At 43.0% G+C, this 72,089-nt stretch overlaps 1 long non-coding RNA gene across 1 annotated transcript; it reads left to right on the top strand.

Moving 5' to 3' along the window:
* The first annotated feature begins 22,855 nt into the window (after positions 1-22,855).
* Positions 22,856-45,271, top strand: LOC133553862 (uncharacterized). The gene is made up of 3 exons (XR_009806987.1): positions 22,856-22,955; positions 43,411-43,536; positions 45,127-45,271. It is a non-coding gene; the product is annotated as an uncharacterized LOC133553862 (long non-coding RNA).
* Positions 45,272-72,089: the final 26,818 nt, after the last annotated feature.

Below are 72,089 nucleotides of genomic sequence, written 5' to 3'. Positions count from 1 at the left end.
TCATACAGTATATATCTATATATATGTATGTAAGTGTATATACGTATATATATATATATACATACACACATATATATGTATACTTGCATATATATATACACATGTATATGTATATATACATATATGTATATAGTAGTATATACAAACATATGTGTATATATTACATACATATATATATAAATGTGTATATATATATATATATATGTGTGTATATAGTAAATACAAATATGTTTATATATTACATAAATATGTATATACTGTATGCACTGTATATACGTATATACACACACATATATATATATATATGAATATATATATATATGTGTGTGTATATATATATATATATATGTATATATATATCTTGATTGGATTATCCAGAGAATAGTGCTCGATACCGTGGTAGAGCGCAATATGTAGGTGTGGGAAAAAATCACAAGACTACTTCATCTCTACAGAACTGTTTCATGAGGGGTTCCCTCAATCATCAGGAAAATCTCCTGATGATTGAGGGAACCCCTCATGAAACAGTTCTGTAGAGATGAAGTAGTCTTGTGATTTTTTCCCACACCTACATATGTATATATATATATATATATATATATATATATATATATATATATATATATATATATATATATATATATATATATATATATATATATATATACAGTATATATATATACACACAAGTGTATATAGTAATATATCCCAAAATATGTTTGTTTTAAAAAAATCATAGCAATTTTTAGTAACAAAAGCATCCCAGCATTCCCATCATACATGCTTATTTAACCTATTTCAATTATTACTATTTTTTTTTACATTATATATTATTTTTTCGGCGCACCACCGAGTGGCAATAATACACTTATTTACTTTAAATATTTTTCTCGCTGCTTGAAGGTGATGGAAGTAACACACCACAATCATGTGTGACTGAAACCTAAACATTAAATGTCACAATATTGTTGGTGTTGACTTGCACTTTTTGCAAGTGTACTCCGAAATTGTTTACAGTTATGTTATGGTTTTCAATATGTGTAATAAATGCCATATTTTTTTATTCCTGTGTGGTTCCAGTCGTGCAAGGAAAGTCAAACTCAAAAGATGATGCACAAGCCCGAGTGGTTGCTAGGCAACAGATACATCGCTCTGGCCCTAGTGCTCCAGGGCCAAGGGTGTTTTCGCACAAAATTAAATTCCAGCTTGTGCCGACAGCACCATTTTTTGGAGTCTCGGTGAGGAATTAGCTTTATCATTAATAGTTTATTAATTGGCATGCTTCAATTAAAAAATAAATAAATAAATAAATAAAAAAAATATATATATATGTTCTGTTAGAACTAAAAGTTGTAAACTGTTGTTGTTGAAGTGTGTTGTGCTTGTTGCTTGTCATTTAATTGAACATTATTACATGTGCATTTGTCGCCATCTGGTGGTCAAGACAGTTACTACATCGTTGAGAAGTGTGTTTTTTGAATGAAACTTTATTGAGCGGAAATTGCATAAAACAAGCAGAGAAATATACGATGCCAGCACGTACTTTATGGTGGTTATATATCTTTTGTTTAAGGTTGTGTCATAAATAAAACTTTGAAACGTGTTTTTTGTCTAAAATATTTGGAGCTAAATTTATGATATGTGATGAGCGTGACGTCACGGATTGTAGCGGACGTTTTGTTCCAGCCGCGATCCCAGCTATAAGTCGTCTGCTTTAATCCCATAATTCCACAGTATTCTGGACATCTGTGTGGCTGAATCTTTTTTTGCAATTTGTTCAATTAATAATGGAGACGTCAAAGAAGAAAGACGTAGGTGGGAAGCGGTGTATTGCGGCCGCCTTTGGCAACACAAACAGCCGGTGTTTCCTTGTTTACATTCCCGAAAGACGACGGTGAAGCTTTACTACGGAACAGAGCGGTCAAGCGAACATGGTTCCTTACCACATGTCAACTGGCAGGTTTCGGTGAGAAAATGGTGGCATTAAGTCGGCTCTTACCGTAGACATGAGCAGAGAGCTTCTGCAGCTGCAGACTCTCTTGCCTCTTTCACAAGTGTTGTTTGACTTGAGGCCATTTTTTTTGTTGAACTCCCAAGTTTGTGAGACATTTGTGGAATTTGACCTTGGAGCTTCTTTATCAGTAGCAAAAATGGACATGTATGTTAGATCCACTATGGACTGGACTCTCACACTATTATGTTAGATCCACTATGGACTGGACTCCCACACTATTATGTTAGATCCACTATGGACTGGACTCTCACTATTCTGTTAGATCCACTATGGACTGGACTTTCACACTATTATGTTAGATCCACTATGGACTGGACTCTCACTATTCTGTTGGATCCACTATGGACTGGACTCTCACTATTATGTTAGATCCACTATGGACTGGACTCTCTCACTATTATGTTAGATCCACTATGGACTGGACTCTCACACTATTATGTTAGATCCACTATGGACTGGACTCTCACTATTCTGTTAGATCCACTATGGACTGGACTTTCACACTATTATGTTAGATCCACTATGGACTGGACTCTCACTATTCTGTTAGATCCACTATGGACTGGACTCTCACTATTATGTTAGATCCGCTATGGACTGGACTCTCTCACTATTATATTAGATCCACTATGGACTGGACTGCCACTATTATGTTGGATCCACTATGGACTGGACTCTCACTATTATGTTAGATCCACTATGGACTGGACTCTCACTATTATGTTAGATCCACTATGGACTGGACTCTCACTATTATGTTAGATCCACTATGGACTGGACTCTCACTATTATGTTGGATCCACTATGGACTGGACTCTCACAATTATGTTAGATCCACTATGGACCGGACTCTCACTATTATGTTAGATCCACTATGGACTGGACTCTTACACTATTATGTTAGATCCACTATGGACTGGACTCTCACTATTATGTTAGATCCACTATGGACTGGACTCTCACTATTATGTTAGATCCACTATGGACTGGACTCACACTATTATGTTAGATCCACTATGGACTGGACTCTCACACTATTATGTTAGATCCACTATGGACTGGACTCTCACTATTATGTTGGATCCACTATGGACTGGACTCTCACTATTATGTTAGGTCCACTATGGACTGGACTCTCACAGTAGTATATTAGATCCACTATGGACTGGACTCTCACTATAGTGTTAGATCCACTATGGACCGGACTCTCACTATTATGTTAGAGCCACTATGGACTGGACTCTCACTATTATGTTAGATCCACTATGGACTGGACTCACACTATTATGTTAGATCCACTATGGACTGGACTCTCACACTATTATGTTAGATCCACTATGGACTGGACTCTCACTATTATGTTGGATCCACTATGGACTGGACTCTCACTATTATGTTAGGTCCACTATGGACTGGACTCTCACAGTAGTATATTAGATCCACTATGGACTGGACTCTCACTATAGTGTTAGATCCACTATGGACCGGACTCTCACTATTATGTTAGATCCACTATGGACTGGACTCTCACACTATTATGTTAGATCCACTATGGACTGGACTCTCACTATTCTGTTAGATCCACCATGGACTGGACTCTCACAATTAAGTTGGATCCACTATGGACTGGACTCTCACTATTATGTTAGATCCACTATGGACTGGACTCTCGCACTATTATGTTAGATCCACTATGGACTGGACTCTCACACTATTATGTTAGATCCACTATGGACTGGACTCTCACACTATTATGTTAGATCCACTATGGACTGGACTCTCACACTATTATGTTAGATCCACTATGGACTGGACTCTCACACTATTATGTTAGATCCACTATGGACTGGACTCTCACACTATTATGTTAGATCCACTATGGACTGGACTCTCACACTATTATGTTAGATCCACTATGGACTGGACTCTCACACTATTATGTTAGATCCACTATGGACTGGACTCTCACTATTATGTTGGATCCACTATGGACTGGACTCTCACACTATTATGTTAGATCCACTATGGACTGGACTCTCACACTATTATGTTAGATCCACTATGGACTGGACTCTCACTATTATGTTAGGTCCACTATGGACTGGACTCTCACAGTAGTATATTAGATCCACTATGGACTGGACTCTCACTATAGTGTTAGATCCACTATGGACTGGACTCTCACACTATTATGTGAGATCCACTATGGACTGGACTCTCACACTATTATGTTAGATCCACTATGGACTAGACTCTCACACTATTATGTTAGAACCACTATGGACTGGACATTAAACAGACTAAGTTGTGGGTTGGATCCTCTGTACAAACTCTCATGTCCACAAGATGGCGACATTTCCTCGTGGTAGAAACCACCCGGAGTCCAATTAAGACAAGTCTGGTTGGAGAACAACAATACATCTCCTGATGAGAACACGGCAATATCGGCAGTTTTTGCCAGATACGGACACTAGTGGACCCTTTTGGTATGACAGAGGTATCATTAATTGGTATTCATCAGTGAAGGAGCTGCATGATCACTTTTCATGGGAAATTGTGTTAGATGTAAATATAAACAGAATACAATGATTTGCAAATCATTTTCAATCCATATTCAGTTGAATATGCTACAAAGACAACATATTTGATGTTCAAACTCATAAACATTTTTTATTTTGTTGCAAATAATCATTAACGTTAGAATTTGATGCCAGCAACACGTGACAAAGAAGTTGGGAAAGGTGGCAATAAAAACTGATAAAGTTTAGGAATGCTCATCAAACACTTATTTGGAACATCCCACAGGTGTGCAGGCTAATTGGGAACAGGTGAGTGCCATGATTGGCTATAAAAACAGCTTCCCCAAAAAATGCTCAGTCTTTCACAAGAAAGGATGGGGCGAGGTACACCCCTTTGTCCACAACTGCGTGAGCAAATAGTCAAACAGTTTAAGAACAACCTTTCTCAAAGTGACATTGCAAGAAATTTAGGCATTTCAACATCTACGCTCCATAATATCATCAAAAGGTTCAGAGAATCTGGAGAAATCACTCCACGTAAGCGGCATGGCCGGAAACCAACATTGAATGACCGTGACCTTCCATCCCTCAGACGGCACTGTATCAAAAACCGACATCAATCTCTAAAGGATATCACCACATGGGCTCAGGAACACTTCAGAAAACCACTGTCACTAAATACAGTTGGTCGCTACATCTGTAAGTGCAAGTTAAAGCTCTACTATGCAAAGCGAAAGCCATTTATCAACAACATCCAGAAACGCTTTTGGCTTCTTTGCGTCCCAAAATCATCTAAGATGGACTGATGCAAAGTGGAAAAGTGTTCTGTGGTCTGACGAATCCACATTTCAAATTGTTTTTGGAAATATTCAACATGGTGTCATCCGGACCAAAGGGGAAGCGAACCATCCAGACTGTTATGGATGCAAAGTTGAAAAGCCAGCATGTGTGATGGTATGGGGGTGCATTAGTGCCCAAGGCATGGGTAACTTACACATCTGTGAAGGCACCATTAATGCTGAAAGGTACATACAGGTTTTGGTGCAACATATGCTGCCATCTAAGCGCCGTCTTTTTCATGGACGCCCCTGCTTATTTCAGCAAGACAATGCCACAACAGTGTGGTTTCGTAAAAAAAAAGAGTTTGGGTACTTTCCTGGCCCGCCTGCAGTCCAGACCTGTCTCCCATGGAAAATGTGTGAAACGTAAAATACGACAGCGGAGACCCCGGACTGTTGAAGGACTGAAGCTCTACATAAAACAAGAATGGGAAAGAATTCCACTTTCAAAGCTCCAACAATTAGTTTCCTCAGTTCCCAAACGTGTATTGAGTGTTGTTAAAAGAAAAGGTGATGTAACACAGTGGTGAACATGCCCTTTCCCAACTACTTTGGCACGTGTTGCAGCCGTGCAATTCTAAGTTGATTATTATTTGCAAAACAAAAATAAAGTTTATGAGTTTGAACATCAAATATGTTGTCTTTGTAGCATATTCAACTGAATATGGGTTGAAAAGGATTTGCAAATCATTGTATTCTGTTTATATTTACATCTAACACAATTTCCCAACTCATATGGAAACGGGGTTTGTTAACCAAAACTATTAAACACCAAATTCAGAAGGGATAGAATACACTTGCACAGTTTTGGAAGAAGCAGAGTTGATCAAATTGTACCAATCGTCCATGTTCGAGCATGATGGTTCAATCCCTAGGTTCGATTTATCCTTTCCATCCTTTGTAACTGAGCTACTGTGTGGAACAATTTCCTTGTGTGGATCATTAAAGTCTAATACAATGGGGCGGTATAGCTCGGTTGGTAGAGCAGCCGTGCCAGCAACTTGAGGGTTGCAGGTTCGATTCCCGCTTCCGCCATCCTAGTCACTGCCGTTGTGTCCTTGGGCAAGGCACTTTACCCACCTGCTCCCAGTGCCACCCACACTGGTTTAAATGTAACTTAGATATTGGGTTTCACTATGTAAAGCGCTTTGAGTCACTAGAGAAAAGCGCTATATAAATATAATTCACTTCACAAATATAAAGCACACATTAAAAAAAAGGGATGCTGTACAGATGTCAGTGAATGCATCACTGCTGTCACTTTGCTATTTCCCAACATCCACGCTCTGTTGGACTTGAAATTAGATTAGATCAGATTAGATAGTACTTTATTTAGTCCGTCAGGAAAATTAAAATTTTCAGCACAATCCCATTCAAGATCAGACAAACATTACAGGGAGACAGAACAGGATCGCTGACGGGTCTGCCGGCTGAGATACAGGTAAACAATGGGGGATGGGAGAAAAAAATAGAAGATTAAAATAAAATTAAAAAAAATCGGTCTTAGTCTGGGCCCTGGAGAGGGGGTGCAGACTGAGGCCCAGGGAAAAAAAACAACTCATAGCCATAGCACACATCCCTCTTCCATGTGTGTAAGAGGGAAACATCAAACATCAAAGAACACAGAGGACATAGAGCGTCTCACAAGACTGCAGTACTTTATTTAGTCCGTCAGGAAAATTAAAATTTTCAGCACAATCCCATTCAAGATCAGACAAACATTACAGGGAGACAGAACAGGATCGCTGACGGGTCTGCCGGCTTCCAGCGCCCCTTACAAAAAAAGATGAGATACAGGTAAACAAGGGGGAATGGGAGAAAAAAATAGAAGATTAAAATAAAATTAAAAAAAAACGGTCTTAGTCTGGGCCTTGGAGTGGGGGTGCAGACTGAGGCAAAGGGGAAAAAAACAACTCATAGCCATAGCACACATCCCTCTTCCATGTGTGTGTAAGAGGGAAACATCAAAGAACACAGAGGACATAGAGCGTCTCACAAGACTGCAGTACCGTTTTTCAAACGTCGCTCGATAAGTACTGAAAAAAAAAAATTAAAAAAAGGATGTGCTGTAGTGAAATTATGTTTTTGGAAAAGGTGATAAATTTATTTGAAAAGTGAAGAAACGGAATTGTTTACAATGAAGCATAAGCCAGTAGCTGAGGAGTAGCTTATGTAGATCAAACATAGAAAAACTTCCTTTGAGTGATATTTCCCGCATCTACTTTGTTTTAGCAATCGAGAATATTTCAGTTGTTTTTATCCTTCTTTGTGGGGACATTGTTGATTGTCATGTTCAGATGTACCTTGTGGACGCCGTCTTAGCTCCACAGTAAGTCTTTGCTGTCGTCCAGCATTCTGTTTTCGTTTACTTTTTAGCCAGTTCAGTTTTAGTTTTGTTCTGCATAGCCTTCCCCTCAGCTTGAATGCCTTTTCTTCACTGTTGTTTAGTTTTAATTTAAGCATTAGACACCTTTTTACCTGAGGTGTGTGATAGCAAAATTACTTGTACTCGTTTTAATTGATGATGTTCTTTGAACGGGTCGCCAAAAGTTGTTTATCGGGCTCAGGAATGAGAGATCTATTATCTGATTAAGCTCTGTCTCCTGGGTCTTTGATGTAACATGTGGACTATAGTTGACCTGGGCATCAATCAATCAATCAATTAATGTTTATTTATATAGACCCAAATCACAAATGTCTCAAAGGACTGCATGAATCATTACGACTACAACATCCTCGGAAGAACCCACAAAAGGGCAAGGAAAACTCACACCCAGTGGGCAGGGAGAATTCACATCCAGTGGGACGCCAGTGACAATGCTGACTATGAGAAACCTTGGAGAGGACCTCAGATGTGGGCAACCCCCCCGCCCTCTAAGGGGACCGAAAGCAATGGATGTCGAGCGGGTCTAACATGATACTGTGAAAGTTCAATCCATAGTGGCTCCAACACAGCCGCCAGAGTTCAGTTCAAAGCGGATCCAAGACAGCAGCGAGAGTCCCGTCCACAGGAAACCATCTCAAGCGGAGGCGGATCAGCAGCGTAGAGATGTCCCCAACCGATACACAGGCGAGCGGTCCATCCTGGGTCTCGACTCTGGACAGCCAGTACTTCATCCATGGTCATCGGACCAGACCCCCTCCACAAGGGAGGGGGGGGACATAGGAGAAAAAAGAAAAGAAGCGGCAGATCAACTGGTCTAAAAAGGAGGTCTATTTAAAGATGAGTTTTAAGGTGAGACTTAAATGCTTCTACTGAGGTAGCATCTCGAACTGTTACCGGGAGGGCATTCCAGAGTACTGGAGCCCGAACGGAAAACGCTCTATAGCCCGCAGACTTTTTTTGGGCTCTAGGAATCACTAATAAGCCGGAGTCTTTTGAACGCAGATTTCTTGCCGGGACATATGGTACAATACAATCGGCAAGATAGGCTGGAGCTAGACCGTGTAGTATTTTATAAGTAATTAGTAAAACCTTAAAGTCACATCTTAAGTGCACAGGAAGCATGTGTTTTCCCTCTTCTTTACCCCCAACGGAGCTAAATTGTTCCCCTTTCCTGAGTGACCCCCCTCCTCTGGGCAAACGACACCCCCCCCCCCTTCACAGGACTTTGGGTATTCATTCCACTGGTGTACTGTATGCAAATGAGCATGGAGGCTGGGACTTCTGAGAATGTATAATCGTCATGTATAATTCTAAAAAGGGGTTAGAACAAGCTGGAACAAACGGATGTGTCGTTCTGGTTTGGTCTCGCTTTGCAAAGCTTTTTATTATTTGTTTGTTACTTTAATCAATCAATCAATCAATCAATGTTTACTTATATAGCCCTAAATCACTAGTGTCTCAAAGGGCTGCACAAACCACTACGACATCCTCGGTAGGCCCACATAAGGGCAAGGAAAACTCACACCCAGTGGGACGTCGGTGACAATGATGACTATGAGAACCTTGGAGAGGAGGAAAGCAATGGATGTCGAGCGGGTCTAACATGATACTGTGAAAGTTAAATCCATATTGGATCCAACACAGTCGTGAGAGTCCAGTCCAAAGCGGATCCAACACAGCAGCGAGAGTCCCGTTCACAGCGGAGCCAGCAGGAAACCATCCCAAGCGGAGGCGGGATGTCCCCAGCCGATACACAGGCGAGCAGTACATGGCCACCGGATCGGACCGGACCCCCTTCCACAAGGGAGAGTGGGACATAGGAGAAAAAGAAAAGAAACGGCAGATCAACTGGTCTAAAAAGGGAGTCTATTTAAAGGCTAGAGTATACAAATGAGTTTTAAGGTGAGACTTAAATGCTTCTACTGAGGTGGCATCTCGAACTGTTACCGGGAGGGCATTCCAGAGTACTGGAGCCCGAACGGAAAACGCTCTATAGCCCGCAGACTTTTTTTGGGGCTCTAGGAATCACTAATAAGCCGGAGTCCTTTGAAGGCAGATTTCTTGCCGGGACATATGGTACAATACAATCGACAAGATAGGCTGGAGCTAGACCGTGTAGTATTTTATACTTAAAAACAAATCACACTGGGGTGGTTTAGCTCGGTTGGTAGAGCGGCCGTGCCAGCAACTTGAGGGTTGCAGGTTCGATTCCCGCTTCTGCCAACCTAGTCACTGCCGTTGTGTCCTTGGGCAAGACACTTTACCCACCTGCTCCCAGTGCCACCCACACTGGTTTCAATGTAACTTAGATAGTCACTTGAGAAAAAGCGCTATATAAAATATAATTCACTTCACACTAAAATGATTGGGTCCTACTCACTAAAGTGTTAGAAAATAAATTATACATTTTTTTTTTACCGTTTACTTTTAACACAATAATCTCGAGATCAACTTCAGATCTATCCGTCAATTATAAGTTTTATTGTTGTTTATGTTTTTTGTTTGTTCGTTTTAGGCCCTTCTTTAAAAAACAACAGCTCAGTTTTTTTATATGCAAACGCAAAATATGCAAAATTTTCCTCCCAAAATATCTCAAAATGGAAAATTTTACGTGACGTAATTGGAGCTTTGAATGTGAAGTGAATTATATTTATATAGCGCTTTTCTCTAGTGACTCAAAGCGCTTTACATAGTGAAACCCAACATCTAAGTTACATTTAAACCAGTGTGGGTGGCACTGGGAGCAGGTGGGTAAAGTGTCTTGCCCAAGGACACAACGGCAGTGACTAGGATGGCGGAAGCGGCAATCGAACCTGCAACCCTCAAGTTGCTGGCACGGCCGCTCTACCAACCGAGCTATAGGTCAATAGTTTATAATGACATTGATTTTGATTCATTATTTTTTTTTTAAAGAAAGAAACAGCCAGCTTTGTGTTATTAGAGTAAACATTGCAACATTTTCTTGTTACATTTCACCCGTTTGCTCTTTTATATCACTTTTTTTACGTTTTAAAAATATTTCAATCGTACTTTTAAAATGTGTCGTTAAAAAATGGCCCCCGGGCCGCACTTTGGACACCCCTGTCGTAAAGGGTTACAAAACAGGAACGCTGATGGGTCGCCACAAGGGGTGCCCGTAAAAGATGGGAAAAAACGCTGGGGAAAGGCAAAGCATATAATAAAAAAAGTACTATCTAATCCAAGGGTGCCCACATTTTTTCTGCAGGCGAGCTACTTTTCAATTGACCAACTCGAGGGGATCTACCTCATTTATATATATCATTTATGTTTATTTATTTATGAAAGAGACATTTTTGTAAACAAGTTAAATGTGTTTAATGATAATACAAGCATGTGTAACACATATAGATGTCTTTCTTTCACCAAGACAAGAATATAAGTTGGTGTATTACCTGATTCTGATGACTTGCATTGATTGGAATCAGATAGTAATGATGATAACGCCCACATTTTCAAATGGAGGAGAAAAAAAGTGGTCCTTTCTGTACAATACCACATGAAAGTGGTTGGTTTTTGGCATCTAATTCATCCAGCTTCCATACACTTTACAAGAAAAACATTGGCGGCAAATTCCGTAGCTTGCTTGATTGACATTCACGGCACCCGAGGGTCTTGTGAGATGACGCTGGCTGCTGCCAGTTCATTATTATGAAAAAATGACAGAGAGGAAGGCGAGAAACACTTTTTATTTCAACAGACTTTCACGCCGTCCCTTCCGTCAAAACTCTAAAGGCCGACTGCACATTTCCTATCTTCACAATAAAAGCCCTGCTTCATGCTGCCTGCGCTAACAAAATAAGAGTCTTGGAAAGCTGGACTTGTGCACGCCAGCTTTCTGAGGGGTCGCTTGTGCACGCCAGTTTTCCGAGACTCTGTATTTAGTTAGCGCAGGCAGCATGAAGCAGGGCTTTTATTGTGAAGATAGGAAATGTGCAGAGTTTTGACGGAAGGTACGGCGCGAGAGTCTGTTGAAATAAAAAGTGTTTCTCGCCTTCCTCTCGGTCATATTTTCATAATAATGATCTTGCAGCAGCCAGCGTCATCTCACAAGACCCTCCGGTACCGTGAATGTCATTTAAGTGACGTCTTGGTGAAGATTGATGATCACTCATTTTTAGGTCTCCATCCATCCATCCATCCATCCATCATCTTCCGCTTATCCGAGGTCGGGTCGCGGGGGCAACAGCCTAAGCAGGGAAACCCAGACTTCCCTCTCCCCAGCCACTTCGTCTATCTCTTCCCGGGGGATCCCGAGGCGTTCCCAGGCCAGCCGGGAGACATAGTCTTCCCAACGTGTCCTGGGTCTTCCCCATGGCCTCCTACCGGTTGGACGTGCCCTAAACACCTCCCTAGGGAGGCGTTTGGGTGGCATCCTGACCAGATGCCCGAACCACCTCATCTGGCTCCTCTCGATGTGGAGGAGCAGTGGCTTTACTTTGAGTTCCTCCCGGATGGCAGAGCTTCTCACCCTATCTCTAAGGGAGAGACCCGCCACACGGCGGAGGAAACTCATTTCGGCCGCTTGTACCCGTGATCTTATCCTTTCGGTCATGACCCAAAGCTCATGACCATAGGTGAGGATGGGAACGTAGATCGACCGGTAAATTGAGAGCTTTGCCTTCCGGCTCAGCTCCTTCTTCACCGCAACGGATCGGTACAACGTCCGCATTACTGAAGACGCCGCACCGATCCGCCTGTCGATCTCACGATCCACTCTTCCCTCACTCGTGAACAAGACTCCTAGGTACTTGAACTCCTCCATTTGGGGCAGGGTCTCCTCCCCAACCCGGTCTATTTTTTTTAAAAGCCTGGCTGGAGATGGACTGACACACCCCCCGCGGTCGACTGGTAGCTGGCGATCGACGTAATGGGCACCCCTGGTCTAATCTAATCTACATATTACAACTTACATCTCAAGATATCTAGCAACAGAGGGGAGGGAGTGCGGGGTCACAGTGGTCGGTCGCAGCTGAGTGTTTTTAACACGAACACAAAGTTTGAAGCGCAGTTGTTACTCCTCGAATTGGACAAAGATCCCACAGAGCGAGGAAAGAAGATAAAAACGTCCAGCTGAAGAGAATTGGAACCCCGGGGTCGTCTTATCCGATTGCTTTTCCCCGGCAGGCGCTTATCAAACACTCATCTTTTTGAGGCGCACAGGGAACATTGAGGTTTATATAAATCAATACTCTTGTCCCAAGAACTTCTGCCGCCGCTCCCCCCCCCGGGAGGAAGAGTCTTAAAAAACGTTCAATCCTTCCCAAATCTTTTTTTTTTTCCCTGTGTGAAGTAGATGCTTTGAATTGAACACTTCAAACAGTCTTTGAGGTTGTGATTGTGGACACGCTTAGAAAATGCTGTGATTTTCGCTTCCTTTTTCCCATGTTTTTTTTTTCTTTCTTGATGCAGTTTGTCTATTTAGAAACAAGGGTCGGGAACCTTTTTTGGCTAAGAGAGCCAAATATATTTCCGTAAGAGCCATATAACATTTTTCAACACTGAATACAACTAAATTTGTGCATTTTTAAGTACGACCAACATTTGTAGAGTATAATAAGTCTCTTATTCTTTTTAACAACATTGTTATTATAAAAACTAACCAATAATACATATAATACTTTAATTAATGCGACATCTTGAACAGGTGCGGTAGAAAACGGATGGTTGGATTCAAATGCATGAGAATGTTTTATAATTTGAACGTTATTTTTGAAACCAGCGGAATTATTCATTACTTATGTGAAGTGAAGTGAATTATATTTATATAGCGCTTTTCTCTAATGACTCAAAGCGCTTTACATAGTGAAACCCAATACCTAAGTTACATTTAAACCAGTGTGGGTGGCACTGGGAGCAGGTGGGTAAAGTGTCTTGCCCAAGGACACAACGGCAGTGACTAGGATGGCGGAAGCGGGAATCGAACCTGCATCCCTCAAGTCGCTGGCTCGGCCGCTCTACCAACCGAGCTATGCCACCCCTTATCGTGTTAAGCAATGTCAGCTAAGATTTAACTGAGACCCATAGGTTCCCTACCCCTGGTTTAAGCATTAGACACATTTTTACCTGCACCCTGCCTCCCGCTGTTTCCCACATCTACAAAGCAATTAGCTACCGACTGCCACCTACTGATACGGAAGAGTATTACACGGTTACTCGGCGTAGCTCGGTTGGTAGAGTGGCCGTGCTAGCAACCTGAGGGTTCCAGGTTCGATTCCCGCTTCAGCCATCCCAGTCACTGCCGTTGTGTCCTTGGGCAAGACACTTTACACACCTGCCCCCCAGTGCCACCCACACTGGTTTAAATGTAACTTAGATATTGGGTGTGACTTTGTAAAGCGCTTTGAGTCACTAGAGAAAAGCGCTATATAAATATAATTATCTGAGAGCCATATGTAGTCATCTGGCTCTAGAGCCATAGGTTCCCTACCCCTGATTTAGAAGCTGGAAGCCTTTTCATTGTCAATTTTTACGATTTGTTATTCTTTAGACTCAAGGCTGACAAGGAGATGGATTCAAAGATTGGGGAGCGCCTGTCTCCTAAGCAACAGTCCAACTGCTGTTTTTCTTCCCTAAATTTCTGTGCAGGGTTTACACCAGGGGTCTCAGACACGCGGCCCGAAAGTTTAACGTTATTGCGAGTTTTATAGAAATGGCGCTTGACAGCGTTGTGTGCGGAGCCGAAGGAATCTGCCAATCACGGTGTGGTATGTGGCTCTTGAGGGCCGAACATCAATCAATCAATCAATGTTTATTTATATAGCCCCAAATCACAAATGTCTCAAAGGACTGCACAAATCATTACGACTACAACATCCTCGGAAGAACCCACAAAAGGGCAAGGAAAACTCACACCCAGTGGGCAGGGAGAATTCACATCCAGTGGGACGCCAGTGACAATGCTGACTATGAGAAACCTTGGAGAGGACCTCAGATGTGGGTAACCCCCCCCCTCTAGGGGACCGAAAGCAATGGATGTCGAGCGGGTCTAACATGATACTGTGAAAGTTCAATCCATAGTGGCTCCAACACAGCCGCGAGAGTTCAGTTCAAGCGGATCCAAGACAGCAGCGAGAGTTCCGTCCACAGGAAACCATCTCAAGCGGATCAGCAGCGTAGAGATGTCCCCAACCGATACAGGCGAGCGGTCCATCCTGGGTCCCGATGAGCGGTCCATCCTGGGTCTCGACTCTGGACAGCCAGTACTTCATCCATGGTCATCGGACCGGACCCCCTCCACAAGGGAGGGGGGGACATAGGAGAAAGAAAAGAAGCGGCAGATCAACTGGTCTAAAAAGGAGGTCTATTTAAAGGCTAGAGTATACAGATGAGTTTTAAGGTGAGACTTAAATGCTTCTACTGAGGTAGCATCTCGAACTGTTACCGGGAGGGCATTCCAGAGTACTGGAGCTCGAACGGAAAACGCTCTATAGCCCGCAGACTTTTTTTGGGCTCTAGGAATCACTAATAAGCCGGAGTCTTTTGAAGGCAGATTTCTTGCCGGGACATATGGTACAATACAATCGGCAAGATAGGCTGGAGCTAGATCGTGTAGTATTTTATACGTAAGTAGTAAAACCTTAAAGTCACATCTTAAGTGCACAGGAAGCCAGTGCAGGTGAGCCAGTATAGGTATATATGTATGTATATATGTATATAAAGGTATATACAGTACAGGTATATATGTATGTATATATGTATATAAAGGTATATACAGTATAGGTATATATGTATGTATATATGTATATAAAGGTATATACAGTACAGGCGTAATATGATCAAACTTTCTTGTTCTTGTCAAAAGTCTAGCAGCCGCATTTTGTACCAACTGTAATCTTTTAATGCTAGACATGGGGAGACCCCAAAATAATACGTTACAGTAATCGAGACGAGACGTAACAAACGCATGGATAATGATCTCGGCGTCTTTAGTGGACAAAATGGAGCGAATTTTAGCGATATTACGGAGATGAAAGAAGGCCGTTTTAGTAACGCTTTTAATGTGTGACTCAAAGGAGAGAGTTGGGTCGAAGATAATACCCAGATTTTTTACCGAGTCACCTTGTTTTATTATTTGGTTGTCAAATGTTAAAGTTGTATTGTTAAATAGAGGTCGGTGTCTAGCAGGACCGATAATCAGCATTTCCGTTTTTTTGGCGTTAAGTTGCAAAAAGTTAGCGGACATCCATTGTTTAATTTCATTAAGACACGCTTCCAACTGACTACGGTCCGGCATGTTGGTCAGCTTTAGGGGCATGTAGAGTTGGGTGTCATCAGCATAACAGTGAAAGCTAATACCGTATTTGCGTATGATGTCACCTAGCGGCAGCATGTAGATGCTGAAGAGTACAGGGCCAATAACAACATTGTTATTATAAAAGTTACCCAATAATACATATAATACTTCTTACCATTAATGCGACATCGTGAACAGGTGCGGTAGAAAACGGATGGTTGGATTCAAATGCATGAGAATGTTTTATAATTTGAACGTTATTTTTGAAACCAGCGGAATTATTCATGACTTATCGTGTTAAGCAATGTCATCTAAGATTTAACTGAGACCCATAGGTTCCCTACCCCTGGTTTAAGCATTAGACACATTTTTACCTGCACCCTGCCTCCCGCTGTTTCCCACATCTATAAAGCAATTAGCTACCGACTGCCACCTACTGATACGGAAGAGTATTACACGGTTACTCGGCGTAGCTCGATTGGTAGAGTGGCCGTGCTAGCAACCTGAGGGTTCCAGGTTCGATTCCCGCTTCCGCCATCCTAGTCACTGCCGTTGTGTCCTTGGGCAAGACACTTTACACACCTGCCCCCCAGTGCCACCCACGCTGGTTTAAATGTAACTTAGATATTGGGTGTCACTTTGTAAAGCGCTTTGAGTCACTAGAGAAAAGCGCTATATAAATATAATTATCTGAGAGCCATATGTAGTCATCTGGCTCTAGAGCCATAGGTTCCCTACCCCTGATTTAGAAGCTGGAAGCCTTTTCATTGTCAATTTTTACGATTTGTTATTCATTAGACTCAAGGCTGACAAGGAGATGGATTCAAAGATTGGGGAGCGGCTGTCTCCTAAGCAACAGTCCAACTACTGTTTTTCTTCCCTAAATTTCTGTGCAGGGTTTACACCAGGGGTCTCAGACACGCGGCCCGAAAGTTTAATGTTATTGCGAGTTTTATAGAAATGGCGCTTGACAGCGTTGTGTGCGGAGCCGAAGGAATCTGCCAATCACGGTGTGGTATGTGGCTCTTGAGGGCCGAACATCAATCAATCAATCAATGTTTATTTATATAGCCCCAAATCACAAATGTCTCAAAGGACTGCACAAATCATTACGACTACGACATCCTCGGAAGAACCCACAAAAGGGCAAGGAAAACTCACACCCAGTGGGCAGGGAGAATTCACACCCAGTGGGACGCCAGTGACAATGCTGACTATGAGAAACCTTGGAGAGGACCTCAGATGTGGGCAACCCCCCCCCTCTAGGGGACCGAAAGCAATGGATGTCGAGCGGGTCTAACATGATACTGTGAAAGTTCAATCCACAGTGGCTCCAACACAGCCGCGAGAGTTCAGTTCAAGCGGATCCAAGACAGCAGCGAGAGTTCCGTCCACAGGAAACCATCTCAAGCGGATCAGCAGCGTAGAGATGTCCCCAACCGATACAGGCGAGCGGTCCATCCTGGGTCCCGATGAGCGGTCCATCCTGGGTCTCGACTCTGGACAGCCAGTACTTCATCCATGGTCATCGGACCGGACCCCCTGAGGGGGGGACATAGGAGAAAGAAAAGAAGCGGCAGATCAACTGGTCTAAAAAGGAGGTCTATTTAAAGGCTAGAGTATACAGATGAGTTTTAAGGTGAGACTTAAATGCTTCTACTTAGGTAGCATCTCGAACTGTTACCGGGAGGGCATTCCAGAGTACTGGAGCCCGAACGGAAAACGCTCTATAACCCACAGACTTTTTTTGGGCTCTAGGAATCACTAATAAGCCGGAGTCTTTTGAACGCAGATTTCTTGCCGGGACATATGGTACAATACAATCGGCAAGATAGGCTGGAGCTAGACCGTGTAGTATTTTATACGTAATTAGTAAAACCTTAAAATCACATCTTAAGTGCACAGGAAGCCAGTGCAGGTGAGCCAGTATAGGTATATATGTATGTATATATGTATATAAAGGTATATACAGTATATGTATGTATATATGTATATAAAGGTATATACCGTACAGGTATATATGTATGTATATATGTATATAAAGGTATATACAGTATAGGTATATATGTATGTATATATGTATATAAAGGTATATACCGTATAGGTATATATGTATGTATATATGTATATAAAGGTATATACAGTACAGGCGTAATGTGATCAAACTTTCTTGTTCTTGTCAAAAGTCTAGCAGCCGCATTTTGTACCAACTGTAACCTTTTAATGCTAGACATGGGGAGACCCCAAAAAAATACGTTACAGTAATCGAGACGAGACGTAACAAACGCATGGATAATGATCTCGGCGTCTTTAGTGGACAAAATGGAGCGAATTTTAGCGATATTACATTGACGTCACTTGCCTGATGCAAGCAGAGAAATGTTTTGCCGCTTTTCTGCTCGCTCTCTCTCTGTCACTGTGTGTGTGTCTCTCTCGCTCCCTCCCCCCTGGCGCCAATGTAACAGTCCGGGCCAGGGAGACGAGCGGTCCAACAGCTTCCTTAGCACTCCGCCGATGGACCGAGCGACAATACAAAACTGCGGTGCACTGGACCCCAGCGCTGATACACCGATAAAGAGTAGCTGGCCGAATCGGACGTGTAGCACATTAGTTGTGATGTTAGCTCGTTTGGGGCTAATTGCGCTACCGTAATTGTAAACTCCATAGCGTGCTCATAACGGGACGGAGTGGCGCGGTGGGAGAGTGGCCCTGCGTTCAAAATCCCACCTAGTACCAACCTCGTCATGTCCGTTGTGTCCTGAGCAAGACACTTCACCCTTGCTCCTGATGGGTGCTGGTTGGCGCCTTGCATGGCAGCTCCCTCCATCAGTGTGTGAATGTGTGTGTGAATGGGTAAATGTGGAAGTAGTGTCAAAGCGCTTTGAGTACCTTGAAGGTAGAAACGCGGTATACAAGTACAATCCTTTTATAACCAGATTCTAGCTGCCGACATGTTGCATGCTGGGTAGTGTAGTTTTTATATTCCCTAGCTCATAAAATCACAGTATGTGTGTACATTGTTGCTGACTGGAGAAATCGAATTATTATCGTTATTACTTATGACTGATTTATTTACTTGATTCTCATTTTGTGTATTTATATTTTGATTTTGTGTTGAAAATAAAAATAAAAACATTTAAAAAAATATATTTTAGTTTTTTAAAGAAATCTTTTCTTGTGGCCCAGCCTCACTCAAACTCTGCATCGAGTGGCCCCCAGGTAAATTGAGATTGAGACCCCTAGTTTACACTAAAGGGCACAAAAAGGTGTTTGCCCGCAGTGAAAGGGACCAAAAAGGTCTAACTAAAGGAGGCAAGTAACTCGGTGAACAAGGCATTCCAAATCCTTCCATTTTCACCAAAATGTCCATTAAGCCTTAGAAGCCGGTGTGCCTGATGTACTTGTAATTAGGTTTCTGCTTACCGACCTCGAATAAATTGGATTTGGTACACGGTGTTCTAATAAGTGTGTCTGGTAGAGGCAAGGGGACTGAAAGTTGACTGTTCAATAAATGACGCGAGCAAGTACCCGTGAGCAAGAAACACCTAAACGTTGTTGTTTCTTTGGTGTTATGGAACAGGGGTCCCTGAAATCTGGCACGTAGGAAGTCAAAATTTAAAAAAAAATAAACATTTGTATTTTTTTATTATTATTATTTTTTAAATCCGTCCTTTCTAATTCGTTGTTGTCAGGTTTGCCCCTCACAGTTTGTTTGTGTTCTAGTTGTTTCCTCTGTGTGTGTAGTGCTTCCTGTCAGCGCTCTTATTTTGTTGGTTTCCTGTCTTTCTCCCTGAGTGCTGTGTCTCCTCAGCTGCGGCTGATTGGCACCTGGCCACACTTGGTGTCAATCAGTGGTCCCCAACCACCAGGCCGTGGCCCGATTGGTTCCCGGGCCGCATAAGAATTTTTTATTAATTTTTATTTAAAAAAATTAAAATAAAATACAGTTTTGTATTGTCGCTCGGTCCATCGGCGGAGTGCTAAGGAAGCTCCCGGCGCGCTCATCTCCCTGGCCCGCCCGGACTGTTACAGCGGCGCCGGGGGGGAGGGAGCGAGAGAGACACACACACAGTGACAGAGAGAGAGCGAGCAGAAAAGCGGAAAAACATTTCTCTGCTTGCATCAGGCAAGTGACGTCAATGTTCGGCCCTCAAGAGCCACATACCACACCGTGATTGGCAGATTCCTTCGGCTCCGCACACAACGCTGTCAAGCGCCATTCCTATAAAACTCGCAATAACATTAAACTTTCGGGCCGCGTGTCTGAGACCCCTGGTGTGAACCCTGCACAGAAATTTAGGGAAGAAAAACAGCAGTTGGACTGTTGCTTAGGAGACAGGCGCTCCCCAATCTTTGAATCCATCTCCTTGTCAACAAATCGTAAAAATTGACAATGAAAAGGCTTCCAGCTTCTAAATCAGGGGTAGGGAACCTATGGCTCTAGAGCCAGATGACTACATATGGCTCTCAGATAATTATATTTATATAGCGCTTTTCTCTAGTGACTCAAAGTGCTTTACAAAGTGACACCCATAAAAAAAAAACACAATATACACTTACAATTAGTGCACCAACCACAAAAACCTCCCTTTTTCATGACAGAGAGAAAAAAAAAAAAAAAAAAGGACCCCCGAGAGATCCCCCAGCGAGGTGACATCTAGGTTCTTTTTTTAAAAATATCTCTTTATTCGGTTTTAATCCGGCAGCGTATCGCCTTTGCTTGCTGTGGTTTGTGGTGAGAGTGAATTAGTGTAAGGAAATCAAAGCAGCCATGACGGGTGTGGCACAAACACCGTACGAGAAACTGGAGCAGGGGTGTCAAACTCAAATACAGAGTGGGCCAAAATGTAAAAACTGATCAAAGCCGCGGGCCAATTTTGAACAAATTAACCCAAATATGTTTTGCATTGAATATTAAACAAGCAAGGCTTAAATAAATTTAGTCACATGCAAAATCGAGTTTCAAATTATAATAATAATGATAAAAAATATCAATGGCATTTCAAATTAAATTTAAATAAAAATTGTGGGGGGGGAAGCGGGGTTTGGTGGTAGCGGTGGTGTATATTGTAGCGTCCCGGAAGTGTTAGTGCTGCAAGGGGTTCCGGGTATTTCTTCTGTTGAGTTTATGTTGGGCGACGATGCGGATGTTCCCCCGAAATGTGTTTGTCATTCTTGTTTGGTGTGGCGCATATTTGTAAAAGCGTTAAAGTTGTTTATACGGGCACCCTCAGTGAATGAATGAATGAATGTTTATTTATATAGCCCCAAATCACAAATGTCTCAAAGGACTGCACAAATCATTACGACTACAACATCCTCGGAAGAACCCACAAAAGGGCAAGGAAAACTCACACCCAGTGGGCAGGGAGAATTCACATCCAGTGGGACGCCAGTGACAATGCTGACTATGAGAAACCTTGGAGAGGACCTCAGATGTGGGCAACCCCCCCCCTCTAGGGGACCGAAAGCAATGGATGTCGAGCGGGTCTAACATGATACTGTGAAAGTTCAATCCATAGTGGCTCCAAGACAGCAGTGAGAGTCCCGTCCACAGGAAACCATCTCAAGCGGATCAGCAGCGTAGAGATGTCCCCAACCGATACAGGCGAGCGGTCCATCCTGGGTCCCGACGAGCGGTCCATCCTGGGTCTCGACTCTGGACAGTCAGTACTTCATCCATGGTCATCGGACCGGACCCCCTCCACAAGGGAGGGGGGGACATAGGAGAAAGAAAAGAAGCGGCAGATCAACTGGTCTAAAAAGGAGGTCTATTTAAAGGCTAGAGTATACAGATGAGTTTTAAGATGAGACTTAAATGCTTCTACTGAGGTAGCATCTCGAACTGTTACCGGGAGGGCATTCCAGAGTACTGGAGCCCGAACGGAAAACGCTCTATAGCCCGCAGACTTTTTTTGAGCTCTAGGAATCACTAATAAGCCGGAGTCTTTTGAACCCAGATTTCTTGCCGGGACATACGGTACAATACAATCGGCAAGATAGGCTGGAGCTAGACCGTGTAGTATTTTATACGTAAGTAGTAAAACCTTAAAGTCACATCTTAAGTGCACAGGAAGCCAGTGCTGGTGAGCCAGTACAGTGTGACCCTTATGGCGGTTGATCAAGTATGCAATGCATTCACTTGTGTGTGTTAAAGCCACGTACTTTATGTTATGCGACTGGGCCGGCGCGTTGTTTGTATGGCGGGAAAGCGGACGTGACGACAGGCTGTAGAGGACGCTAAAGACAGTGCCTTCAAGACACGCCCCAAATATTGTAGTCCGAGTGGAAATTGGGAGAAATTCGGATGAAAAGGTTGCCCCGGGAGATTTTCAGGAGGGGTACTGGACTTTGGGAGTCTCCCCAGGAAAATCGTGAGGGTTGGCAAGTATGAGTATCAGCGGTGAATGCGGTGTTACAGTATAATCTTAATTTCATATTACCTCAAGGGCCAAATTAAATTACACGGCGGGCCACTATTGGCCCGCGGGCCGGAGTTTGACACCCATGGACTGGAGTGTGTCCTTGGAATACTTACAAGAGAAGTACAAATACAATGTGTGTGTGTAGGCACCAGACATTGATACAAGAGTGATTATACCAGTGACGTGCAGTCAGGGGAGGCAGGTGAGGCACCTGCCTCACCTGCCATCATGGAAAGAAAAAAAATGTAAAAAAAAAATAAAAATAATGAAATGGTTATATGTTTCCAGTGATTATAAATCAAAGATAGAGCAGAAAAAAAAGCACTGAGTTGCAGAGCACACTCCAGGCCTGAAGGGGCAGCAGTGAGAGCTGAGGGCTGAACATCTCCACCTGCTTCCACCAGATTGGCTTGATGGAGTTCACCTGCTCAGAAAAAAATGCTCACCATGTTGGAGCTTCAGTCAGTCACCTGAGAGGAAGGAAGACTGCTCCTGTCTGGACTCTGAAGACACAACTGGTGAGAAAAGCAAAGGAAAGAAGTATTTGTTTGCTTGTTTGGACTGAGGGGAATGTTTCAAGAAAATGATTTTACTGGGGGAAATGTTTAAAGGAGTTGATTTTACTGATGTTGACAAACAATGTTTAAGTTGACTGAAAGTAAATTTAAAAAGTTATCAGTGATGTTTAAGTTTATTCTTGGATTGTTTACATTTAATTTCATTCATACTATTGGAAATGTTCAAGTTTATTCTTAAACCTAGTCCCTATTAGTGGGAATTAATTATGGTTGGATTGATTTAAAAGTAAAGCAAAGCATGTATTTTGATGTATATTTATGGAACACTAATGTGTTTCGTAAACACAAGAGGAGAGGAGGCTACGCCGGATAGTCGAACCTCGGATTCAGGAGGAACAGTGTGGTTTTCGTCCTGGTCGTGGAACTGTGGACCAGATGTATACTCTGGGCAGGGTTCTTGAGGGTGCATGGGAGTTTGTCCAACCAGTCTACATGTGCTTTGTGGACTTGGAGAAGGCATTGGACCGTGTCCCTCGGGAAGTCCTGTGGGGAGTGCTCAGAGAGTATGGGGTATCGGACTGTCTGATTGTGGCGGTCCGTTCCCTGTATGATCAGTGCCAGACCTTGGTCCGCATTGCTGGCAGTAAGTCGGACACATTTCCAGTGAGGGTTGGACTCCTTTGTCACCCATTCTGTTCATAACTTTTATGGACAGAATTTCTAGGCGCAGTCAAGGCGTTGAGGGGTTCCGGTTTGGTGACCGCAGGATTAGGTCTCTGCTTTTTGCAGATGATGTGGTCCTGATGGCTTCATCTGACCGGGATCTTCAGCTCTCACTGAATCGGTTCGCAGCCGAGTGTGAAGCGACCGGATTGAGAATCAGCACCTCTAAGTCCGAGTCCATGGTTCTCGCCCGGAAAAGGGTGGAATGCCATCTCCGGGTTGGGGAGGAGACCCTGCCCCAAGTGGAGGAGTTCCAGTACCTAGGAGTCTTGTTCACGAGTGGGGGAAGAGTGGATCGTGAGATCGACAGGCGGATCGGTGCGGCATCTTCAGTAATGCGGACGTTGTACCGATCCGTTGTGGTGAAGAAGGAGCTGAGCCGGAAGGCAAAGCTCTCAATTTGCCGGTCGATCTACGTTCCCATCCTCACCTATGGTCATGAGCTTTGGGTCATGACCGAAAGGATAAGATCACGGGTACAAGCGGCCGAAATGAGTTTGGGGCTCTCCCTTAGAGATAGGGTGAGAAGCTCTGCCATCCGGGAGGAACTCAAAGTAGAGCCGCTGCTCCATCACATCGGGAGGAGCCAGATGAGGTGGTTTGGGCATCTGGTCAGGATGCCACCCTAGGGAGGTGTTTAGGGCACGTCCAACCGGTAGGAGGCCACGGGGAAGACCCAGGACACGTTGGGAAGACTATGTCTCCCGGCTGGCCTGGGAACGCCTCGGGATCCCCCGGGAAGAGCTAGACGAAGTGGCTGGGGAGAGGGAAGTCTGGGTTTCCCTGCTTAGGCTGTTGCCCCCGCGACCCGACCTCGGATAAGCGGAAGAAGATGGATGGATGGATTGATAATGTGTTCTTTTTTCTGTTTGATTAAGGTTATCCACCTAATCGGCTATTCTAATCGGCCAATTTACTATCCAATTATTCAACTATTCTACAATTCAACTAGTCATCTAATCGACTATTCTACTATTCAACTATCAACTATTCGACTATTCATTCTATTCATCCATTCATTTACACCGATAACCCACTTTATTGGATTGCTTCTAATCATCCATCCATCCATCCATTTTCTACCGCTTATTCCCTTTTGGGGTGGCAGGGGGCGCTGGCGCCTATCTCAGCTACAATCGGGCGGAAGGCGATGTACACCCTGGACAAGTCTCCAAACATCAATAAATCACAAGGAAAGAGGATTGAGTTGTCCCTTTGTGTCCTTGAGTCCCACTGGCCCTTTCAAGTTTGGGCACAGCTGCGAAAAAACCCGAAGAACTTGACAATACTATAAAGTTATTTTCCATTTAACTTCTCCAGTTTTTCATAATTTTATTCCAAATCGCTGAATTTTCACATCTGCCGTTGAAATACTGAGAAGAGACTTGCGGTGAGGCAGCAGCCAGTTGAGCCTCACCATGGATTGCGCAATGACTCGGCTAACTGCTGCCCTGCTGTGCAGTGAGACCGTATTGCTGTATGAATTATATTATACGTTTCCATAGTTTAGTTAGCTGAGGTATATAATGTACAGTGTATTTTGTCAACAACTCTATGTGTGTAACGTATTTCTTGTGCTGAGCAAACATAAAACGGCTGCGAAGATGCATTGTGTGAGGCACGCTGTAATCCTGCCTCATGGTGGTAGAGGGGGCTAGTGATCCCAGGGATCATTCTTGCGAATACTCAGCTACAGTTAGCAAGTCAAGTGCAGCGGCAGCAATTGTTTATTTTTTCCTCTCGCCTGGACTTTTAACATGGAGGATTACATATCTAAAATAAAACAGTTTTCTAAACTGGACTTTCAATCGAAGCAGGAGGTAATAAAGGAAGATCTCCATCGAGACAGAGAGACTTTTAAAACTGAAGAAAGATAAGGAAGACTTCTATAAACAAGTTATCGATGCTTTTGTTCAGAAGGAGTGGCTCATAGACTTCATTTATAAGTAAAGGTAAGACCATAATAAAAAATGTTTTTATTAAATGTGCTTTTTTGTGTGTTACAGTTTGTATGTGTAAAGAATGCTGGTATGAGCTTTTAAACCCGTTAACTGCTGCCAATCAAATGGTGAATAAGATACTCTGTAGGGTTCATATGTTTGTAAATCTGACTGTGATGAAGTCAGTGCCTCACCAGCCATGAAACTCACCGCACGTCACTGGATTATATATACATGTTCTTTGAAACTGACTTCAAAACAACATCGCTAAACAGTTGTATTCGTAAATTGAAAAAACGTTAATGTCAAACATTGGATCCACCAAATTTCAATGGTCAAATTTATGTCGTAACCTGACATTGTCACCAAACATGTTGTTTCAACGTCGTTTTTGAATATTGGTTGGAAAATTTGCCGAAATTCAATGGTCCAATCAACGTCAGAACCCAACATTGATTAAACATTGTAAAAAGGCATGTTCCAACATTATGTCCGAGTTGTTCATTACCTAACTGTGAAAGACTTTCCCTGTCCCCGCTCGGGTTCCACTGACCACCCAGGAAGGACATCTCTTTTGCAGGTTTGACTTCTTTTTAGTGTAGGTCTGGTCGCTTTTCAGCTCCTCCCTCCACTGCTCGTTCACGGTCTGCTTTTCAGCCGCCGTAGTCGTCGTCCTCGTCTGCTCTTGGGCGCTCTTGCTTCTCAGTCCTACTCCTTCCGCCCCGATCTCTCCTCCTTCTCCCCTTTTATACACTGTAAGGAGATAAGTCAATTGTGATCTCGCTCGTAGCGTCGCTCCCGGCACGCCTCGCCTCTCCGCTCGGTCATCGTCTCCGCCTCCTTGAATAAACATTGTCAACAAACATGTTGTTTCAACGTTGTTTTTGAATATTTTGAATATTGGTTGGAAAATTTAACAAAATTCAATGGTCCAATCAACGTCAGAACCCAGCATTGATTAAACGTTGTAAAAAGGCATGTTCCAACATTATGTCCGAGTTGTTCATTACCTAACTGTGAAAGACTTTCCCTGTCGCCGCTAGGGTTCCACTGACCACCCAGGAAGGACATCTCTTTTGCAGACTTGACTTCTTTATAGTGTAGGTCGGGTCGCTTTTCAGCTCTTTCCTCCACTGCTCGTTCACGGTCTGCTTTTCAGCCGCCGTAGTCGTCGTCCTCGTCTGCTCTTGGGCGCTCTTGCTTCTCAGTCCTACTCCTTCCGCCCCGATCTCTCCTCCTTCTCCCCTTTCATACACTGTAAGGAGATAAGTCAATTGTGATCTCGCTCGTAGCGTCGCTCCCGGCACGCCTCGCCTCTCCGCTCGGTCATCGTCTCCGCCTCCTTGAATAAACATTGTCAACAAACATGTTGTTTCAACGTTGTTTTTGAATATTTTGAATATTGGTTGGAAAATTTAACAAAATTCAATGGTCCAATCAACGTCAGAACCCAACATTGATTAAACGTCGTAAAAAGGCATGTTCCAACATTATGTCCGAGTTGTTCATTACCTAACTGTGAAAGACTTTCCCTGTCCCCGCTCGGGTTCCACTGACCACCCAGGAAGGACATCTCTTTTGCAGGTTTGACTTCTTTTTAGTGTAGGTCTGGTCGCTTTTCAGCTCCTCCCTCCACTGCTCGTTCACGGTCTGCTTTTCAGCCGCCGTAGTCGTCGTCCTCGTCTGCTCTTGGGCGCTCTTGCTTCTCAGTCCTACTCCTTCCGCCCCGATCTCTCCTCCTTCTCCCCTTTTATACACTGTAAGGAGATAAGTCAATTGTGATCTCGCTCGTAGCGTCGCTCCCGGCACGCCTCGCCTCTCCGCTCGGTCATCGTCTCCGCCTCCTTGAATAAACATTGTCAACAAACATGTTGTTTCAACGTTGTTTTTGAATATTTTGAATATTGGTTGGAAAATTTAACAAAATTCAATGGTCCAATCAACGTCAGAACCCAGCATTGATTAAACGTTGTAAAAAGGCATGTTCCAACATTATGTCCGAGTTGTTCATTACCTAACTGTGAAAGACTTTCCCTGTCGCCGCTAGGGTTCCACTGACCACCCAGGAAGGACATCTCTTTTGCAGACTTGACTTCTTTATAGTGTAGGTCGGGTCGCTTTTCAGCTCTTTCCTCCACTGCTCGTTCACGGTCTGCTTTTCAGCCGCCGTAGTCGTCGTCCTCGTCTGCTCTTGGGCGCTCTTGCTTCTCAGTCCTACTCCTTCCGCCCCGATCTCTCCTCCTTCTCCCCTTTCATACACTGTAAGGAGATAAGTCAATTGTGATCTCGCTCGTAGCGTCGCTCCCGGCACGCCTCGCCTCTCCGCTCGGTCATCGTCTCCGCCTCCTTGAATAAACATTGTCAACAAACATGTTGTTTCAACGTTGTTTTTGAATATTTTGAATATTGGTTGGAAAATTTAACAAAATTCAATGGTCCAATCAACGTCAGAACCCAACATTGATTAAACGTCGTAAAAAGGCATGTTCCAACATTATGTCCGAGTTGTTCATTACCTAACTGTGAAAGACTTTCCCTGTCCCCGCTCGGGTTCCACTGACCACCCAGGAAGGACACCTCTTTTGCAGGTTTGACTTCTTTATAGTGTAGGTCGGGTCGCTTTTCAGCTCCTTCCTCCACTGCTCGTTCACGGTCTGCTTTTCAGCCGCCGTAGTCGTCGTCCTCGTCTGCTCTTGGGCGCTCTTGCTTCTCAGTCCTACTCCTTCCGCCCCGATCTCTCCTCCTTCTCCCCTTTTATACACTGTAAGGAGATAAGTCAATTGTGATCTCGCTCATAGCGTCGCTCCCGGCACGCCTCGCCTCTCCGCTCGGTCATCGTCTCCGCCTCCTTGAATAAACATTGTCAACAAACATGTTGTTTCAACGTTGTTTTTGAATATTTTGAATATTGGTTGGAAAATTTAACAAAATTCAATGGTCCAATCAACGTCAGAACCCAACATTGATTAAACATCGTAAAAAGGCATGTTCCAACATTATGTCCGAGTTGTTCATTACCTAACTGTGAAAGACTTTCCCTGTCCCCGCTCGGGTTCCACTGACCACCCAGGAAGGACACCTCTTTTGCAGGTTTGACTTCTTTATAGTGTAGGTCGGGTCGCTTTTCAGCTCCTCCCTCCACTGCTCGTTCACGGTCTGCTTTTCAGCCGCCGTAGTCGTCGTCCTCGTCTGCTCTTGGGCGCTCTTGCTTCTCAGTCCTACTCCTTCTGCCCCGATCTCTCCTCCTTCTCCCCTTTCATACACTGTAAGGAGATAAGTCAATTGTGATCTCGCTCGTAGCGTCGCTCCCGGCACGCCTCGCCTCTCCGCTCGGTCATCGTCTCCGCCTCCTTGCCGCCATCTTGGGCCGTACTGCTCGTTCGGGGGCTCCGCCTCTCTACACTAACATTGATACAACGTGCATGTCCTTTAAAACTGACTTTCAGTACTTAATCAAATTTACGTCAGGTCCTCACAATGGAGGCCAGGATACTGCAGTAACAGGGCTGGAAAAAGTACCCAACACATGGTTGTGTGCAGTCAGCCGGGGAACTAACAAACCCGTCATGCTGAGATGAACATGCATCCACATGCAGGTGTGTCCTGGGAGACACAATTACGTGAAAATGACGGAATTAAATGATCCCCCATGTAAATATAAACGCGGCACATGCTCCATTAGCACCGTGATGGAGGCGTACTCTGCAACCTGCCGGCTGCCTCGGTGGATGCGGACTGAACTGGTAAATGGACGATATTTACTTTACATGTACGATAAATGTTTACTTATGTGTGTATATGTCAGGTCCGGGCATTTATTTTGACTAGAGAAAAAAATGTGTCTGGGGGATGATATATCTTATAGGAACACTAATACACAACCTCAAAATATTCCATCCATCTTCCGCTTATTCGAGGTCGGGTCGCGGGGGCAGCAGCCTAAGCAGGGAAGCCCAGACCTTCCTCTCCCCAGCCACTATGTCCAGCCCTTCCAGAGGGATCCAGAGGCGTTCCCAGGCCAGCCGGGAGACATAGTCTTCCCAACGTGTCCTGGGTCTTCTCTTACTGGTCAGACGTGCCCGAAACACCTCCCTAGGGAGGCGTTCGAGTGGCATCCTGAGCAGATGCCCGAACCACCTCATCTGGCTCCTCTCCATTTTGAGGATCAGCGGCTTTACTTTGAGTTCCTCCCGGATGGCAGAGCTTCTCACCCTATCTCTAAGGGAGAGACCCAAACTCATTTCGGCCGCTTGGACCTGTGATCTTGTACTTTTGGACATAACCCAAAGCTCATGACCATAGATGAGGATGGGAACGTGGATCAACCGTTAAATTGAGAGCTTTGCCTTCCAGCTTAGCTCCTTATTCACCACAACAGATCGATACAGCGTCCGCAATACTGAAGACGCTGCACCGATCTGCCTATCGATATCACGATGCGCTCTTCCCTCACTCGTAAACAAGACTCCGAGGTACTTGAACTCCTCCACTTGGGGCAGGGTCTTCTCCCCAACCCGGAGATGGCGCTCCACCGTTTTACGGGCAAGAACCATGGACTCCGACTTGGAGATGCTGATTCTCATCCCAATCGCCTTACAGTTGGCTGCAATCCGATCCGGTGAGAGCTGAAGATCCTGGCCAGATGAAGCCTTCAGGACCACATCATCTGCAAAAACCAGAGACTTAATCCCGCAGCCACCAAACAAAATCCCCTTAACGCTCTGACTACGGCTAGAAATTCAGTCCATAAAAGTTATGAACAGAATGGGTGACGAAGGGCAGCCTTGGCAGTATCCAACCCTAACTAGAAATGGGTCCGACTTACTGCTAGCAGTGCGGACCAAGCTCTGAGACTGATCATACAGGGAGCGGACCGCCACAATACTCTCTGAGCACTCCCCACAGGACTTCCCGAGGGACACGGTCCAATGCCTTTTCCAAGTCCACAAAGCACATGTAGACTGGTTGGGCCAACTCCCATGCACCCTCAAGAACCTTGCCGAGAGTATAGAGCTGGTCCACAGTTCCACCACCAGGACAAAAACCACAGTGTTCCTCCTGATTCCGAGGTTAGACTATCTGGCATAGCCTCCTCTCCAGTACACCTGAATAGACCTTACCGGGAAGGCTGAGGAGTGTGATCCCAGGGTAGTTGGAACACACCCTCCGGTTCCCCTTCTTAAAGAGAAGAACAACCACCCCGGTCTGCTGATCCAGAGCTACCGCCCCTGATGTCCACGTGATGTTGCAGAGTCTTGTCAACCAAGACAGCCCCACAGCATCCAGAGCCTTAAGGAACTCCAGGCAAGTCCCCGGTGACATTACCTCACAATAATGTTTAATTGAATGCTATAAACGTTATGACACGCCTTGAAAAACCCCCCAAAAAACTTAGATGACCATAGTAACTAATTAGATTACCACATTAATCCTCTTGTTTCAGCATGGTGGTGCAGGGGTAGTCCTGGTTTCAATCCCGGGCTCGGGATCTTTCTGTGTGGAGTTTGCATGTTCTCCCCGTGACGGCGTGGGTTCCCTGCGGGTACTCCGGCTCCCTCCCACCTCCAAAGACATGCACCTGGGGATAGGCTCCCTCCCACCTCCAAAGACATGCACCTGGGGATAGGCTCCTCCCACCTCCAAAGACATGCACCTGGGGATAGGCTCCTCCCACCTCCAAAAACATGCACCTGGGGATAGGCTTCTCCCACCTCCAAAGACATGCACCTGGGGATAGGCCCCTGCCACTTCCAAAGACATGCACCTGGGGATAGGCCCCTCCCACCTCCAAAGACATGCACCTGGGGATAGGCCCCTCCCACTTCCAAAGACATGCACCTGGGGATAGGTTGATTGGCAACACTAAATGGTCCCTAGTGTGTGAATGTGAGTGTGAATGTTGTCTGTCCATCTATGTTGGCCCTGTGATGAGGTGTCGACTTGTCCAGGGTGTACACTGCCTTCCACCCGAATGCGGGTGAGATAGGCTCCAGCGACCCCCAACGGGACAAGCAGTAGAAAATGGATGGATGTTTTCGCATGTTTTTTTTGCCTTGTGGTTGGGGACCCTTTGGGACTGTGCGACAAGGGGTGGCACTTTAGTGACTTCAGTAGTGCTTTTTTGTGAACTTCTGGATCCGCCTCCCGGGAGCCTTTTGGCCATGGAGTCCAGCTGCTGGGTCTCTGCCACACCAGAGTCCGTGGGGAGAGACCGGAGGAGATGCGGGTGAAGAGACAGGGTTGGGTCGGACAAGCTTCTCAGTGTCTTGACTGAATGAGCAGGTATCAGACACTTCGGTCTCCTTGGACGCATCCATGCGGACTGGACACTGGCCGAGAGTTGGTGGGCGGCCGAGGGTGGAATCGGCTTTCTTGGTTGCTTTGTTGGGTCTGCTCCTGTCTATGGCCATGCTCCCCCGAACCCCAGCAGACCATGGCGTGGAACACCGCAGAGGCCACCACAGTGTATGTTTTTTTGTTGTTTTTGTTGTTTTACTTTTGAGGCTGTGTGGAGAAATGGTTGGTTGCATCAGCTCTGCTCTTATAAGGTCTTTAAGGTCCTTTGAGTTCTTTCATGTTTTCCTCTCACACATGTTTGTGTGTGCTATGGTTAAGAGTTTTTTTTTCTTTCTTGGCCTCAGTCTGGACCCCCTCTCCAGGGACCCAGGAATAAACTGAATTCCCCTCCTACCTCCCCAGCGTTTACCTGTTTCTCACCATTGTTGTACGGGGCACCAGAAGCGATCCTGTTCTGTCTCCCTGTAATGTTTGTCTGATCTTGAACGGGATTGTGCTGAAAATGTTCATTTCCTCTCGGGGATTATTAAAGTATTTCTGATTCTGAAATCTAATTAGATTACCATAGTGAATAGACATCCATGCCCAGGTCTGTTATACGTGAATAGACATATTGACAAATGTTCTGAGTGCCTGTAACTGGGCAGAATGATTATCTGAATGGACTGCAAGGTTTTACATTGTGTGTGTGTGTGTGCTGTATTCTCTGAATGGACTGACAGATGTCTCACATAAGTCAAATTGGATTTTATTGTGTTTGTGTACGCAAATGGACAGACTGGCGTTAGAATGCCTGACTCACACATGTGAATGGACTCGAGTTTTTGTGTACCGTAAGTGAATGGACAGACTGACGGATGTTTACTTTGTGTGTTTGCATTCACATTGTCGGTATGTGAATGGAAATACTGATGCACGCCCTGCTGCATGCTAAAGTAGAGACATTCTTGTAACAATATAGCTATGTGAATGAAATGACTGACGTTTTGTTTATATTTGTTTGCACTGAACGCAAATGAGTAGACTGACTCTCAGTATGTAGATGTTTGAGAATGGACCAGCGGATGCTAATTTCTAGATAAAATAAAAATCTTAATTTAGGATGTCTTATTAAGTAAAAATAGCTAACTGCGTGGACAGATAATTTCACAAATTTTTCGTATTTTTTTTTCCTCTTTTTATCTTATATTTTGTCAGCTCTTTTATTAGATGCATGTATGTATAATTGAAGGGACTCGTGGGGGCTTGTCCGGGATCCACAAAATACTCCGGGATGATGTGCTCATAGTCAATGGAGAGAACAGATTATGGTCCAATGAAAATGTCGTCTACTGTAAATTATATCAACTGAACAAAGAACAAAATGTCGTCCTAAAATCTAGTCTTTTTATCTTATATTTTGTCAGCTCTTTTATGCGATGCAAGTATGTATAATTGGGGGCTTGTCCGGGATCCACAAAATACTCTGGGATGATGTGCTCAGATTATGGACCAATGTAAGTGTCGTCTACTGTAAACTATATTAACTGAACAAAGAAGCAACAAATAAACGGATGTGGTTACCTGGAGAAGCAAAGTAGAGACATTATTGTAACATTATGGGTATGTGAATGGAATGACTGACGTTTTTTGTATATTTGTGTGCACTGAATGTAAATGAGTAGACTCTCTCCTAATATGTACATGTTTGAGAATGGACCGGCGGCTGCTATTTTCTAGATAAACAAACCTAATTTAGGATGTCTTTTGTAAGTAAAATTAACTAACTGCGTGGACAGATAATTTCACTTTTTTTGTATTTTTTTTCCTAAAATCTAGTCTTTTTATCTTATATTTTGTCAGCTCTTTTATGCAATACAAGTATGTATAATTGGGGGCTTGTCCGGGATCCACAAAATACTCTGGGATGATGTGCTCGGATTATGGACCAATGTAAATGTCGTCTACTGTAAACTATATTAACTGAACAAAGAAGCAACGAATAAACGGATGTGGTTACCTGGAGAAGCAAAGTAGAGACATTATTGTAACATTATGGGTATGTGAATGGAATGACTGACGTTTTGTTTATATTTGTGTGCACTGATGGATCTTATTAATATGTTAGATCCACTATGGACTTGACTCTCACTATTATGCTAGATCCACTATGAACTGGAATCTCACAGTATAATGTTAGATCCACTATGGACTGGACTCTCCCAATATGTACATGTTTGAGAATGGACCGGCGGCTGCTATTTTCTAGATAAACAAACCTAATTTAGGATGTCTTTTTTAAGTAAAATTAACTAACTGCGTGGACAGATAATTTCACCGTTTTTTTGTATTTTTTTTCCTAAAATCTAGTCTTTTTATCTTATATTTTATCAGCTCTTTTATGCAATGCAAGTATGTATAATTGGGGGCTTGTCCGGGATCCACAAAATACTCTGGGATGATGGAGAGAACAGATTGTGGACCAGTGAAAATGCCGTCTACTGTAAACTATATTAACTGAACAAAGAAGCAACAAATAAACAGATGTGGTTACCTGGGGAAGCAAAGTAGAGACATTATTGTAACATTATGGGTATGTGAATGGAATGACTGACGTTTTGTTTATATTTGTGTGCACTGAATGGAAATGAGTAGACTCTCTCCCAATATGTACATGTTTGAGAATGGACCGGCGGCTGCTATTTTCTAGATAAACAAACGTAATTTGGGATGTCTTATTAAGTAAAATAAACTAGCTGCGTGGACAGATAACTTCGCTAATTTTTTGAATTTTTTTTCCTCTTATCTTATATTTTGTCAGCTCTTTTATTAGATGCATGTATGTATAATTGAAGGGACTCGTGGGGGCTTGTCCGGGATCCACAAAATAATCTGGGATGATGTGCTCATAGTCAATGGAGAGAACGGATTATGGACCAATGAAAATGTCATCTACTGTAAACTATATTAACTGAAGAAGCAACAAATAAACGGATGTGGTTACCTGGGGAAGCAAAGTAGAGACATTATTGTAACATTATGGGTATGTGAATGGAATGACTGACGTTTTTTGTACATTTGTGTGCACTGAATGTAAATGAGTAGACTCTCTCCCAATATGTACATGTTTGAAAATGGACCGGCGGCTGCTATTTTCTAGATAAACAAACCTAATTTAGGATGTCTTATCAAGTAAAATTAACTAGCTGCGTGGACAGATAATTTCGCTAATTTTTTGTATTTTTTTTTCCTCTTATCTTATATTTTGTCAGCTCTTTTATTAGATGCATGTATGTATAATTGAAGGGACTCGTGGGGGCTTGTCCGGGATCCACAAAATAATCTGGGATGATGTGCTCATAGTCAATGGAGAGAACGGATTATGGACCAATGAAAATGTCGTCTACTGTAAATTATATTAACTGAAAAAAAAAACAAATGTCGTCCTAAAATCTAGTCTTTTTATCTTATATTTTGTCAGCTCTTTTATGCGATGCAAGTATGTATAATTGAAGGGACTCGTGGGGGCTTGTCCGGGATCCACAAAATACTCTGGGATGATGGAGAGAACAGATTGTGGACCAATGAAAATGCCGTCTACTGTAAACTATATTAACTGAACAAAGAAGCAACAAATAAACGGATGTGGTTACCTGGAGGAGAAAAGTAGAGACATTATTGTAACATTATGGGTATGTGAATGGAATGACTGACGTTTTTTGTATATTTGTGTGCACTGAATGTAAATGAGTAGACTCTCTCCCAATATGTACATGTTTGAGAATGGACCGGCGGCTGCTATTTTCTAGATAAACAAACCTAATTTAGGATGTCTTTTTAAAGTAAAATTAACTAACTGCGTGGACAGATAATTTCGCTAATTTTTTGTATTTTTTTTTTCCTCTTATCTTATATTTTGTTAGCTCTTTTATTAGATGCATGTATGTATAATTGAAGGGACTCGTGGGGGCTTGTCCGGGATCCACAAAATACTCTGGGATGATGTGCTCATAGTCAATGGAGAGAACGGATTATGGACCAATGGAAATATCGTCTACTGTAAATTATATTAACTGAACAAAGAACAAAATGTCGTCCTAAAAGCTAGTCTTTTTATCTTATATTTTGTCAGCTCTTTTATGCAATGCAAGTATGTATAATTGGGGGCTTGTCCGGGATCCACAAAATACTCTGGGATGATGTGCTCGGATTATGGACCAATGTAAATGTCGTCTACTGTAAACTATATTAACTGAACAAAGAAGCAACAAATAAACGGATGTGGTTACCTGGAGGAGCAAAGTAGAGACATTATTGTAACAATATCGGTATGTGAATGGAATGACTGACGTTTTGTTTATATTTGTGTGCACTGATGGATCTTATTAATATGCTAGATCCACTATGGACTTGACTCTCACTATTATGCTGGATCCACTATGAACTGGAATCTCACAGTATAATGTTAGATCCACTATGGACTGGACTCTCCCAATATGTACATGTTTGAGAATGGACCGGCGGCTGCTATTTTCTAGATAAACAAACCTAATTTAGGATGTCTTTTTTAAGTAAAATTAACTAACTGCGTGGACAGATAATTTCACTGTTTTTTTGTATTTTTTTTCCCTAAAATCTAGTCTTTTTATCTTATATTTTGTCAGCTCTTTTATGCAATGCAAGTATGTATAATTGGGGGCTCGTCCGGGATCCACAAAATACTCTGGGATGATGTGCTCAGATTATGGACCAATGTAAATGTCGTCTACTGTAAACTATATTGCCTGAACAAAGAAGCAACAAATAAACGGATGTGGTTACCTGGAGAAGCAAAGTAGAGACATTATTGTAACATTATGGGTATGTGAATGGAATGACTGACGTTTTGTTTATATTTGTGTGCACTGATGGATCTTATTAATATGTTAGATCCACTATGGACTTGACTCTCACTATTATGCTAGATCCACTATGAACTGGAATCTCACAGTATAATGTTAGATCCACTATGGACTGGACTCTCCCAATATGTACATGTTTGAGAATGGACCGGCGGCTGCTATTTTCTAGATAAACAAACCTAATTTAGGATGTCTTTTTTAAGTAAAATTAACTAACTGCGTGGACAGAAAATTTCACTGTTTTTTTGTATTTTTTTTCCTAAAATCTAGTCTTTTTATCTTATATTTTGTCAGCTCTTTTATGCAATGCAAGTATGTATAATTGGGGGCTTGTCCGGGATCCACAAAATACTCTGGGATGATGGAGAGAACAGATTGTGGACCAGTGAAAATGCCGTCTACTGTAAACTATATTAACTGAACAAAGAAGCAACAAATAAAGGGATGTGGTTACCTGGAGGAGAAAAGAGAACAATAATAAAGAGTCCTCCTGTCAAAAGTAAGGGCTCCAATTACCACGGCCTGGCCTGTTGTCTAAAGCAGTGTTTTTCAACCTTTTCTGAGCCAAGGCACATTTTTTTTCATTGCAAAAATCCCGAGGCACACCATCAGCAGAAAACATAAAAAAATGAAACTCAGCAGCCGATATTGACGACAAAAAGTCGTCCTCGTAATTTTTGGAAATGAATTCAAACCATTACCCAGCATGCATCACTATAGCTCTTGTCTCAAAGCAGGTGTGATGTCACCACCTGTCACATTCACAACTTATTTTGAAGTTGTTGGCCCTGCGATGAGGTGGCGACTTGTCCAGGGTGTACCCTGCCTTCCGCCCGATTGTAGCTGAGATAGGCGCCAGCGCCCCCCGCGACCCCGAAAGGGAATAAGCGGTAGAAAATGGATGGATGGATGGATGGATGTTTTCCTGTGTGTAGCGTTTTAGCTCTTGTCTTGCGCTCCTATCTGTGGGTGTCTTTTCCTGTTTTGTTGGTATTTTCTCGTAGCAGTTTCATGTCTTCCTTTGATCGCTATTCCCAGCACCCGCTTTGTTTTCGCAATCAAGACTATTTAAGTTGTGCGGCCGCTATCCTTCTTTATGTTGATTGGTATGCCATGTTCGGATGTGCTTTGTGTACGCCGTCTCTGCTCCACAGTAAGTCTTTGCTGTCGTCCAGCATTCTGTTTTTGTTTACTTAGCAGCCAGTTCCATTTTAGTTTCGATCTGCATAACCATCTCTAAACTTCGATGCCTTTTCTTAGCAACACTCGCCTTTGTGTATTTTTGGTTTAAGCGTTAGATCCTTTTTTTACCTTCACCCTGCCTTCCGCTGTTATCTGCATATTGTGATCACGAAAAACATCTACAAATCTGCTGCCACCTACTGACATGGAAGAGTATTACAGGGTTACTCTGCCGAGCTCTAGACAGCGCAGACACTCAACAACGGCACATTTGCGGATTATGATTACTGGTTTGCAAAAAATATTTTTGACCCAATTAGGTGAAATTAAATCATCTCCCACGGCACACCAGACTTATCTCACGGCACACTAGTGTGCCGCGGTGTCCTGGGCATGATCTTAAAGTGCATCCGGCAGTGGAGGCTCCCCTATGGGGTCTTGGGGCACTAGGAGGTTTACCCCTTAACTATTGTTGCCCCAGGTGGCCCATGGAAAAGGCCTAGTACCTGACCGCCCCCTAGCCAGGGATACGGTGAAGACCTCAACGGCGGAGCAGGTGGAAGACGATATCAATCAATCAACCAATATTTATTTATATAGCCCTAAATCACAAATGTCTCAAAGGACTGTACGAACCATTTCGACTACGACATCCTCGGAAGAACCCACAAAAGGGCAAGGAAAACTCACACCCAGTGGGCAGGGAGAATTCACATCCAGTGGGACGCCAGTGACAATGCTGACTATGAGAAACCATGGAGAGGACCTCAGAAGTGGGCAACCCGCCCCCCCCCCCTCTAGGGGACCGCAAGCAATGGATGTCGAGCGGGTCTGACATGATACTGTGAAAGTTCAATCCATAGTGGCTCCAACACAGCCGCGAGAGTTCAGTTCAAAGCGGATCCAAGACAGCAGCGAGAGTCCCGTCCACAGGAAACCATCCCGAGCGGAGGCGGATCAGCAGCGTAGAGATCTCCCCAACCGATACACAGGCGAGCGGTCCATCCTGGGTCTCGACTCTGGACAGCCAGTACTTCACCCATGGTCATCGGACCGGACCCCCTCCACAAGGGAGGGGGGGGGGACATAGGAGAAAAAAGAAAAGAAGCGGCAGATCAACTGGTCTAAAAAGGAGGTCTATTTAAAGGCTAGAGTATACAGATGAGTTTTAAGGTGAGACTTAAATGCTGAGGTGGCATCTCGAACTGTTACCGGGAGGGCATTCCGGTAGAGTTAAGAACTACCACAACGGCTGCGAATGCGGAAGAAGGCTGCAGCAGAAAAGGGTCCCCAGTCGTCTTGGACTCCAAGCCACTGGACCCTGACCCGATTCTATCAAGGACCATGTGGTGACTGCCCGTGCACCACTCCCCCCACGTTAAACTAAGTCACGCACAGGCATCCTCCATGAAGGGATACACCCCTACCAGGAGGATTGTCATACTCGTTCCGGTGACCGTCGATAATGAGTGTGCCGAGGCACAGTGGTTGAAAGGAGGCGGTTCAGCGCATTGTTGACGGCCTGCAGAGTGATGACTGCCATGTGTCAATATGTGTACGTGAATGGATAGGCAAATGTGGTGAAACTGGTCCACGGAATACCCTTTTTTAATTTTATTTTATGATGCATCTGCCCGTCATCAAGTGCTACGATGTGACATTCTTCCAACACTCGACGCAAGCGGGGGAATTACAGGGTGGATCAATACAGTTCTTGATTACAAGTCTCTCCCGGGCAATAACACTGGATGTACTGTGCCTTGTCAAGCTGGTCGTTAATGTCGGGCCGCTGTTGCCAACATGCCGGCGAGTCGGAAAGAAAAATGCAGCCTTCGCAGAGATGAAGCAAAGAAAGACGAGCTGGAGGGATGTATGAAAGCAAGAAAAAAAGAAAGAAAGGAGAGCGAGAGAGAAACTATCGGAACGTGTGAAGCGGCGTGTAAAGTAATCTATTTGCTGTTGTAGAGCTGACGGCAGAGTTGGAGCAGCTAGTCCACCTTTTCTCTAGCGCTGCCTTTTAACGAGCTGCCTGTGGGAGCGGATGGAAGGTGTTGGGACCAGGAGCAAGGTACTCCAGTCTGGGAGGCGGCTGATGGGGGAAGGTGGAGGTTTGAGACTGACACGCTCCTTGTAAAAATAGTCCCGCGGCTGGAATGTACATTCCAAAGTCAGGACAACGTCTGTGCACTGCTGGCCTGTCTCCGCTCAAGATGATTTCCTGCTGGCCCCACTATGGACTGGACTCTCACTATTATGTGAGATCCACTATGGACTGGACTCTCACTATTATGTTAGATCCACTATGGACTGGACTCTCACTATTATGTTAGATCCACTATGGACTGGATTCAAACTATTATGTTAGATCCACTACGGACTGGACTCTCTCACTATTATGTTAGATCCACTATGGACTGGACTCTCTCACTATTATGTTAGATCCACTATGGACTGGACTCTCAGTATTATGTTAGATCCACTATGGACTGGACTCTCACTATTATGTTAGATCCACTATGGACTGGACTCTCACACTATTATGTTAGATCCACTATGGACTGGACTCTCACTATTATGTTAGATCCACTATGGACTGGACTCTCACTATTATGTTAGATCCACTATGGACTGGACTCTCACTATTATGTTAGATCCACTATGGACTGGACTCTCACACTATTATGTTAGATCCACTATGGACTGGACTCTCTCACTATTATGTTAGATCCACTATGGACTGGACTCTCACTATTATGTTAGATCCACTATGGACTGGACTCTCACTATTATGTTGGATCCACTATGGACTGGACTCTCACACTATTATGTTAGATCCACTATGGACTGGACTCTCACACTATTATGTTAGATCCACTATGGACTGGACTCTCACTATTATGTTAGATCCACTATGGACTGGACTCACTATTATGTTAGATCCACTATGGACTGGACTCACTATTATGTTAGATCCACTATGGACTGGACTATCAGTATTATGTTAGATCCACTATGGACTGGACTCAAACTATTATGTTAGATCCACTACAGACTGGACTCTCTCACTATTATGTTAGATCCACTATGGACTGGACTCTCTCACTATTATGTTAGATCCACTATGGACTGGACTCTCACTATTATGTTAGATCCACTATGGACTGGACTCTCACTATTATGTTAGATCCACTATGGACTGGACTCTCACTATTATGTTAGATCCACTATGGACTGGACTCTCACTATTATGTTAGATCCACTATGGACTGGACTCTCACACTATTATGTTAGATCCACTATGGACTGGACTCTCTCACTATTATGTTAGATCCACTATGGACTGGACTCTCACTATTATGTTAGATCCACTATGGACTGGACTCTCACTATTATGTTAGATCCACTATGGACTGGACTCTCACACTATTATGTTAGATCCACTATGGACTGGACTCTCACTATTATGTTAGATCCACTATGGACTGGACTCTCACTATTATGTTAGATCCACTATGGACTGGACTCTCACTATTATGTTAGATCCACTATGGACTGGACTCTCACTATTATGTTAGATCCACTATGGACTGGACTCTCACACTATTATGTTAGATCCACTACGGACTGGACTCTCACTATTATTTTAGATCCACTACGGACTGGACTCTCACTATTATGTTAGATCCACTATGGACTGGACTCTCACTATTATGTTAGATCCACTATGGACTGGACTCTCACACTATTATGTTAGATCCACTATGGACTGGACTCTCACTATTATGTTAGATCCACTATGGACTGGACTCTCACTATTATGTTAGATCCACTATGGACTGGACTCTCACTATTATGTTAGATCCACTATGGACTGGACTCTCACTATTATGTTAGATCCACTATGGACTGGACACTCACACTATTATGTTGGATCCACTATGGACTGGACTCTCACTATTATGTTAGATCCACTATGGACTGGACTCTCACTATTATGTTAGATCCACTATGGACTGGACTCTTACTATTATGTTAGATCCACTATGGACTGGACTCTTACTATTATGTTAGATCCACTATGGACTGGACTCTCACTATTATGTTAGATCCACTATGGACTGGACTCACTATTATGTTAGATCCACTATGGACTGGACTCTCACACTATTATGTTAGATCCACTATGGACTGGACTCTCACTATTATGTTCGATCCACTATAGACTAGACTCACACAATTATGTTAGATCCACTATGGACTGGACTCTAACTATTATGTTAGATCCATTATGGACTGGACTTGCACTATTATGTTAGATCCACTATGGACTGGACTCTTAACTATTATGTTAGATCCACTATGGGCTGGACTCTCACTATTATGTTAGATCCACTATGGACTGGACTCTCACTATTATGTTAGATCCACTATGGACTGGACTCTCACTATTATGTTAGATCCACTATGGACTGGATTCTCACTATTATGTTAGATCCACTATGGACTGGACTCACACTATTATGTTAAATCCATTATGTACTGGACTTGCACTATTATGTTAGATCCACTTGGGACTGGACTCTTAACTATTATGTTAGATCCACAATGGACTGGACTCTCACAATATTATACCAGACCCACTTGACGTCCATTGCATCTGGTCTCTCCTGGGGGGGGGGGGGGGTCACCCACTTCTGCAGTCCTCTCCAAGGTTTCTCACAGTCATTCACATTGGCATCCCACTGGGTTGAGTTTTTCCTTGCCCTGATGTGGGCCCTTTGAGACACTTGTGATTCAGGGCTATATAAATAAACATTGATTAATGGATTGATTAAGTTGGCATTTCTTTTAATTCGGGTAGAATAAACGTATTGCTTTATTATTGATGCTGATAACAATAATAAAGGATTCATTGTTTTCTTGTGTTTGTGTTGGACATCTTGGACAATTGAAAGACAAAGTGGTTTGACTCCTGGTGTGAGAGACCTGGTTCACACATCAGTGAGCACACAAACAAACGCTGTTAGAACCTCGGGATTTTGATGAGTTTTTTCGTACGCGGGCCCCCAATGACTGGCTACTCGCGGGCTCTATTTACCTGCACGCTCCTGCAAAGGGGGGGTGGGGGGGGTGTAAAAACTGATGAGCAGCTTTCAAAGAGCCTTCGTACCTTTTTGCTTTCAGCATCACAAAGTGCACTCAGCAGCTTCTGTCATTTTCTACCCGTGTCCTCGTCTCGGGGAGGGTTTTATTATTATGAGGAACAATAGTATCCCTCGCTCTCATGTCCACTCTCTAGTCACCAGCCTTTCATCTTCAGTACGCTTTGACTACTCCTCCTCCTCCTCCCCCCATCATCGCCTGCGGAGGGAAGAAAGGAACATCAATACATCTGCTGCTTTATTCCATGCAAAACATTTTTCCTTGTTTTAGTTTTATCCTGTGTGGAGAGGCGGGGCACGCTGCAGCCCTGCCCAAGATGGAGGTAAGGAGGCAAAGGATGCAGCAGAGTGAAGAGGCGGAGTGCTCCGTGAGCGACACCCCCGCAATCGAATTCAGGTGCGTGACTCACACACCGGGAAACTACTAACATTTCTCCTGACTAGAATAGAATAGAATAGAATGGACTTTATTGTCATTATATTTGCAAATAACGAGATTAAAGACTCCAACTTAAGGTGCGGTAGTGGGAACAAATATGGGGTGGAATAAATAACACACGGGGTAATAAAGGAAAAAACTAACAGACTTTTATCCAATAAAAATAATAAGCAATCCTGTAAAAGAGGAGAAGGAGGAGAGAATAGGGTAGAAGGAGGTGGAGAGTCCGCAGCAGATGCAGCGCAGGAGAGACGGCAACACGGAAAACGACCGAGGAGCGAGCAGCGGAGAAGAACCTGAAAAGCGATCCGAGCTGCAGAAAAGCTTTATTGCAAAATAAAGAGTCAAACGTGCTCAAGAGCAAAATGCCCTTCCTTGATGGTCCTGGGAACCCGCACGACAGCAAGAGACTGTCACATCCGGCCTTCTCCTTTTCGGTAGCCGGGTTATCAGTGTTTTATCCTCGGCAAGGGGGCGGACCTTGTGGCACACCTGCTCTCAATTAACCTGGCAGAATTTTGGCTCGTCACTGACAGCCTGGCCTCGCCGGTTATTGTATTCCGAACTTGTCAAGACTACGACTTTGGCGTGGTTTGTTTTACCGGAATGCAAAGCAACTTGACTGGTCATGGCGTGCAGGTAAAGACATTTTTAATTTTAACTCCAAAAAGTATAAACAAAAGGCGCTCACAAGGAAATAAAGAGTCAAACGTGCTCAAGAGCAAAATGTCCTTCCTTGATGGTCCTGGGAACCCTGCACGACAGCAAGAGACTGTCACATCCTGTCTTCTCCTTTTCTGCACCTGTGTTATCAGTGTTTTGTCCTCGGCAAGGGGGCGGACCTTACGGCACACCTGCTCTCAATTAACCTGGCTGTGTTGGTTATTGTATCCCAAACTTGTCAAGACTAAGACTTTGGCGTGGTTTGTTTTCCCGGAATGCAAAACAACTTGACTGGACATGGCGTGCGAGTGGAGACATTTTAAATTTTAACTACAAAAAGTACAAACAAAATGTGCTCACAGGGGAGGTACAACACGTAGCCATGAAAAACAAAAACTAGCACTTAGGCAAAAAATTATGAACATAAAACGAATAAACACTTACTGTGACAAGAAATGGGCATGAAAAAAAGAGCAGCATGAACTATGGCCTGGTCAGATTAGCAGGGGTGTCTGGAGTGATGTCGCCAGCCTGACTGCCTGGCAACTACGGGCTTTAATATTGAAGACATGATTAAAGACAGGTGCGTGAGTCCTGAGGACAGGGGAAAACTAATGGGTTGCTATGGTGACAAAACAAACGCGAGTGCACCATGAGTCCAAATGTGGAACAGGTGAAACTAATGGGTAACAATGTAAACAAGACAAGGGAGTGAGAAAGCAGGAAGTAAAAAGAGTCCAAAAACCAAGCAGAACATAACTTAAACAAAACGTGATCCCAGACATGACAGAAGTCACTTCGTGCATGCACCTGCTTCACCAGTCCCGGTACGTTTTCACTACTTTGTCCTGAATTTCCCTAACTTCTTGTGTGTTTATTTTCTAGTCTCCCTGAGGTAAAATGATTTCTTGTTTTGGACTCTTGCCTTGCTCAGTGTGCCCTGGCCCTTTCACCCGCCAACCTCTGAGGAAGCTATTTTGTCCTGATTACATGGTGTGCGTTTCTGCCCCATCTGCCCTTACTTATCCCTTTTCGTCAAATTAAATGTTTTTGTTTTTTTTAATCCCACCTTGTCTCCCGCCTCTGCATCCTGGGGTCACCCCCACTTGACCAAAACTTTAACAATAGGGCCGCCAAAAATCCACTTTTTTTCCATTCGTCACTCTGCTTACATTTCTTCGAGCAGAATGCAGCCAACACGCAGAAACGGAAGTTCAATTAGGTAAATAAACGATGTTGTTTCAGTGGTCACTGTAGTCTAGATTCCTATGCACTTTACATCAGTGTTTTTCAACCACTGTGCCGCGGAACACTAGTGCGCCGTGACATACAGTCGGGTGTGCCCTGGCAGATGATCTAATTTCACCTATTTGGATAAAAAAATATTTTTTGCAAACCATCCATCTTCTTCTGTTGTTGTAACACTTGGCTGGGCATTGTCTTGCTGAAATAAGCAGGGGCGTCCATGATAACATTGCTTGGATGACAACATATGTTAGTCCAAAACCTGTATGTACCTTTCAGCATTATTGGTGCCTTCACAGATGTGTAAGTTACCCATGCCTTGGGCACTAATACACCCCCATACCATCACAGATGCTGGCTTTTGAACTTTGCGCCTATAACAATCCGGATGGTTATTTTCCTCTTTGTTCCAGAGGACACCACGTCCGCAGTTCCAAATATAGTTTGAAATGTGGACTCGTCAGACCACATAACACTTTTCCACTTTGCATCAGTCCATCTTAGATGAGCTCGAGCCCAGAGAAGCCGGCGGCGTTTCTGGATGTTGTTGATAAATGGGCTTCGCTTAGCATAGTAGAGCTTTAACTTGCACTTACAGATGTAGCGACCAACTGTAGTTACTGACAGTGGTTTTATGAAGTCTTCCTGAGCCCATGTAGTGATATCCTTTACACACTGATGTCGGTTTTTGATGCACTACCGCCTGAGGGATCAAAGGTCTGTAATATCGTCGCTTACAGTGATTTCTCCAGATTCTCAATCATGGCACCCACCCGTTACCAATTAGCTTGCACACCTGTGGGATGTTCCAAATAAGTGTTTGATGAGCATTCCTCAAGTTCATCAGTATGTATTGCCACCTAAAGTTAAAGGGAACATTATCACCAGACCTACGCAAGCGTCAATATATACCTTGATGTTGCAGAAAAAAGACCATGTATTTTTTTAACCGATTTCCGAACTCTAAATGGGTGAATTTTGGCGAATTAAACGCCTTTCTGTTTATCGGTCTTTTAGCGATGACGTCAGAACGTGACGTCACCGAGGTAACACACCCGCCATTTTCATTTTCACATTACAAACACCGGGTCTCAGCTCTGTTATTTTCCGTTTCTTCGACTATTTTTTGGAACCTTGGAGACATCATGCCTCGTGGGTGTGTTGTCGGAGGGTGTAACAACACTAACAGGGAGGGATTCAAGTTGCACCACAGGCAAGAAATCTGCCGCCAGACCCCCATTGAATGTGCCAGAGTGTCTGTACATTTGACCGGCGATGCTAAGACAGACATGGCACAGAGATGTATGGATAACCTGCAGATGCATTTGCAACGATTAAGTCAACGAAATCACAAAGGTGAGTTTTGTGGATGTTGTTGACTTATGTGCTAATCAGAATTATTTGGTCGCAGCATGACTGCCAGCTAATCGATGCTAACATGCTATGCTAATCAATGCTAACATGCTATTTACACTAGCTGTATGTACATTTGAAACTAGATAACCACATTTAATGCGAAACAAACACTTACCAATCGACGGATTTAAGTTGCTCCAGTGTCACAAGATGCGAAAGTCCTGATCGTTTGGTCCGCACATTTTACCGGCGATGCTAATAAGGCAGCCATGCTATGGGTCACTTCATTAGGTACACCCACGCTATGGCCGAATAGCGTCAATAGCTTCAGTTTCTTCTTCCATTTCGTTTTCGCTATCTGCCTCCATACTCCGACCATCTGTTTCAATACATGCGTAATCTGTTGAATCGCTTAAGCCGCTGAAATCCGAGTCTGAATTCGAGCTAATGTCGCTACATCTTGCCGTGCTAACCGCCATGTTGTTTGTATTGGCAGCCCTGTATGACGTCACAGGGAAATGGACAGTCGCATCGCAAATAGCGAAAATCAAGAACTTTAAAGCTTTTTTGGGGGATATTCCGGAAAGTGTAAAATTTTGGAAAAACTTTGAAAAATAAAACAAGCCACTGGGAACTGATTTTTTATTGTTTTTAACCCTTTTGAAATTGTGATAATGTTCCCCTTTAAATGTTTTTTTTTTTTTTTTTTTACATACAGTGTTTCCAAACGGTTTCTTTCTGGCAACCCAAAATGTTGAAAGAGCCATATTGGACCAAAAATACAAAAAACGAATCCTTTTGGAACCGCAAAAAATGAAAAACTGTATATAAGTCTTATAGTGAAGACAATACATGATGTAAGTGTCTAAATTAGCTATATTAGCCTACTTTTAAAATGACTTTAATGGTATTATATTGAAAGCAACACATGATGTGTCTATATTAACTATATTAGCCTACTATCAAAATGACTTTAAGTCTTATATAAGTGTTATAATGAAGACAACTAATGATGTACGTGTCTATATTAGCTATATTAGCCTACTATCAACATGACTTTAAAAGTCTTATATAAGTGTTATAATGAAGACAACACATGATGTAAGTGTCTATATTAGCCATATTAGCCTACTATCAACATGACTTTAAAAGTCTTATATAAGTGTTATAATGAAGACAACACTTGATGTAAGTGTCTATATTAGCTATATTAGCCTACTATCAAAATTACTTTGAAAGTCTTATGTAAGTGTTATAATGAAGACAACACATGATGTAAGTGTCTATATTAGCTATATTAGCCTACTATTAAAATTACTTTAAAAGTCTTATATAAGTGTTATAATGAAGACAACACATGATGTAAGTGTCTATATTAGCTATAATAGCCTACTTTCAAAATGACTTTAAAAGTCTTATATAAGTGTTATAATGAAGACAACACATGATTTAAGTGTCTAAATTAGCTATATTAGCCTACTATTAAAATGACTTTAAGTGTTATAATGAAGACAACACATGATGTAAGTGTCTAAATTAGCTATATTAGCCTACTTTTAAAATGACTTTAATGGTATTATATTGAAGGCAACACATGATTTAAGTGTCTATATTAACTATATTAGCCTACTATCAAAATGACTTTAAGTCTTATATAAGTGTTATAATGAAGACAACTAATGATGTAAGTGTCTATATTAGCTATATTAGCCTACTATCAAAATTACTTTAAAAATATTTTATAAGTGTTATAATGAAGACAACACATGATGTAAGTGTCTAAATTAGCTATATTAGCCTACTTTTAAAATGACTTTAATGGTATTATATTGAAAGCAACACATGATTTAAGTGTCCATATTAACTATATTAGCCTACTATCAAAATGACTTTAAGTCTTATATAACTGTTGTAATGAAGACAACTAATGATGTGTCTGTATTAGCTATATTAGCCTACTATCAAAATTACTTTAAAAATATTTTATAAGTGTTATAATGAAGACAACACATGATGTAAGTGTCTTTATTAACTCTATTAGCCTACTATCAAAATGACTTTAAGTCTTATATAAGTGTTATAATGAAGTCAAATTGTGATAATGTTCCCCTTTAGTGATTATGTTGTCTTTGTAGCATATTCAACTGAATATGGCTTGAAAAGGATTTGCAAATCATTGTATTCTGTTTATATTTACATCTAACACAATTTCCCAACTCATATGGAAACAGGGTTTGTAAACAAACATCTTCAAAATATTTCGGATCAGCATGCGGCTTATATATGGAAAATATGTTTTTCTTCTAAAACTTAGTGGGTGTTGCTTATATTCCGGTGCGCACTATAGTCCGGAAAATACAGTTAGTGTTCTTTAAATGCCAAAAAACCTTGGTATTACGCCACTGGTCGCCACAGGCAAGTGTTTATCTACTACTTTGACCACATGCCTGCAATGATTCCCCACGGGGACTTTTTAATCCCCCACGGACGTGCTGTTTGAGTTAAAACACGTGTGCGCACATCTTCAATCCGCCTATTTTCATTAAACCCGTCTTGCAACATCATACGCGAATTCGGTGTTAGCTTTCACTGCTATGCTGATGACACCCAACTCTACATGCCCCTAAAGCTGACCAACACGCCGGATTGTAGTCAGCTGGAGGCGTGTCTTCATGAAATTAAACAATGGATGTCCGCTAACTTTTTGCAACTCAACGCCAAAAAAAACGGAAATGCTGATTATCGGTCCTGCTAGACACCGACCTCTATTTAATAATACAACTCTAACATTTGACAACCAAACAATTAAACAAGGCGACACGGTAAAGAATCTGGGTGTTATCTTCGACCCAACTCTCTCCTTTGAGTCACTCATTAAAAGCGTTACTAAAACGGCCTTCTTTCATCTCCGTAATATCGCTAAAATTCGCTCCATTTTGTCCACTAAAGACGCCGAGATCATTATCCATGCGTTTGTTACGCCTCGTCTCGATTACTGTAACGTATTATTTTCGGGTCTCCCCATGTCTAGCATTAAAAGATTACAGTTGGTACAAAATGCGGCTGCTAGACTTTTGACAAGAACAAGAAAGTTTGATCACATTACGCCTGTACTGTATATACCTTTATATACATATATACATACATATATACCTATACTGTATATACCTTTATATACATATATACATACATATATTCCTATACTGTATATACCTTTATATACATATATACATACATATATTCCTATACTGTATATACCTTTATATACATATATACATACATATATTCCTATACTGTATATACCTTTATATACATATATACATCCATATATACCTATACTGTATATACCTTTATATACATATATACATACATATATACCTATACTGTATATACCTTTATATACATATATACACACATATATACCTATACTGTATATACCTTTATATACATATATACATACATATATACCTATACTGTATATACCTTTATATACATATATACATACATATATTCCTATACTGGCTCACCAGCACTGGCTTCCTGTGCACTTAAGATGTGACTTTAAGGTTTTACTACTTACGTATAAAATACTACACGGTCTAGCTCCATCCTATCTTGCAGATTGTATTGTACCATATGTCCCGGCAAGAAATCTGCCTTCAAAGGACTCCGGCTTATTAGTGATTCCTAAAGCCCAAAAATAGTCTGCAGGCTATAGAGCGTTTTCCGTTCGGGCTCCAGTACTCTGGAATGCCCTCCCGGTAAAAGTTCGAGATGCCACCTCAGTAGAAGCATTTAAGTCTCACCTTAAAACTCATTTGTATACTCTAGCCTTTAAATAGACTCCCTTTTTAGACCAGTTGATCTGCCGTTGTTTTCTTTTTCTCCTATGTCCCACTCTCCCTTGTGGAGGGGGTCCGGTCCAATCCGGTGGCCATGTACTGCTTGCCTGTGTATCAGCTGGGGACATCCCGCCTCCGCTTGGGATGGTTTCCTGCTGGCTCCGCTGTGAACGGGACTCTCGCTGCTGTGTTGGATCCGCTTTGGACTGGACTCTCGCGACTGTGTTGGATCCAATATGGATTGAACTTTCACAGTATCATGTTAGACCCGCTCGACATCCATTGCTTTCCTCCTCTCCAAGGTTCTCATAGTCATCATTGTCACCGACGTCCCACCGGGTGTGAGTTTTTCCTTGCCCTTATGTGGGCCTACCGAGGATGTCGTAGTGGTTTGTGGCAGCCCTTTGAGACACTAGTGATTTAGGGCTATATAAGTAAACATTGATTGATTGATTGCAACGACTAAGTTTGTCCAAGCGGTCCAATTCTTCTGCGGTTTTAATTCAACTTGATTCAGCCTGGAAGGCATCCAGATGTCCGACTTAGCCACGGTCCGGAAACAAAAAGTGAGGGTCGTGTCACTCGGTCTTTAACGTCAACATCTGAGGTTACGGAACTAACTTCACACGCATTAAGAACATGTTCCATGCACCTCCACAGGTGGTGCATTTCAAACAACCAAGGTGAACACACAGCCTGATGCCAATCAACCTACTGCGACAACAACAACGGCAGGGAGTCATTTGCATTTGGTTCTAATCACATCTGACGTTTTAATGGCTGACATTAAAAGTTACAGGCAACCATACTTGCCAACCTTGAGACCTCCGGATTTGGGAAATGGGGGAGTGGGGGTTGGTGGGGTGTGTGTATTGTAGCGTCCCGCAAGGGTTAGTGCTGCATGGGTTTCTGGGTATTTGTTCTGTTGTGTTTTATGTTGTGTTACGGTGCGGATGTTCTCCCGAAATGTGTCTGTCATTCTTGTTCGGTGTGGGTTCACAGTGTGGCGCATATTTGTGACAGTGTTAACCCTCCCGATTTTTCGGTAAACTCCCGAATTTCAGTGACGAACCACTCTACCAATTATCTCCCGCACAACAACTGCCTTTAGAGTCCTCTACAACCTGACATAGTATCAGCTTTTTCTCCACACAAACAGCGTCCTGGTCCGACCACATTTAATTTAGGGGCGGTATAGCTCGGTTGGTAGAGTGGCCGTGCCAGCAACTTGAGGGTCGCGGGTTCGATTCCGTCTTCAGTCATCCTTGTCACTGCCGTTGTGTCCTTGGGCAAGACACTTTACCCACGCCGTCCCCAGTGCCAACCACACTGGGACGGCGTGGCGCAGTGGGAGAGTGGCCGTGCGCAACCCGAGGGTCACTGGTTCAAATCCCACCTAGAACCAACCTCGTCACGTCCGTTGTGTCCTGAGCAAGACACTTCACCCTTGCTCCTGATGGGTGCTGGTTGGCGCCTTGCATGGCAGCTCCCTCCATCAGTGTGTGAATGGGTAAATGTGGAAGTAGTGTCAAAGCGCTTTGAGTACCTTGAAGGTAGAAAAGCGCTATACAAGTACAACCCATTTATTTAAATGTAACTTAGATATTGGGTTTCACTATGTAAAGTGCTTTGAGTCACTTGAGAAAAGCGCTATATAAAAATAATTCACTAATATGTGGGTGCTATAGACACAAAGCGAATGCAACGCATACTTGGTCAACAGCCATACGGTCACACTGAGGGTGGCCGTACAAACAACTTTAACACTGTTACAAATACGCGCCACACTGTGAACCCACACCAAACAAGAACGACAAACACATTTCGGGAGAACATCCGCACCGTAACACAACATAAAAAATACCCAGAACGCCACAATATACACCCCCCGCTACCACCAAACCACGCCTCCCAACCACCCCGCCCACCTCAACCCCCCCACTCCCATCTCCGAATTCGGAGGTCTCAAGGTTGGCCAGTATGGTTAAAGTTGTTTATACGGCCACCCTCAGTGTGACATGTATGGCTGTAGAGCAATACTAAAGGCAGTGCCTTTAATATTGTTGTCTGGGTGGACCTCGGGAGAAATTCGGGAGAATGATTGCCCCGGGAGATTTTCGGGAGGGGGACTGAAATTCAGGAGTCTCCCGGGAAAATTGTGAGGGTTGGCAAGTATGCTGGCAACGTTCAAACGGGGATACAAGCTCCCTTTTGTGCAGGCTTCAAAGGTTCTACCTGAGTTCAGGCAAAGGTACGAGTGTAAGAACGTGGACTTTGGAGCAGTTTACTGCCAGGCTCTCGCAGCTCGCTGCGATGAATGTTTTCCTGGGGTGCAAATCGACTTGACTGGACAAGGCGTGAAGGTAAAGACATGATATAATATACTCTTATCAAAAGAACAAACAAAAAGGCGCGCACAAGGCGGAGACACAAAAATGTAAACACATAGCCTGAACTATGGACATAAACAAAACACTTACTGTGGCATGAAAACGTACAAAAAACAAAACAGAGCACTATGGCATGGACCACATAATCATTGGAACAGGGTGACTGCCTGGCAACTACAGGCTTAAATGGTTGTGTCATGATTGACAACCGGTGCGAGTGTCCGATCAAATCATGCCACCATGGCAACCAAAACAAACAAAAAAATCAGGACCTGATAGAGTCCAAAACTGAACATAATCAAACGAAACATGACCGCAGAACCTGACAACGAGGGAGTAGGCAACAACGTAGTCAAAGGCGAAAAAAGAAAATAGTTCTGCGACAAACAAAGACTAAAGCTAAATAGTACAATCAGACGGGACCGTGTGGTCAGGCTCAAGTCTTTCAGAGTCCAACAATACTGCCGGGCTGAGGAGGGTATGTACAAAACTCAAAACCAGGAGCACGTTTCAAAAATGGTAAATTAAAAACAGAATACAATCATTTGCAAATCTTTTTCAACTTATATTCATCTGACTAGATTGCAAAGACAAGATACTTAAAGTTCCAACTGGAACACTTTGTTATTTTTTGCAAATGGTATCTCGTTTGGAATTGGACGGATGCAACATGCTTCAAAAAAAGCTGGAACAGGTGGCAAAAAAGACTGAAAAAGTTGAGGAATGCTCATCAAACACTTATATGGAACATCCCACAGGTGAACAGGCTAATTGGGAACAGGTGGGTGCCATGATTGGGTATAATAGCTGTTGCCATGAAATGCTCATTCTTTCTAAAAAAAACAAAAAAAAACAAATGCGTGAGAAACTTGTTGAAGAACAACATTTCTCAACCAGCTATTGCAAGGAATTTAGGGATTTCACCATCTACGGTCCATAATATCATCAAAAAGTTCTGAGAATCTGGACAAAATCACTGCAGGTAGGCCACCTTCAATCCCTCAGGTGGTACTGCAGCAAAAACAGACATCAGAGTGTAAAGGATATCACCACATGGGCTCAGGAACACTTCAGAAAACCACTGTCAGTAACTACAGTTGGTCACATTCACACCTGTGGACAATTAACAGTCTCCAGTTAACCCAATATGTATAATCTTGGGATTTGAAGGAAGCCCAAGAACCCGGAGAAAACCCTCACACGTAGAGAACATGTACTTTTATTCACTTTTAAGTGGGGCCTCTTTGTAAAAGACACAAGTCAAACAGGTGGGGGCCATGATTGGGTATAAAAGCAGCTTCCGTGAAACAAGGACGAGGCGCGGGTCACCACATTGTCAACAAATGCCTGAGCAGATTGTCCGAGAGTTTATGAAAATTTCTCAACAAACTATTGCAAGGAATTTAGGGATTTCACCATCTATGGTCCGTAATATCATCAAAAGGTTAAGAGAATCTGGAGAAATCACTGCAGGTAAGCCATGATATTACGGACCTTCGATCCCTCAGGCGGAACTGCATCAAAAAGCGATATCAGTTTGTAAAGGATATCACCACATGGCTCAGGAACACTTCAGAAAACCACTGTCAGTAACTACAGTTCGTCAAATTCACACCTGTGGACAATTAACAGTCTCCAGTTAACCGAAAATGTATAATCTCGGGATTTGGAAGAAAGCCCAAGAACCCGGAGAAAACCCTCACACGAAGAAAACATGTACTTTTATTCAGTTTTAAGTGGGGCCTCTTTGTAAAAGACACAAGTCAAACAGGTGGGGGCCATGTCTGGGTTTAAAGCAGCTTCCGTGAAATGCTCAGTCGTTCACAAACAAGGACGGGGCGAGGGTCCCCACTTTGTCAACAAATGCCTGAGCAGATTGTCCGACAGTTTAAAAACAAGATTTCTCAACGAGCTATCGCAAGGAATTTAGGGATTTCACCACCTACGGTCTGTATTATCGTCAAAAGGTTCAGATAATCTTAGAACTCACTGCATGTAAGCGGCAAGGACGAAAACGAAAGGTACTGCATCAAAAAGCGATATCAGTGTGTGAAGGATATCACCACATGGGCTCAGGGAACACTTCGGAAAACCTCTGTCAGTAACTGCAGTTTGTCGCTACATCTCTAAGTGCAAGTTAAAACTCTATTATGCAAAGCAAAAGTTATTGATCAACAACACCCAGAAATGCCGCCGGCTTGGCTTGGCCCAAGCTCATCTAAGATGGACTGATGCAAAGTGGAAAATTGTTTTGTGGTCTGACCAGTCCACATTTCAAGTAGTTTTTGGAAACTGTATGTAGTAAATAAAGAGGAAAATAACCACCTGGATTGTTATAGGTGCAAAGTTCAAAAGCCAGCATGTGTGATGGTATGGGGGTGCATTAGTGCCCAAGGCATGGGTAACTTAGTGTGGGTGGCACTGGGAGCAGGCGGGTAAAGTGTCTTGCCCAAGGACACAACGGCAGTGACTAGGATGGCGGAAGCGGGAATCGAACCTGCAACCCTCAAGTTGCTGGCACGGCGACTCTACCAACCGAGCCATGCCGCCCCATTAATGCTGAAAGGTACATACAGGTTTTGGAGCAACATTTGTTGCCATCCAAACAACGTTATCATGGACGCTCCTGCTTATTTCAGCAAGACAATGCCAAGCCACATATTACAACAGCCTGGCTTCATAGTAAAAGAGTGCAGGTACCAGACTGGCCTGCATGTAGTCCAGACCTGTCTCCCATTGAAAATGTGTGGCGCATTATGAAGCCTAAAAGACCACAACGAAGACCCCGGACTGTTGAACAACTTAAGCTGTATAAGTAATAAGTTGAAAAGGATTTGCAAATCATTGTATTATGTTTTATTTACGGATTACACAACATGCCAATTCCACAAATTTTGGTTTTGGTATGTCATGAAGTAATCCTGGGCCGGGGTGACAAAAAAATGCTATTAAGTGTAATAAATAATAAACAAATAATCGTTTCATCCACACTGCATGTGGGGAAATGAGCTCCACTTTTTCCAAAAATATTTTGAAATGTGGACTCGTCAGACCACAGAGCACTTTTCCACTTTGCATCAGTCCATCTTAGATGATCTTGGGCCCAGAGAAGTGAATTATATTTATATAGCACTTTTCTCTAGTGACTCAAAGCGCGTTACATAGTGAAACCCAATATCTAAGTTACATTTAAACCAGTGTGGGTGGCACTGGGAGCAGGCGGGTAAAGTGTCTTGCTCAAGGACACAACGGCAGTGACTAGGATGGCGGAAGCGGGAATCGAACCTGCAACCCTCAAGTTGCTGGCAGGGCCGCTCTACCAAGCGAGCTATGCCGCCCCAGCCAGTGGTGTTTCTGGATGTTGTTGATAAATGGCTTTGGCTTTGCATAGTAGAGCTTTAACTTGCACTTACAGATGTAGCGACCAACTGTAGTTACTGACAGTGGTTTTATGAAGTGTTCCTGAGCCCATGTGGTGATATCCTTTAGAGATTGATGTCGGTTTTTGATACAGTGCCGTCTGAGGGATGGAAGGTCACGGTCATTCTATGTTGGTTTCCGGCCATGCCGCTTACGTGGAGTGATTTCTCCAGATTCTCTGAACCTTTTGATGATATTATGGAGCGTAGATGTTGAAATCCCTAAATTTCTTGCAATTGCACTTTGAGAAAGGTTGTTCTTAAATTGTTGGACTATTTGCTCACGTAGTTGTGGACAAAGGGGTGTACCTCGCCCCATCCTTTCTTGTGAAAGACTTTTTGGGAAGCTGTTTTTATACCCAATCATGGCACCCACCTGTTCCCAATTAGCCTGCACACCTGTGGGATGTTGCAAATAAGTGTTTGATGAGCATTCCTCAACTTTATCAGTATTCATTGCCACCTTTCCCAACTTCTTTGTCACGTGTTGCTGGCATCAAATTCTAAAGTTAATGATTATTTGCAAAAATGTTTATGAGTTTGAACATCAAATATGTTGTCTTTGTAGCATATTCAACTGAATATGGGTTGAAAAGGATTTACAAATCATTGTATTCTGTTTATATTTACATCGAACACAAATTCCCAACTCATATGGAAACGGGGTTTGCACAAAGAGTACGACTGGTGGAATCCAAATACTGTACCGTCTCCTAGAATAGTGACTAGGATGGCGGAAGCGGGAATCGAACCTGCAACCCTCAAGTTGCTGGCACGGCCGCTCTACCAAGCGAGCTATGCCGCCCCAGCCAGTGGTGTTTCTGGATGTTGTTGATAAATGGCTTTGGCTTTGCATAGTAGAGCTTTAACTTGCACTTACAGATGTAGCGACCGACTGTATTTAGTGACAGTGGTTTTCTGAAGTGTTCCTGAGCCCATGTGGTGATATCCACCACATTTTTTTATTTTTTATTTTTTTTATTTCATTTTAATGAGCATTCCACAACTATATCAGTATTCATTGCCACCATTCCCAACTTTTTTGTCACGTGTTGCCGGCATCAAATTCTAAAGTTAATGATTATTTGCAACAACAAAAAAATGTTTATGAGTTTGAACATCAAATATGTTGTCTTTGTAGCATATTCAACTGAATACGGGTTGAAAATGTTTTACAAATCATTGTATTCTGTTTATATTTACATCGAACACAAATTCCCAACTCATATGGAAACAGGGTTTGCACAAAGAGTACGACTGGTGGAATCCAAATACTGTACCGTCTCCTAGAATAGTGACTAGGATGGCGGAAGCGGGAGTCGAACCTGCAACCCTCAAGTTGCTGGCACGGCGACTCTACCAAGCGAGCTATGCCGCCCCAGCCAGTGGTGTTTCTGGATGTTGTTGATAAATGGCTTTGGCTTTGCATAGTAGAGCTTTAACTTGCACTTACAGATGTAGCGACCAACTGTAGTTACTGACAGTGGTTTTATGAAGTGTTCCTGAGCCCATGTGGTGATATCCTTTAGAGATTGATGTCGGTTTTTGATACAGTGCCGTCTGAGGGATGGAAGGTCACGGTCATTCAATGTTGGTTTCCGGCCATGCCGCTTACGTGGAGTGATTTCTCCAGATTCTCTGAACCTTTTGATGATATTATGGAGCGTAGATGTTGAAATCCCTAAATTTCTTGCAATTGCACTTTGAGAAAGGTTGTTCTTAAATTGTTGGACTATTTGCTCACGCAGTTGTGGACAAAGGGGTGTACCTCGCCCCATCCTTTCTTGTGAAAGACTTTTTGGGAAGCTGTTTTTATACCCAATCAGGGCACCCACCTGTTCCCAATTAGCCTGCACACCTGTGGGATGTTGCAAATAAGTGTTTGATGAGCATTCCTCAACTTTATCAGTATTCATTGCCACCTTTCCCAACTTTTTTGTCACGTGTTGCTGGCATCCAATTCTAAAGTTAATGATTATTTGCAAAAATGTTTATCAGTTTGAACATCAAATATGTTGTCTTTGTTGCATATTCAACTGAATATGGGTTGAAAATGTTTTACAAATCATTGTATTCTGTTTATATTTACATCGAACACAATTCCCCAACTCATATGGAAACGGGGTTTGCACAAAGAGTACGACTGGTGGAATCCAAATACTGTACCGTCTCCTAGAATAGTGACTAGGATGGCGGAAGCGGGAATCGAACATGCAACCCTCAAGTTGCTGGCACGGCCGCTCTACCAAGCGAGCTATGCCGCCCCAGCCAGTGGTGTTTCTGGATGTTGTTGATAAATGGCTTTGGCTTTGCATAGTAGAGCTTTAACTCGCACTTACAGATGTAGCGATGAACTGTATTTAGTGACAGTGGTTTTCTGAAGTGTTCCTGAGCCCATGTGGTGATATCCACCACATTTTTTTATTTTTTATTTTTTTTATTTCATTTTAATGAGCATTCCACAACTATATCAGTATTCATTGCCACCTTTCCCAACTTTTTTGTCACGTGTTGCCGGCATCAAATTCTAAAGTTAATGATTATTTGCAACAACAAAAAAATGTTTATGAGTTTGAACATCAAATATGTTGTCTTTGTAGCATATTCAACTGAATATGGGTTGAAAAGGATTTACAAATCATTGTATTCTGTTTATATTTACATCGAACACAAATTCCCAACTCATATGGAAACGGGGTTTGCACAAAGAGTACGACTGGTGGAATCCAAATACTGTACCGTCTCCTAGAATAGTGACTAAGATGGCGGAAGCGGGAATCGAACCTGCAACCCTCAAGTTGCTGGCACGGCGACTCTACCAAGCGAGCTATGCCGCCCCAGCCAGTGGTGTTTCTGGATGTTGTTGATAAATGGCTTTGGCTTTGCATAGTAGAGCTTTAACTTGCACTTACAGATGTAGCGACAAACTGTATTTAGTGACAGTGGTTTTATGAAGTGTTCCTGAGCCCATGTGGTGATATCCTTTAGATTGATGTCGGTTTTTGATACAGTGCCGTCTGAGGGATGGAAGGTCACGGTCATTCAATGTTGGTTTCCGGCCATGCCACTTATGTAGAGAGATTTCTCCAGATTCTCTGAACCTTTTGATGATATTATGGAGCGTAGATGTTGAAATCCCTAAATTTCTTGCAATTGCACTTTGAGAAAGGTTGTTCTTAAACTGTTTGACTATTTGCTCACGCAGTTGTGGACAAAGGGGTGTACCTCGCCCCATCCTTTCTTGTGAAAGACTTTTTGGGAAGCTGTTTTTATACCCAATCAGGGCACCCACCTGTTCCCAATTAGCCTGCACACCTGTGGGATGTTGCAAATAAGTGTTTGATGAGCATTCCTCAGCTTTATCAGTATTCATTGCCACCTTTCCCAACTTTTTTGTCACGTGTTGCCGGCATCCAATTCTAAAGTTAATGATTATTTGCAAAAATGTTTATGAGTTTGAACATCAAATATGTTGTCTTTGTAGCATATTCAACTGAATATGGGTTGAAAATGTTTTACAAATCATTGTATTCTGTTTATATTTACATCGAACACAAATTCCCAACTCATACGGAAACGGGGTTTGCACAAAGAGTACGACTGGTGGAATCCAAATACTGTACCGTCTCCTAGAATAGTGACTAGGATGGCGGAAGCGGGAATCGAACCTGCAAACCCTCAAGTTGCTGGCACGGCCGCTCTACCAAGCGAGCTATGCCGCCCCAGCCAGTGGTGTTTCTGGATGTTGTTGATAAATGGCTTTGGCTTTGCATAGTAGAGCTTTAACTTGCACTTACAGATGTAGCGACCAACTGTAGTTACTGACAGTGGTTTTATGAAGTGTTCCTGAGCCCATGTGGTGATATCCTTTAGAGATTGATGTCGGTTTTTGATACAGTGCCGTCTGAGGGATGGAAGGTCACGGTCATTCTATGTTGGTTTCCGGCCATGCCGCTTACGTGGAGTGATTTCTCCAGATTCTCTGAACCTTTTGATGATATTATGGAGCGTAGATGTTGAAATCCCTAAATTTTCTTGCAATTGCACTTTGAGAAAGGTTGTTCTTAAACTGTTTGACTATTTGCTCACACAGTTGTGGACAAAGGGGGTGTACCTCGCCCCATCCTTTCTTGTGAAAGACTTTTTGGGAAGCTGTTTTTATACCCAATCATGGCACCCACCTGTTCCCAATTAGCCGGCACACCTGTGGGATGTTCCAAATAAGTGTTTGATGAGCATTCCTCAACTTTGTCAGTATTCATTGCCACCTTTCCCAACTTTTTTGTCACGTGTTGCCGGCATCCAATTCTAAAGTTAATGATTATTTGCAACAACAAAAAAAATGTTTATGAGTTTGAACATCAAATATGTTGTCTTTGTAGCATATTCAACTGAATATGGGTTGAAAAGGATTTGCAAATCATTGTATTCTGTTTATATTTACATCGAACACAAATCCCAACTCATATGGAAACGGGGTTTGCACAAAGAGTACGACTGGTGGAATCCAAATACTGTACCGTCTCCTAGAATAGTGACTAGGATGGCGGAAGCGGGAATCGAACCTGCAACCCTCAAGTTGCTGGCACGGCCGCTCTACCAAGCGAGCTATGCCGCCCCAGCCAGTGGTGTTTCTGGATGTTGTTGATAAATGGCTTTGGCTTTGCATAGTAGAGCTTTAACTTGCACTTACAGATATAGCGACCAACTGTATTTAGTGACAGTGGTTTTATGAAGTGTTCCTGAGCCCATGTGGTGATATCCTTTAGATTGATGTCGGTTTTTGATACAGTGCCGTCTGAGGGATGGAAGGTCACGGTCATTCAATGTTGGTTTCCGGCCATGCTGCTTACGTGGAGTGATTTCTCCAGATTCTCTGAACCTTTTGATGATATTATGGAGCGTAGATGTTGAAATCCCTAAATTTCTTGCGATTGCACTTTGAGAAAGGTTGTTCTTAAACTGTTTGACTATTTGCTCACGCAGTTGTGGACAAAGGGGTGTACCTCGCCCCATCCTTTCTTGTGAAAGACTGAGCATTTTTTTGGGAAGCTGTTTTTATACCCAATCATGGCACCCACCTGTTCCCAATTAGCCTGCACACCTGTGGGATGTTGCAAATAAGTGTTTGATGAGCATTCCTCAACTTTGTCAGTATTCATTGCCACCTTTCCCAACTTCTTTGTCACGTGTTGCCGGCATCAAATTCTAAAGTTAATGATTATTTGAACATCAAATATGTTGTCTTTGTAGCATATTCAACTGAATATGGCTTGAAAATGATTTGAAAATATTTGTAATTTGTTTATATTTACATCGAACACAATTTCCCAACTCATATGGAAACGGGGGTTTGCACAAAGAGTACGACTGGTGGAATCCAAATACTGTACCGTCTCCTAGAATAGTCTTATAATTGTTTATTTAATGGCTGACATGCTCGAGGGGGCATGAAAAAGTCAATATTTAAAGGGTGGCAACAGCAACAGTAAATGTCTGACACATTAATTGTTTAATTGCTTCCAACCGCGCATTAACATAAGCAATTCTTGCAAGGGATAGTGCGAGCAAAGCAGAAAATTGGCCTGGAGGGCTTGGGTGGGGGGGGGGGGGGGGGGGATTAGGAAAAAGGCAGATTGCATGATGTGCTGCAAGTCTAAGCTAGTGGAACCGACATTTGAAGCTTTTTCTTTCGCTAATTATGATTAGTCTCTTTTTTTTTAAGTCTCTTTCCCTCCAGAACTCCTCAGAAGGGCTTTGTCATGTGGAAAATGATTGGATTGTTTTTCTTTTTTTTACGTTTCTCTTTTGTGTTGGGATGAAGACATTTTTTGGGGGGTGGGGGGGGGGGGGGGGCATTAGATAACCATAACCTTCCTTTTAATACAACAGAAGATTTCAACACCTATTTAATTTTATTACAAGTTGTTTATTAGATGGATAGATAGTACTTTGTTGATATCTTTCAGGAGAGTTCCTTCAGTATTTGTACTGCTCCATCATCCATCCATTTTTCTACCGCTTATTCCCTTTTTGGGGTCGCGCCTATCCCAGCTACAATCGGGCGGAAGGCGGGGTACACCTGGACAAGTCGCCACCTCATCGCAGGGCCAACACAGATAGACAGACAACATTCACACTCACATTCACACACTCAATGAACTGCAATCTGCACATCCTGACCGACTTTTCATCTATCAATCAATCAATGTTTATTTATATAGACCCCAAATCACAAATGTCTCAAAGGACTGCACAAATCATTACGACTACAACATCCTCGGAAGAACCCACAAAAGGGCAAGGAAAACTCACACCCAGTGGGCAGGGAGAATTCACATCCAGTGGGACGCCAGTGACAATGCTGACTATGAGAAACCTTGGAGAGGACCTCAGATGTGGGCGACCCCCCCTCTCTAGGGGACCGAAAGCAATGGATGTCGAGCGGGTCTAACATGATGCTGTGAAAGTTCAATCCATAGTGGCTCCAACACAGCCGCGAGAGTTCACTTCAAAGCGGATCCAAGACAGCAGCGAGAGTCCGTCCACAGGAAACCATCTCAAGCGGATCAGCAGCGTAGAGATGTCCCCAACCGATACAGGCGAAGCGGTCCATCCTGGGTCCCGAAGAGCAGTCCATCCTGGGTCTCGACTCTGGACAGCCAGTACTTCATCCATGGTCATCGAAGCGACAGATCAACTGGTCTAAAAAGGAGGTCTATTTAAAGCTAGAGTATACAGATGAGTTTTAAGGTGAGACTTAAATGCTTCTAGGCAGGGGACTTTAATCAAGTTAACATGAAAACTGTGTTCCCTCATTTCCATCAATATGTGAATTTTGCAACAGGGGTGGGAAACACGCCGTTACAGCAACATTAAACACGCATTTTTCTCATGTAATAAAGCATACTGTATTTCAGGGGTCGGGAACCTTTTTGACTGAGAGAGCCAAGACTATTTTAAAATGTATTTTAGACCAGTTGGTCTGCCGCTTCTTTTCTTTCTCCTATGTCCCCCCCTCCCTTGTGGAGGGGGTCCGGTCCGATGACCATGGATGAAGTACTGGCTGTCCAGAGTCGAGACCCAGGATGGACCGCTCGCCTGTATCGGTTGGGGACATCTCTACGCTGCTGATCCGCCTCCGCTTGGGATGGTTTCCTGTGGACGGGACTCTCGCAGCTGTCTTGGATCCGCTTTGAACTGAACTCTGGCGGCTGTGTTGGAGCCACTATGGATTGAACTTTCACAGTATCATGTTAGACCCGCTCGACATCCATTGCTTTCGGTCCCCTAGAGGGGGGGGGGGGGGGGGGGGGGTTGCCCACATCTGAGGTCCTCTCCAAGGTTTCTCATAGTCAGCATTGTCACTGGCGTCCCACTGGATGTGAATTCTCCCTGCCCACTGGGTGTGAGTTTTCCTTGCCCTTTTGTGGGTTCTTCCGAGGATGTCGTAGTCGTAATGATTTGTGCAGTCCTTTGAGACATTTGAGATTTGGAGCTATATAAATAAACATTGATTTATTGATTGATTTCCCTAAGAGCCATTTAATATTTTTTTAACACTGAACACAACTAAACACGTGCATTTTTAAGTCAGATTAACATTTCTAGAGTATAAAAGGTCTCATATTCTTTGTAATAACATTGTTATTCTGAAGCTAACTGTGGAGGGGGCGTGGCCTGCAGCGTGGTTTCAATCAGCGTAGATGGCCCAGCTGGGCCTTGTTATCTAATCACCTGTCGCTCTGTTATAAGCAGCTACCAGGAGGAGAGACGGGGTCGGGGCCGGAGCCAGAGCGCGAGTGAGGACGAAAAAGAAAAAGACAATTGCTGGAAAGCAACGGAGAGACTTATTGAAAAACAAAACAATATTGTAACCCTAAAACAGGCTCTCATGTCGGTGGTGCTCGGTGATCTGAAAACCCCCCCAGGAGGGCAAGCCCTAAAGTAACCCATAATAAATAAATCACTTCTTACCATTAACACAACTTCTTGGACATAAAAAAGCATGAGAATGTTTTATATTTTGAACGTTATTTTTAACACTGTGATTACAATCATGACTTATCGTGTTAAGCAATGTCAGCTCAGATTTATCCGAGAGCCAGATACAGTCATCAAAAGAGCCACATCTGGCTCTAGAGCCATAGATTCCCTACCCCTGGTGTATTTCCTTGAATTACCGCCAGGGCGCTAATTAATTTAAGACCTCTTCTCACTCCGGCTCTTACCAAAGGCATGCGGTAAATTTAGGCCTGCGCTTATAAATTTGAGTATGATGTAAGGATACCATCATGAAAAGCACATTTAATAAAAGAAAACGTTGTTATGGTCTTACCTTTACCTATAAATGAAGTCCATGCACAGCTCCTTCTGATCAAAAGCATCGATAACTTGTTTATAGAAGTCTTCCTTATCTTTCTTCAGGTTTTAAAAGTCTCTCTGTCTCGATGGAGATCTTCCTAGCTTCGATTGAAAGTCCAGTTTAGAAAACGGTTTTATTTTAGATATGTAATCCTCCGTGAGAGGAAAAAATAAACGATTGCTGCTTGTTGTCACTTCTTTTGCAGCCGAGTAGTCGCAAGAAGGATCACTAGCGCCCTCTACCACCAGGAGGCGGGAGTCATTTAATGACTCATATTTGACACACGCAGCTATGGTATATTAACAAAACATAGCTGCTTACTGTTCTTTTTAGCATATTCAATAGCTTGGACCTTAAATCCTACTGAATAGCTCTTAATCTTCTTCCCTTTATGCGATTTCAAATGATTGAAATCAGCCTCCTCCCATTTTGAAAATGATGACAGGTGAAGTGTCACTCGTGACGTGACGAGTTTGACCCTGTGGAAATTTTAGGCATATGCGAGTTTTTTTGCGAAACGAGTTTGACCCGGCAGTAATTCTAGGCAGGCGCATACTATATAACCCGGCGGCAATTCAAGGAAATACGGTAACCTTAATCCAGCTAAGTCTAAACCGTAATTTGTGTTCCAGTACACATTTTGTATATACAGTAGCTGTAAAAAAAATAAATATATTTATTTTCAGAATTGGCTATTTTGGGAATCCCACCAGAGCAGACTTTTAGGGCGAGTACGGCCTTTGCATCATTAATAGCTCGTAGAAGATTTTTATTGGAGAGGAAATCACAATTTGCCCTCAAGGCCTTCCCATGGTTTAAGGACTTCATGTTTTTCTTACATTTAGAGAAAATAAAATATAATCTGAGGGGTACAACAAAACAATTTGACTTACGTAGCTACATGTAAATTAAAGACACTATAGGATAAATGTGACACTCACTGTTGACAATAAACCTTCCCACTTACTGCTTATTTCAGCAAGACAATGCCCAAGCCACGTGTTACAACAGCGTGGCTTCATAGTAAAAGACTGCGGGTACTAGACTGGCCTGCCTGTAGTCCAGACCTGTCTCCCGTTGAAAATGTGTGCGGCAATATGAAGCCTAAAATACCCCAACAGACACTGTTGAAAAACTTAAAATGTCATTAATTCCGGCATTTTACGACACTCCTGCTTGCTCTTGCATGCAAGGAGCTGTTTGGTTCAACTGCGTCAGGCCGTAAATTAAAACTATGGACTGATAAAAAATAGCTTGTACAATGTCAGAAAACCACTGTCTGTAACCACAGTTCGTCCCTACATCTGTAAGTGCGAGTTAAAACTCTACTATGCAAAGCCAAAGCCGTTTATCAACAACACCCAGAAACTCTGCCGCACATTGCTAGGCCCCGAGCTCATCTAAAATGGACTGATGCAAAGTGGAAAGGTGTTCTGTGGTCCGACGAGTCCACATTTGTCATGTCTTCCGGACCAAAGAGGAAAAATAACTGTTAAGATCCGCCGCTCAAATCTTACATTATTTGGTTTTGAGTAATTTGTGTTTATCATCTCGATTCAAGAGTCTTAGTTTGTACACTTCCTGATTTGTTTTTGTCACCACGGCAACTTGATTTGTTCACCTGCCTGTGTTTGCACACCTGGTTCTGATTAGTGACTCTATATTAACCGACCTGTTTCATTTACTCGTCCTGGTCTCGTCAAGTTTGCTACACTCTTTTTGATGTCTTCGTGGACTCCTGACTTTGGTAATAATCCGTTTTGATAATTGCTAGCTTCCACGCCTAGCCCCCTTTTTGTTCTCAAGTGTTTACTCGCTAATGCTTTCGCGCTTAGCCCCCTTCTGTTTCCCTAGCTCACACGCTAGTAGATGTTTGTTTGCCTTTTTCCTCAGCACCAGTGTTGTTTTTTTATTAGTCTGTTCGAAGTTAAATAAATCGGTTTTCTTACCTGTACACTGTGTCGTTGCCCGACTGCATCTTGGAAGAAGCACCCCTTGCGCACGATGCCACGAAGACGTAACAATAACAATCCAGACTGTTCTAGGCGCAAAGTTGAAAAGCCAGTACCAACTTCACTGGTTTTGGGTTTTGTAAATAAACCATCTCTATGGCGAATAAGCCTCGATCAACTCGATGGGATCATCTTCCCAGCTGTGCTGCTTGCACATTCCCTGCATCGTCCATCCCGTCTCATCCCAGAGATAAAGGTCGGTCCTGTCACCGCTTTAAGGAGCATATTTCTACTATCCTCAACTTTTCTTCTTTTTATTTTAATTATTCTGCCTTAGCCATGAAAGCAGCGCTCTCGTAAAGTGGTCCGAATTAGTCTTTCCCGCCCCTTTTGTTTCACTACATTTGTTGCCATGTTGTGATGGACACTATCTCTTCCTGTGTGGTGTCTCTAATTAGCGCACAGTCGAAAAACCACATTGGCGTTAACATGCGTGGTCGGAGGCAACCTCCTGATGGCGTTTTTCTTTGTAACGTCTCTAAACGTGAGTGGCGAACCTTCCGCAGTGTCAGGCTTTGACATGGATCGTGTGTGCTCCTTCGACGCAGCGGGATAACAGGACGAACCAGGCGTGAATTCAGGTACGTGATTTTATTTAAACACTATAATCAAAAATAATCAAACCAAGGGCGCTCACAAGGTGGAAGAAACTTGGCTAAACAGTACAAACGTGAAACAAAAACACCTGCTCGTTGGCATGAAAGACAATTAAACTATAAACTTAAACAGCACGATGGCAAGACTAAAGACATGAAACAAAAGAGTGCACTGTGGCATGAATACATAAACTTACACGGCGTGCGAGTGTGAGGATCCCAGGACAAAGACCAGAAAAAGAGTGACTTAAATAGTTCTGATCATTAGTGAAAACAGGGACGTGACAGGTGAAAACTAATGAGTTGGCATGGTAGCAAACAAAACCAGGAAGTGCAAAACGTGACTGAATGTCCTAAATCAAAAACATTAGATGACAAAACGAAACATGATCCATAGGTGTGACACGCAGCTGCAACAACCAAGGTTGTACGACAGGGGTGCCCACACTTTTTCTGCAGGCGAGCTACTTTTCAATTGACCAACTCGAGGGGATCTACCACATTTATATATATCATTTATATGTATTCATTTATGAAAGAGACATTTTTGTAAACAAGTTAAATGTGTTTAATGATAATACAAGCATGTGTAACACATATAGATGTCTTTCTTTCACCAAGACAAGAATATAAGTTGGTGTATTACCTGATTCTGATGACTTGCATTGATTGGAATCAGACAGTAATGATGATAACGCCCACATTTTCAAATGGAGGAGAAAAAAAGTTGTCCTTTTCTGTACAATACCACATGAAAGTGGTTGGTTTTTGGCATCTAATTCATCCAGCTTCCATACACTTTACAAGAAAAACATTGGCGGCAAATTCCGTAGCTTGCTTGATTGACATTCACGGCACCCGAGGGTCTTGTGAGATGACGCTGGCTGCTGCCAGTTCATTATTATGAAAAAATGACAGAGAGGAAGGCCAGAAAAAACTTTTTATTTCAACAGACTTTCGCGCCGTCCCTTCCGTCAAAACTCTAAAGGCCGACTGCACATTTCCTATCTTCACAATAAAAGCCCTGCTTCATGCTGCCTGCGCTAACAAAATAAGAGTCTGGGAAAGCTGGCGTGCACAAGTGATGTGCACGCCAGCTTTCTGAGGGATCGCTTGTGCACGCCAGTTTTCCGAGACTCTGTATTTAGTTAGCGCGGGCAGCATGAAGCAGGGCTTTTATTGTGAAGATAGGAAATGTGCAGTCGGCCTTTAGAGTTTTGACGGAAGGTACGGCGCGAGAGTCTGTTGAAATAAAAAGTGTTTCTCGCCTTCCTCTCGGTCATATTTTCATAATAATGATCTTGCAGCAGCCAGCGTCATCTCACAAGACCCTCCGGTACCGTGAATGTCATTTAAGTGACGTCTTGGTGAAGATTGATGATCACTCATTTTTAGGTCTATTTTTTTTAAAAGCCTGGCTGGAGATGGACTGACACACCCCCCGCGGTCGACTGGTAGCTCGCAATCGACGTAATGGGCACCCCTGCTGTACGGTATATCTGTACTCATAAAGTACTGCGGTACTAATAAATCAAAAATTGTGCCAGCTTTTTTGAAGCATGTTGCAGCCATCCTGTTCCAAATTAGATAAAATTTGCAAAAAAATAAAATTTTCCAGTTTGAACGAGGGTTTTCTACGGGTTCTTGGGCTTCCTTCCACATTCCGAGATTATACATGTTGGTTTACCTGGGGACTGTTTGTGTATTTATGTCCTGCAATTGGCTGACGACCTCTTGCCCAAAGTCAACTGACCCCCAGCTAATAAAACAAGGTGACTCGGTAAAAAATCTGGGTATTATCTTCGACCCAACTCTCTCCTTTGAGTCACACATTAAAAGCGTTACTAAAACCGTAATATCGCTAAAATTCGCTCCATTTTGTCCACTAAAGACGCCGAGATCATTATCCATGCGTTTGTTATGCCTCGTCTCGATTACTGTAACGTATTATTTTGGGGTCTCCCCATGTCTAGCATTAAAAGATTACAGTTGGTACAAAATGCGGCTGCTAGACTTTTGACAAGAACAAGAAAGTTTGATCACATTACGCCTGTACTGTATATACCTTTATATACATATATACATACATATATACCTATACTGTATATACCTTTATATACATATATACATACATATATACCTATACTGTATATACCTTTATATACATATATACATACATATATACCTATACTGTATATACCTTTATATACATATATACATACATATATACCTATACTGTATATACCTTTATATACATATATACATACATATATACCTATACTGTATATACCTTTATATACATATATACATACATATATACCTATACTGTATATACCTTTATATACATATATACATACATATATACCTATACTGGCTCACCAGCACTGGCTTCCTGTGCACTTAAGATGTGACTTTAAGGTTTTACTACTTACGTATAAAATACTACACGGTCTAGCTCCATCCTATCTTGCCGATTGTATTGTACCTTATGTCCCGGCAAGAAATCTGCGTTCAAAAGACTCCGGCTTATTAGTGATTCCTAGAGCCCCAAAAAAGTCTGCGGGCTATAGAGCGTTTTCCGTTCGGGCTCCAGTACTCTGGAATGCCCTCCCGGTAACAGTTCGAGATGCTACCTCAGTAGAAGCATTTAAGTCTCACTTTAAAACTCATCTGTATACTCTAGCCTTTAAATAGACTCCCTTTTTAGACCAGTTGATCTGCCGCTTCTTTTCTTTTTTCTCCTATGTCCCCCCCTCCCTTGTGGAGGGGGTCCGGTCCGATGACCATGGATGAAGTACTGGCTGTCCAGAGTCGAGACCCAGGATGGACCGCTCGCCTGTGTATCGGTTGGGGACATCTCTACGCTGCTGATCCGCCTCCGCTTGAGATGGTTTCCTGTGGACGGGACTCTCGCTGCTGTCTTGGATCCGCTTTGAACTGAACTCTCGCGGCTGTGTTGGAGCCACTATGGATTGAACTTTCACAGTATCATGTTAGACCCGCTCGACATCCATTGCTTTCGGTCCCCTAGAGGGCGGGGGGGTTGCCCACATCTGAGGTCCTCTCCAAGGTTTCTCATAGTCAGCATTGTCACTGGCGTCCCACTGGATGTGAATTCTCCCTGCCCACTGGGTGTGAGTTTTCCTTGCCCTTTTGTGGGTTCTTCCGAGGATGTTGTAGTCGTAATGATTTGTGCAGTCCTTTGAGACATTTGTGATTTGGGGCTATATAAATAAACATTGATTGATTGAGTTGCTTTCCAGCAATTGTCTTTTTCTCTTTCGTCCTCACTCGTGCTCTGGCTCCAGCCCCGACCCTGTCTCTCCTCCTGGCTGCTGCTTATAACAGAGCGACAGGTGATTAGATAAAAAGGCCCAGGTGGGCCGTCTACGCACCTGTCGCTGATTTCGAGGCCGGTCCTGGCAACATCCTGCTTTGCTGCAGGCCCGCAGGCCACACCTCCTCCACAGTTTGCTTCAGAATAACAATGTTATTACAAAGTATTCTCCCTGCCCACTGGGTGTGAGTTTTCCTTGCCCTTTTGTGGGTTCTTCCGAGGTTGTTGTAGTCGTAATGATTTGTGCAGTCCTTTGAGACATTTGTGATTTGGGGCTATATAAATAAACATTGATTGATTGATTGAGCTCACCTTCGGCCCGACAAGCAGTCTAGAAAAAGGGACGGACGTACCCCCTCAGATAATTAATAGTACTTTTTTTCCGGAGTCCGGGGTCGACGGAAGTCTGAGGAAAGTGCCGGGTTGTTCATTTTGAGACCTCGGCCACCTCCATTATCAGAGCATTAGTTTGGGGTGTCTCAATACTTATACAGTGGCAAATTTAAAATTAATTATGCATGAATTTGATGCATAAATTACAGCGGAGGCGCGGCGGCGAGGGGGGAAAGCCGGATGAAAATGGAAATCAGCCGATCAAAGGACAGCGTCAAAAATCCTTTCGGCACGAGATGGGAAAATAAAGGTTTATTTTCGGGTCACTGGGGATGTTAATTACAACAGTGGTTTTTTTTTTCCATGCCGGTATTTTATCTTTTTTCGCGATGTAGCCGAGGGCCGACTGGCATTTATTACGAATGACAGCTTGTCAACTTAAAGGACGTTTTCAATGACAGCTTGCCTGTACCTTTAAAGATCAAATATCATCACCTGAAGGCCACTGTTGTGTTCAGGACTCGGGCGTGCAGTGCGGAATTGGGTAATTATTTTGACTCGGGGGGCCTCGTTGAGACAAAAAAAAAATGTATATGTGTGTATAAATGATAAATACACATTTAGCTGTATAAAAAGTGTGTTCGGGCCCCTTTTTTTTTCAGGAACACTAATACCAAAAGTCATGAAGTTTGATAGAATTCTAAAAAAACGTAGTTTTTTTCTGAATGGGAGATCAAAAATGTACAAACCCCGTTTCCATATGAGTTGGGAAATTGTTTTAGATGTAAATATAAACGGAATACAATGATTTGCGAATCCTTTTCAACCCATATTCAGTTGAATATGCTACAAAAGGGGTCGGGAACCTTTTTGGCAAAGAGAAAAAAGAATCCGAATATTTTAAAATGTATTTCCGCAAGAGCCTTATCAGTTTTTTTTCAACAGTGAACATA

The sequence above is a fragment of the Nerophis ophidion genome, linkage group LG06, assembly GCF_033978795.1.
Source record: "Nerophis ophidion isolate RoL-2023_Sa linkage group LG06, RoL_Noph_v1.0, whole genome shotgun sequence".
NCBI lineage: Eukaryota > Metazoa > Chordata > Actinopteri > Syngnathiformes > Syngnathidae > Nerophis > Nerophis ophidion.
This window is presented reverse-complemented; position numbering and strand designations above follow the sequence as displayed.